The sequence below is a fragment of the Prionailurus bengalensis genome, chromosome D4, assembly GCF_016509475.1.
Source record: "Prionailurus bengalensis isolate Pbe53 chromosome D4, Fcat_Pben_1.1_paternal_pri, whole genome shotgun sequence".
NCBI lineage: Eukaryota > Metazoa > Chordata > Mammalia > Carnivora > Felidae > Prionailurus > Prionailurus bengalensis.
Genome location: NC_057359.1, coordinates 8,480,936 through 8,549,788, shown reverse-complemented (window position 1 = coordinate 8,549,788; position 68,853 = coordinate 8,480,936). Strand labels below are relative to the sequence as shown.

General features: G+C 44.3%; 1 protein-coding gene across 2 annotated transcripts; it reads right to left on the bottom strand.

Moving 5' to 3' along the window:
* Nucleotides 1–26,721: 26,721 nt before the first annotated feature.
* On the bottom strand, nt 26,722–65,271 carry PUM3 (pumilio RNA binding family member 3). 2 transcript variants are annotated; one of them, XM_043567072.1, is made up of 17 exons: nt 65,175–65,271; nt 63,645–63,863; nt 60,522–60,657; nt 59,842–59,917; nt 58,509–58,602; nt 58,177–58,243; nt 56,747–56,921; nt 55,697–55,800; nt 54,602–54,680; nt 52,377–52,475; nt 51,440–51,493; nt 47,414–47,494; nt 42,078–42,220; nt 34,850–35,072; nt 33,259–33,346; nt 30,359–30,449; nt 26,722–27,010 (listed from the first exon to the last, which is right to left on the bottom strand). In XM_043567072.1, exons 1-17 carry the CDS (start codon nt 65,254–65,256, stop codon nt 26,878–26,880), a joined length of 1,944 nt encoding a protein of 647 aa, XP_043423007.1. In that variant the 5' UTR covers nt 65,257–65,271; the 3' UTR covers nt 26,722–26,877. The 2 variants fall into 2 exon arrangements, with proteins under 2 accessions (XP_043423007.1, XP_043423008.1); XM_043567073.1 differs by lacking the exons at nt 34,850–35,072; nt 42,078–42,220.
* Between the last annotated feature and the right edge of the window lie 3,582 nt (nt 65,272–68,853).

Genomic DNA, 68,853 nt, shown 5'->3' with positions numbered 1-68,853 from the left:
CACCTCCCTGATATTCCTACCCAAAATGCCAACTCTGCATTTAATTGGGCAAAGCCAAGTTCAGAGGCATGCTGGGCTAACTCTTCTGTGCTCTTAAACATTCAGGTTGGGGCACCTGGGGGAGCTCAGCAGGTTAGGCATCCAACTCTTAATTTTGGCTCCTGTCATGATCTCACGGTTCATGAGACTGAGCCCCACATAGGGCTCTGTGCTCACAGTGTGGAGCCTGCTTGGGATTCTCTCTTGCTCCCTCTCTCACTCTCTCTGCCCCTGCCCCATTCATTCTCCATCTCAAAATAAACATTTCTTTTAAAAATGTTAAGGTGGAGGGGCACCTAGGTGACTCAGTCAGTTGAGCGTCCAACTTCGGCTCAGGTCATGATCTCACAGTTTGGGAGTTCAAGCCCCATGTCAGGCAAGTCAGGCTGTGTGCTGACAGCTCAGAGCCTGGAGCCTGTTTTGTATTTTGTGTCTTTCTCTCTCTCTGCCCCTCCCCTGCCAGCTAGCACTCTCTCAAAAAAAAAAATAAGAATTAAAAAAAAAAGTTGAAAAAAAATTTTTTTAAAGATAAGGTCAAGAATGGCAAAGAAATGGTGAAAAACTATTCTAGATAAAGGATACTAAAGAGGTAAAACAACAAAATGCAACAGGGGATTCTGGACTAGACCTTGAGCCAGAAAACAGAGTCATCAAAAATGTTACAGGGACAATTGACAAAATTGGAGTATGAATGGTAGATTACAAAATATTATACCCATGCTTTATTTCCTGACGTTGAGAATTCTATTTTTTTAACATGAAATTTATTGTCAAATTGGTTTCCATACAACACCCAGTGTTCATCCCAACAGGTGCCCTGAGAATTGTACTTGGATTGTGTGAGAAAATGTCCTTGTCTAAAAAAAGACACATCTAAGTATTTAGGGACAAAAGGTCCTATGTCCAACTTGACCTCAAATAGTTCTCCAATATATATACCATGCACATGCATTAATCTATTTAGACAAAAAAAAAAAAAAAAAAGAGAACATGGGGCAAATATAAGTAACTGGTGAATCTGGATGAGGTGTATATATATGGTTTCTTGCAACTTTCCTGTGAGTTTTCAAATTTCATTCCCTCCATCAAAATACAGCAACCCTTGTTTCTCTCATTTCCCCTGCTCTCTGCTCTAAAATTGACCAGGGATAGGAGACCTGGTTATATTCAGCACGTTCAACCAGACCTTGCTGGGATACACTGGGCTAGACCCTTTATCTCCCTAGGTTTCTGATTGTGCATCGGCATAAAGGTGAAGTTGGCCTGTAAGGTTCAAGGATTCCAGGACAAATGGCATCTTTTGCCAAAATGGAAAACCTTGCATGTTTTGTTCACTTTGTGGGATTTTGCTATGCTTACTTCCAGATACAGCCTTTCTCTCCAGTTCCCAACTGTTTTTCCAGCTACCTCTGAAGCTCCCAGAGTAGGTCGAGTTTGCTGTTATTCAGTTTCTCATCTCAAGTTGGATCAGGTAGAGGGAGGCTATTTGTCTCAAGGGATGTTGACACCAAGATGACAATGTCGTGTCTTGACTGTCCAATATAGGTCAGAAAGCCCAGGACTTCTATTGCTCTTTGGTGCAGTGGGGTGGGGGGTTGGGGCAGGGGGCGGGGGGAGTTGGTTAAGCAAAGGCAGGAGGTAGTGGTTATTTGCCCAGGGGAGAAATGGACTTCAAAGCATCCCTCAAACAGGGAAGGGGGAAGAACTAGCGTTCCCATCTCAGAGTATCCACGTAAATGCCACCCATACATCTTTCTTCAAAATGCCAGGCAGAGCGTGTCTGAATATAAATAAGTGACCAATTAAACTTCCCAAGTTTAACATCACTAACCATGGCTCTAATAATGTTGTGTTAGGGGAGAAAAAAGAAGTATTATCTCTAATTGTTCTCTCCCCTTTCCCATTCTGAGTTTTTTGTTTAAGAAAATAGTCCATGTATGGAGTTTGGAAATTTAGCATAGTTAGAAATTAGTTAAATACCAAGAGTTTAAAATGATAGTTAAAAATCTATTTGAGTAGGGGTGGAAACTGCCCAAACCAAATCACCAAGCCGTGAAAACCTCCAGCCCTGTGCATGTCACTTCCTGAGGACCCTCATGCTCAATTTCAAGTTGTTACATCTTCACTTAATAGAAGGTCCGCATTTCGATGACTCAAGATCAGAGGAAAAAAAAAGTCTCCTATATTTGGGAGAGTTAAAGATTTGGAGAAAAGAACCCCACAGTTGACTTCACAGACTAGAAAATCAAGGGCTGTAGTCTAGACTCTGATATCGAGGTATGTGAATCCTGTTTGTGAGGGGATCTTGGGGTTCAGAGAACAGACCTGAACAGCATTGTAAATATTCCCTCCCCAAGGAAACTTAATAAGCAAAAGAGGGGGCTACCCAACCCCAAACAAATCATCAGCCATCTAAAAAGGAAAGCGTCTTAACATAATGTACTGAAAGTTGCACACCAGGAGCCGAGAATGTAAAAACAGTCCCGTGGAGTTCAGAAGGGTTCAACCTACTCCATGCTACTCCAAAAGCTTTGCCAGTGAGTTCACAAAATCCAGAACACCATCGCAAACACCCCAAAATCTACAAAGAAACACATGAGGGGCATATTAATTTTCTCAACACAGCTGGTAAGTTACCACAAATTTAATGGCTTGGAACAACACAAATTTATCATCTGACACCGCTCAAGGTCACCAGTCCAAACAAGGTTTCATTGGGCCAAGAGTAAGGCGTTCACAGTGTTGTGTCTCTAGAGGAAAACCCATTTCCTCACCTTTATGTAGGAGAATAAATCTTCACAATGTTACTTATTTATTAAGCTATCTAAGAAAATGAAAGGAGAGATTATAACAATTAGGAATAAGACAATAAACACATTAGGATTTATTTGTACAAACCAACTAGAGAACTAGGAATGAAACTCTCAAACTATTCTAGAGAACTAGAATGAAAAAAGGAATACCAAGCTCTTGAATGGACCACACCACAATAAAATAAAGCCAAGACTGGAGGTAAGCATAATGAATACATAATACAAAGAGAAAGAAATTAAACCAATGAGCAGAAGCTATTGATCACAAGACACACAAAGGTGATCCACCATTAAGGTGACTGGTTCTCTGAAATGGAAAATCCAATACATGGGAAAGAAAACAGGTTAAAAAATAAGAAAAAATAATCTTCAGATCCATGGGCATGCTTTAATTAAAGAAATTCTGGATACAGTCCCCTTAAGCCATTGAACATAAAAAAGAACACAAGCACAAAGCTAGAAAACAAACCACCTGCAAGGATTGAAATTCAACCTGTCTCCAGTTTTCTCCACAGCTAAAGACAGCAAAGCAGCTTTTACAAAGTCTGGGGGAAAAGAAGGTGTGACACAATGATATTATATCCAGCCCGGATATTCCACAAATACAAAGGCAAAAGGCAAAGTATCTGAATGTATGAAAGACATCAAGAAATGCAATACCAGTATCCAGCTAATTAAGAAAGAATCCAAGGCTGGGGCACCTGGGTGGCTTAGTCTCTTAAGAAACCAACTTCAGCGCAGGTCACGATCTCACAGTTTGTGGCTTAGAGCCCCGTGTCAGGCTTTGTGCTGGCAGCTCAGAGCCTGGAGCCTGCTTCGATTTCTGTGTCTCCCTTGCTGTCTGCCCCTCCCCTGCTCATGCTTTGTCTTTCTCTCAAAAATAAACATTTAAGAAAGGAAAAAAAAAAAAAGAATCCATCCAAGGATATCTGGATGGCTCAGTCTCTCGATTTTGGCTCAGGTCATGATCTTACTGTTTGTGAGATTGAGCCCCACATAGGGCTCTGCGCTGGTGGTGTGGAGCATGTTTGGGATTCTCTTTCTCTGTCCCTCCCCTCTGGTGTACTTTCTCAAAATAAGTAAACCTTAAAAATAAAAATCAAGAACAATGAGGATGCAAAGACAAAAGGTCTAAACACTCAACCACATTAAATATGCAGCCAATACCAGATGGCATGGGAGAGGCAATGACAGATCATGCGAGCTATGAAGCCAGGCACAAAATGCATCCATACATTCAAACAGAAACCAACAAAGGTAACAGAAGTCAGAAGTTTGGAGAAGGGGCAACAGAAGGAAGAATGGATGTTCCCATGTTAGGTTTCCAACAGGGACACCATCAACACTGTTCCCAATTGGCCCTTGAACTTAAAAAATACCTCGGAATTCTCAACGTTTCTCATAACTGCTTTTTAAAAAAAGTGTATGATATTTCAAGAAATACTACCTCTTGTAGTTAAAAAATAAAATAAACTTTGCTTACGTCTTTCTATTTTGCTGTTAATTCAAGTAAACTTCCATTTAACCATTTTCACCCAAAGACAACATGTATAGCAGGACATTTTTAAATAAGTGTTCCTCTCGGTCTATCCATATATTCCTCAAACTGTGTGTATTCATAGGAAATTGTTCAAGTAATGTCAGCGATGGCTATTTCTGGGTGACATATTTAGGGTGGCTGTTCATTTAGTATCTATGCACTTGTCTGCATCATTGAGCATGTTTTTAAAAAATGGTTTTCTTTTAAAAAATTTTTTAATGTTTATTTTTGAGAGAGACAGAGACAGAGCACAAGTGGGGAAGGGCAGAGAGACAAGGAGATACAGAATCCAAAGCAGGCTCCAGGCTTTAAGATGTCAGCACATAGCCTGACTCGGGGCTCAAACCCACAAACCAAGAGATCATGACCTGAGCTGAAGTTGGACAGTAACCAACTGAGCCACCCAGGCACCCCTACGATGGTTTTCTTTTAAAGAAGATTCAATGTTGGGATGAGCACTGGGTATTGTATGGAAACCAATTTGACAATTATATAAAAAGGAAATAAAGGAAGATTGAAAATAAATGGTACAAGTGGTTAACCTCGGTATGGATGATTATCATTTTATCTTTCGACTTAAAATATATGTATATATTTTTAATGAGAAGTCTGGATAGAGTTAATAAATCTTGGGGACCCCAAATTAAACATTGTTTCTAGCATCTTCCAGAGGAATGGGTCTGGACCCATAGACCCACTTTTGGACAGGTGTACTCTCAGACTATCAGCAGGAGTATCAACATACCACTGGCTGTTCAAGGTCAGGTGCTTCACCACCTTTAATTTCAGGCTCACAAAGCAGCTTTCTGATCACAAATTGGCCTTTGGTGTAGCTTTCCTACAGAGAGAGAATGAACGACCAACAGATTCTAACCAGGCAAGGCCAGAGACCCTGTTTGTCATGGTCACAGTTATATTCTAAACACTTGGTGCACAGCAGACACTTGATGAATCTTCATTAATTGACCTTACACAAGCTTTGATCTGCCTGACAGTTACATGTTTGTGATACAAATCAGTAGGTTGACATTCTGGCTTATGCACTGGGCTCTGTGTGGTGGTTAAACAGTCCGAGATCAACCATCTGCTGGAGAAAGACAGAATTATGATGTAGAATTTACAAAGCTGACCACCTGTAAATGTTCATGACATCACCATGACCGGGCCTCCGAGGGTCCAGCGCTGGTCACAAGCTGGCTTCCCTCTACAGCTTTCTCACCTTGCCTCATTTCTCAAACCATTAGGCAGGACATCAAATGTTAGGTTCACATTTTTACATTTATGTATCTATGACAGATTTATTTTGGTAATTTTTGCCACTAAAATTGATTTTTGCTAACATAGAAGCCTCTTAGAATGAAAAAGTCATCTGTACCACTCCTTCCTTCTTCCTAAGTACTCTAACCAAATATTTGTTGATTTGTTGTTGTTGTTGTTTTGTTTTGGGTAGTTTTGATGCTCTGGACTCTGAGTTTTTTGTGACTTTGGTATTTCAGGATCAAAATCAAGAATGATCAGAAGTCTCCATCATATGGCTTTTTATTTGGAAGTTGAAGGAGTAGGATTATGCAAAAAAACCAAAAAACAAAAACAAACAAACAAAAATACAAGAAGTAGCAGATAAAGGGGGTGCCTTGAATGAACCAGCAGAATTGGGTAGGTCTTATTTACCCAAGGGATACAGGAGGGCTGATGCATAGGGTCACTTGTACCCCAATGTTTAGAGCAGCACTCTCAACAATAGCCAAATTATGGAAAGAGCCTAAATGTCCATCAACTGATGAATGGATAAAGAAACTGTGGTTTATATACACAATGGAATACTACTTGGCAATGAGAAAGAATGAAATATGGCCCTCTGTAGCAACGTGGATGGAACTGGAGAGTGTTATGCTAAGTGAAACAAGCCATACAGAGAAAAACAGATACCGTATGTGTTCACTCTTATGTGGATCCTGACAAATTTAACAGGAACCCATTGGGGAGGGGAAGGGAAAAAAAAAAAAGAGGTTAGAGTGGGAGACAGCCAAAGTATAAGAGACTCTTAAAAACAGAGAACAAACTGAGGGCTGATGGGGGGTGGGAGGGAGGGGAGGGTGGGTGATGGGTATTGAGGAGGGCACCTTTTGGGATCAGCACTGGGTGTTGTATGGAAACCAATTTGACAATAAATTTCATATATTGAAAAAAAAAAGAATTGGGTAGGTCTTCACAATCATTTTTCGTTCTGAGTATTATTCACAAAATTATATTCACATGTAATCCATGACTTTTAAGTTACTTTGCTTTAACTTGTAAGTCCCTTGCCTGATTCCAAGTCTTCATGTCAAATCGGTAAGGAATTCTGTACAGGCCAGACCCCAACCTGGCACCTCTCCCTTCCTTGAGACTTTATGAGTCACCAGTGGATTTTAAACAAACCTTCTAGACAACCCATGGGAAGGGGCAGCAATACATTTTTATCGGTTATAAATTACCAACATTAAATTACCACAAAGAACACAAGCCAGTATTTTTCGCTCTTCCCCTCCTTCTCTCCCCAGGGGCTGGGGAGGGCCAGAAGTTTTATTTAAAGTGATAAGCATTACAGTTAACTGCTACCTATCAGTGGGCACCGTTTCATTGAGGCTTGTAAGTGACGACAATCCTGCTGGTCCCAAAACTGCCTTGCTCTGTTCAGCAGAGTGCTTTCCTAATAGAGATGCCAACTAAAGGTCAAATGAAGATTCAGGAGTTGAGCTAATTGGTAAGTCTTACTTCTCCTTCCATTGTGATGTTCCATTAGGGACTTAAGACCTTCTGATCCTAAGTGGAGGAAATGTTGAAATTCCGCAAATCTGGTTCAAGTTTACAACTTGCGTTTCCCAAGAAGCCTCAATAATGTTGCCTGTCCCCTGTGTATAATGCTCAACTCACAAACTCTTTCATCACTTCATTTGAAACTTAACCTTCTGAGATAAGGGCAGAGCAGACTTTACTTCCACCCCCACCCCCATCAGATGAGAAAAGCAAAGCCCAGTGCTTGTCCAAGATCACAGAGTCAGCAAGTAGCCAGGGTGCAACAAGAACCCCAAGATAACGAAGGATTCCCTTTGGAATGTTACAGCCATCGTGCCCTACTGCTTCCTGGTTTGGTGACCGAGGAACTTGGTTCCAGAGGCCTTCCTTTCATGCCCTTTTCCCCTGCCGAAAGATAACTGGAGCGAAGAGGCCTTAGCAAGTGAAGAGCCAGCCATATGGATGATGTCCAGGAACAGTATTTTGACTATAAAGGCTGTAACAAAGCCATGAGAAAACTGCGGGCCGGGCCAGGCCAGGAGTGTGGGCATACCACCACCACCAGGGAATCAGGAAGAATGCGTTTGCCAGTTGGTGATTTCTAACATGAGAAAGAGTTCTCTAAACTGAAAGATGAAAATACAAAATTAAAAGGGCCAGATAAAATGGCAATAATGCTCACTAGGAAGCCTTAGAGCATGGGTTTAGCCACAGTGATGGTGGCCTCAGAAGTCTTTACATCAATGCACACACACACAAAAAATATGTAGGAATGATCACAGATTTTCAATCCAAGATGGAAACCAGTCTTCTAGGTATTAAGAACATTTGGTGGGTTCAGATTCTCATCTAATGATGAGAGCCAATGGAAACTTGAATCTTTCAAAAGAAATCTCTAGCAGAAGGGAAAAGGAAATCACATGAAATGCCTGGAGGGTATAGTCTTATTTGGAAATGATAACCTGAAATAGGCCATCAAGAGGATATAGGTAAAGCACAAGGAGAGAGAAACCAAAATTCTACCAGTACGAGTATGCTTCTGATCAACCTGTCTATACGTTGTTGAGAGACACATGCATCTCAAGATTGGAGAACAGATTAGAAAAGACCTCCAGTCCCTTTCCATAATGCAGTCCTCTTGGCCCCTAAGAGTTAACCAATCAGAAGGAAAAGAGATGTTGGCCAAATTACAAAAATGAAAATGACCAACGTTAGAAAAATTCTGACCTTAATCATTTCTGATTTCTCCCATGGCATATACCCAAAATAATCTGTAAAAGTGAGGGAAGACACAGGCAGTGTCCAAGTTTTCCAAGTGGGAAGAAGGACAGATTCCAAAAACAATAAACCACTGGCAAGCAATAAAAATCCTACCAGAACATTTAGCAGGTGCTTTGCCATTTATAAAGGAAAGCGGAGACCTTCAGGAGGCAGCATGGGTCATTAAGAGCAAGTCATGGCCTGGTGACTTTATTTCTCATGGCAAATGAACGGACAGAGCTGAGAGATTTAAGGATGCAGAAGACTTGCCATTAGCAAAATGTCTGACATTTTCTCATGATAACGGAGAAAGTGGAAACATGGGCTGGATGTTGGGAAAGAGAGCTAAATTTGTAGCTTGTTGGACTTGCCCAAGGAATGTTGATTGCTGTGTCCACATCCAGTTGGGCCACAGAGGAAAGTTCTCTAGTTGGCTTTGGAGCTTAATCCTTTGTTTAGTCTTGGCCAATGTTTCTATTAATAACTTGAGTACAGACATAGAAGCATAGTGTGAAGCTACCTTATGAGAACTTATAGCTAAGTTCTCAGAAAATTTATGATGTTGACATCATGCTGTTAGCTTGTAATTGTTCATGGTGGGTATTTCGACTACAGAAATTAGTAAGCACTATAAATCAGGGCCTTTCCTTTCTCCTCCCTGCAAGAATTGGCTGTTAAACATTTACCACCAAACCACTGAATAGAAAACAGGTGGATTACTTAGGACTTGCCTAAAAATAAGATTGTTGGGTATTTTTCTGCCTGTTTGCTTAAACCAATCTCAAGTCACTGTTAAGTCCAGGTTAGATCTGGTTTCAGGCAGAGTTGGAGGCTGGGCACCTGACATCCCAAGACTCAGTTTCTCTTCCTCTCTTGCTCTCCCCCTCCTCTGCTCCCTACCACGCTGGCTTCATCCAATAGTAATTCAAGGGTCTTCTATCAGTATGGCAGCCCCAGTGGAAGGAGAACTCCTCTTTCTCAATACTTTGAGCAAAAGATCCTATCACTTTGCTAAGGGGAAGACAACACTGATTGTTTAGTCTGGGTTACGTTTTCATCTCTGGGTAGAGACACTGAGAATGGGGAAGTGAGTGGCCAAAGGAAACTGATGATGCAGTGACCAGGAGGAAGGGAGATGGATGCTGGATGTCCAAGGAGCACGTGGCAACCCAGTACATTTGCTTCATCTGTGAGAAGGCAGAGAAATGATAATTCAGCTAAAAACGTATAATCACAGCATGATTGAATTAATGGGCCTAGAAGGGCAGATCAGGAAATGTAAGAGCTATGCTCCAAGTGTTCAGCCACTCTTAAGAGTATTGTATTCAGTTCTTGGCACTGTTTTTTTACAAGGGACATTAGATATTTACAGGAATATCCATGAGGAGTTTGTCCTACAGCGATGTATGTAGAAAAACATACGAAAAATGGTTGAGGAAACTAGCGAATGTTTGCTTAGGGGAAAAGGACCCAATTTCTGGAAAGCTATAGAAGAACTGGATATTGCATGGTACAATGGCAATTTACATGGAAGTTAGGTTCTCAAGTCAGTGGTAAGGCAAAAATCACATCTAGCCAAAGTCTCCTTGAAAATTACCTATGAAACATGGCAATACAGACGATGGGCTAGTACATGTGACATAGATGTATAAACGTATCATGTACTTAATAATGCACAATATAATACAGATGCCTGGGTGGCTCCATCGGTTACGTATCTGACTCCCGATTTCGACTTGGGCCATCATCTCACGGTTCGTGAGCTCCAGCCTTGCATCAGGCTCTGTGCTACCAGTGAGGACCTCGCTTGGGACTCTTGCTCTCCCTCTCTCTCTGCCCTCCTCTGCGCACTCTCTCACTGTCCAACAAACATTAATAATGTACAACCTCATGAAGAGTACAGTCATTTAAACACCAGTATCACAAAACCCTATAAAAAAGTATGGTGAGCAAATAAAGCCATTCTCCCATTTCACATCCACTTTGGGGCACATGGCAATGGAGTAGAATAGTGGGTGTGTTGTCGACAGCACCCCACTCACCCCTCCCTCGAAAGCACATTTAGCGGACTCGGTCAGTTGTATACAAATTTTAACCAGCGTTTGTTCCTGGGAGAATTGAAATCTTGGCATTTCCCCAAGTAATACAAGTGTCTTTGTTATTTATAAACACCCGAGTTTATGCTAAGAGATGCCACAGCCTGGATGGTGCTGGTCACCAATAAGAGACGGGATTTGAGCGTTGGGACTTTGAGCCAGCCCAACCTCGAAGGAGGGAAGAGGGACGCAGATCAAGTTGCATCACGCAGCCAATGATCCAACCAGGTACGCCCATGTAACAAAACCCCAGTAAGAACTCTAGACATGGAAATGAGTGGAACTTCCTGATTGGTGAACATGAGAATGTATATGGACAGGGTGGAGCTGTCAGAAGCACAGTGGCCTGGGGACTCCTCACACATGGCTGTCATCTGAAGAAAGGGCAATCTTGTTGGGAACCATGCCCTTGAACCCACGGAGCCAGACACTAACACCACGTGATTGGCATCTAAGTTGTATACCAGTTGGTGTGCGAGCTATCAGAAGTTCGAGAAGCACGGAATGTGAGGGCACAGTACTTCTGGGGTCATAACTCCAGAGACACTACCGTTTCAAAGTAGGGACCAGACAAAATTAATACCCTGACCTTTGCCCCTAGGTCAAATATTTTTGAGAGGAAGAGAGCACGAGCCAGGAGGGGCAGAGAAAGGGAGACACAGATTCTGAAGCAGGTTCCAGGCTCTGAGCTGTCAGCACAGAGCCCGATGCGGGGCTCAAACCCACCAACCAACCGTGAGATCATGACCTGAGCCGAAGTCGGACGCTTAAATGACTGAGCCATCCAGGCGCCCCCAGCCCCTCTTTCTAAATCACAACAGAACCTGAGAGACCCTAATACTGTAATAACGAGGTAGGTACATCGATGACCCAATGGCTTCAAGGTTGGCAAGGTTGTGCTTTTCCCTTTTTGTTTCAGAGAAATGGGCATCACAAATACCCACGGTCAATTTCACAGACATTTAAGGTGAGGGGGAGCCCCCTCGCAGTCTCTCTCAGGGCCACAAGGACAAGGCAGGCTTTTCCCAGTCCCTCCAGTCAAAAGCTAACAGCAGCAACACACATCCCAAACACGGTGTCCATTCCTATCCCTTAGGACACTCAGGGCTCCTGCCTGAACACCTGACACTCGAGGGCAGGGAACCCATTCCTAAGGAGAATTAGAGTCAAAGGCATGGTGACAGGGTGGACTTTCCAAGGGGAAGATCCTCCTTAGGAGACGGAGAATGAACTCCCTGTGACCAGCATGGTGTGAGCCGAGGGTCACAGCCACATCACGAGGACAGGCGGACAAGGATAGACACGTGATGGGGGAGGGGGCAGTAAGGACACCAATCCTTTGCAGCTTGGGAAGCTTCCAGGCTCACCGGACTGTTGGTACAAGGGAAAACCAGGGACAATCATCCCACATAAGGAAACCCTCCAGCTGGGTCCCCACCACCCGTTTCTCCACAATCAATCCTTCCAGAATTCCTCCTGCAGGATGTTATTTAGGGCAGTTAAGGGAGATTTTGGAATTACTTCAATGCCATTTAAATTCATTATCTAATGCTAATTAAAATGATTTGTTTCGCTGTCACCAAGGAAAATCTTGTTAGGGAAACAGACGAACTGCAGTAAACTGTGTCACCGAGCTGGGAGCTGATACGTGCTTACAGCTCCTCACGTCCCAGGTCAGTGCCAATTACCAGGGGGTGGGGGGGTTGGAATTAGCCTGGAGGCATACCCGGCCTCCAGCAGGTTCCAAGGCCCAGCCAGGCATCTCAGGAGTGCTCCGCGGGATAGCAGGAGTCCTGCCTCTGACCCTCCGTCACTTTGGGGCAGTCACCACACCTTTCTGAAGGGGTTTCCATCAGCGGTTTGCAACTCGAGAATCACCAAGGGCACTTTTCAACAATCCACATACCCAGGCCCCGCCAAACACCAATGCCGTCAGAATTCAGGGAGACAGGGTCCAGGCGTCAGGATGTTTAAGCTCCTGAGGTGAGGCCAGTGTGCAGGTGAGGCTGTTTACCACTGCCTCTGACGGTCTCAAAGGACCCCCCCCCAGCCCTGTGCCTGGGTCTCCCCCCCATTTCCAGCCTTATTGAGTCACAGGCAATCACTGGGTTAGCTCACCACTCTCCGGCAGACACTGGTTATGATGAATCGGACTCCACTGAATTCCACCGGAGTCATCAGTCAGGAGGGAGCTGTGGTTGAATCATGGCCCACGTCTTCACGTTGGGTTGGTACATGCCAAGCACATTAACTAGGTTCTCGGTCCCCATTTCACGAATGGCCCACAAGCCAAAAATTCAATTGGCCATGCACCACCCGCCTCCTTCACTTTGAGTAGCATTTTCATCATTTTGCTGCTCTTTGTAACTTACCAGAGCAAGAGGGTGCATTACTAAAGTTAAATTAGACACCTCTTTAATAACAGAATACCCCCAAAATAGTAGTGCTTTCAACCACCAAGAGTTTACTTCCCTAGCCTATAAATAAAACCCTGGCTTTCCAAACATGGTCCTGGGACTAGCACGATCCCGATCACCTGGAAACTTGTTAAAAACGCAGACGTTTAGGCTCCAAACCGTACCTACTGAATCAGAAATTTGGTGAACGGAGCCCAGAAACCCATTTTAACAACCCCTACGGGTGATTTGAGAACCCTGCCTTCATCAAAGAATTTGAGAGTTGGCAGACCAAGGCTAGAATAATGACTCCATGGAGTCGTCAGGGACCCAGGCTCTCTTCTGCTCACCATTTTCATCCCAAGGGTACCAACCTTGTCCACAGGCTTCAGACATGGCTGCTGGAGTCCCAGCCATCACATCTAAGTCGAAAAGGAGTAGCACGGAGAGGAGACCAGAGACAGGCACTCACCTTAAGCAGGAATTCCTCTCCCTGGCAAAAATCTTTTCTGTGGCGGAGCTTAGAAATACCGTCTTTGAATTGGGCACAGACCATCCACCTAAGACTTGGGGTTCTGTTTCTGAGGTATTGAGTCAACTAGTTGTTCTGCCTTAATTAAGCGCTCCACAATGATACTAAGGAAAACCCAAACTTAGGGGTGCTCTCCCTGTGTCCAGGCGCTGCAGTAGATGTATGCTAGGACAGTATCTTGTTTAACATCCTAATTCCATGAGGCATTGTTACTCTTTTTGTAGCTGCAGTAACTGGGATTTGAAGGGGCGGGTTCCTGTGCCCGAGGTCACCGAACTAGGAAGTGGGTGGAGAATTTCAACCGAGGCAGTTCATCAGCAGACGGTTCTTAGCCCCAGAGCTGTGCTGCTGATACAAGTGTTGGTGGAGGAGAGGAGTGGTAACTTACCTCCTATCCATTCCTCATTGGCATCAACGACTTGGCTGTGATGTTGCCATTCCTGAAGGAGGGTGAGCTTGTATAGCAACCCTCCCCTGATTCTATATGCTGGTTTCTTCTTTTTCAGACTCACTTTTCAATTGACTAGGACAGGTGAACAGGGTGCCTGCACATTAAGAAGCTCAAGCCTGGGGAGCCTGGGTGGCTCGGTCGGTTGAGCGTCCGACTTTGGCTCAAGTCACGATCTCGTGGTTCGTGGGTTCGAGCCCCGCGTCGGGCCCTGTGCTGACAGCTCAGAGCCTGGAGTCTGCTTCGGATTCTGTCTCCCCCTCTCTCTCTGCCCCTCCCTTGCTCACATGCTCTCTCAAAAATAAACCTACAACTTTTTTTTAATAAAAAGCAGCTCAGGCCTAATAGGAAGGAGAATCCAGGTTTTGTGGGGCCTGAAGCCTGACAAGTTAGCATCTCCCCTGAAGATTACGAACACAAATTTAGAAGCAGGCTTGAGAACGTCCAACAGTCAAGGGCTCTGATACATAAGCCCCACTGGCTTCACAAGAAATCGGCTTCCAGCCTAATGCTTCCCTTCTGGCACTGCTGGCTGACCCCGTGTGGCACTGGGGACACACGGCAGGGGGGTGGCCAGCAGGCATCGCCAACTGTTTCACTTCGAAGGGCCGTTGGAGAGGACATCGGCCAACGGTTTTCTAACTCAGTGTTTTGTTTTTAACAGCTGAACCCGGTTCGAAGCGGCAATCTTGCTCCACATCTGAGCGCATTACACAGATCTAAGTGCTGCTGCTCTGACTGGAGCCCAGGCAGGTGATCAGGACCCCCGTGTGCTCTGTCCCTACCTCCCGCCGCATCCCGGCTCCCAAGGCATCTCAGGGCTCCCCGGGCTCTTTGTTTGTTCTTAATGTTTTATTTTTCCAGAGAGAGAGAGAGAGAGAGAGAACACCCCAAGACACGCCTGCACCCACACACACACAGAGGGGGAAGGGCAGGGGAGGGAGACTTTCCAAGCCCCTCTTCTTACAGGAGACAGAGTTAAGATACAGAGCTCAGCCCGTAAGTCACATAACCTTGTGGTTGGCAAGCTGGGGACTTGAACTCCTCCCTGCCCACAGATCTTTTCCTTCTCCCATGACAATTCTTCAATTCCTAGGCCAACCCTTGAAAACCGTGTACCGAGTGCTCTCGCACCTTGTCCCCAGTGCAGGATTTGTTGTACCATAGAATCAAAGCACAAGGTGTTGCCTTGGTGTTTCAACGGTGACTCAGGACACCCAGCTCCCCGCCCCGCAGTCCTGGACGGGGAAGGCCACGTACTTCTGCTCAGGTCCCCGGAGGCCATTCCCCCCAGACTGCTGGGCCTTTCTCCCCCTGGCACACACGGGGGAAGGCAAGAGGCAGGGAATGGCCTTAGTTGGCATTTTTGAAAGAAGAGTAGGCACCCTGGGGTCACAGGAATATCCAGGGTGCTTATAAACGAGCAGAGAGAGAAGCTATCTTAATACCGTGAAAAAAGAAAGGATTTAAGACATACTGCACGTAGGCACCATAGAGATTTTTCTCTTCGGTCTGGGATTTTTATTGCTGGTGGACTTACATACAGACTGCACACGGATTACTCTCTACTCGCTGGGATTTCAAGTCTTTCTGACTGCGCTTCGGGTCTGGGCAGAACTCCGAGAAACTTCTCTCGACAGTTAACTTGAAGTAGCTCCTTCCCATTCAAGGATGGCTGTACGTTTTGCCCACTTCAGTCTCGGGGTACACACTTGCCCATCAAGTGGCCTGCTCTGTCCTTCACCACTTTTCTTGGTTCATCCACGTCTCCAGGAGTTCTCTGTGGCTACGACTTAGGTCTTCTCATCACAAAGGGGAAATTCTCTTTTCGGGCCCTTTTCTCAGTGATTAAATCGCCCTGAAAATTCGCAAGCTGGTGGGCACCTGGGTGGCTCAGTCGGCTGAGCATCGGACTTCAGAGCAGGTCATGATTTCACGGTGTGGGAGTTCGAGGCCCACATCGGGCTCTGTGCCGACCCGTTTCAGATCCTCTGTCCGCCGCCCCTCCCCAGCTCTTGCAACTGCAATCTCTCTCAAAAATACGTTTCAAAAAATGTTTCAAAAATAAAAAAGTAAAATGCCATCTGAATATAACAGGGTCTTCTACAGAATGGCCGTGTCCTAACTGCAGTGGACAAAATTCAAGCAGATATGCAGGGATCTCTGCCATCCTCAACTTTCTCACGCTACGTTGCTCTCACGGAAGACCTGCGTTAGTACCTGTTTTTTGCTAACTGAAAGAAATACAAGAGGGATTTCGCTTTTAGGGAAGCGGAAAGCTACAGAAGGCTGCGGCGTTCAGGGTGTTTGTGCCGAGCCTCTGTGGAAGGGGGGCACCCCGGCAGCGGGCAGTGCCCCCACCAAGTCCCGGCCCAGGGCAGCAGCACCCAGCCTTTCCCACGGGCGGGCCGCCCTAGTATTTATTAAACTGTGTCTGCGAGCAGGTGTGCTTAGCCTCGATTTATTTCGCTCACCCCTTAGCACAAGTCCTAACCTAACAAAAAAGCCTCAGGCCGGTTATTTCCAGGGATCTGGAAACACTCAGAAAACCTTCCGGATTGATTAACGGTAACTGCTTTCTCTACTTGATCCCATTTTGCTTCCACAAGGGCTCACAGGATCGCATTACTTTCAGAGAGTGGGAAAGCCTGTCCTCGTTTGCCCTATTTGGAAATGGGCATCCCCTGACGGCTACCTTCTAGAAAGGGGGACCCCATCTCCCAGGGTTTTTCGTCCAGCAAGGTCGCAGACAAATGGATCATTACGTCGGAGGTGCAAGGCAGAAACGAGAAGCCCAGGGGTCAGGGCAGAAATAGTTTCACAACAGGAAAAACACGGTTCTCCTCCAAGTATGGAAGAACGCGTTGAAGGAGGAAAAAAAGCAGGACGGTCAAGCTCTGTACGGTGATGGGGCTCAGGACACATGCGCTGGAGAAATCTGGCGAGCAGCAGGGGTAGGACGACTCTCTGACCTTCTCCAAGCAGGTCCTAGGACCCGCACGGGAGAGGTTCCCTCCCTCCACCTGCTGGAAAACGATCACCCTGGTGTCCCACACGGAGGGACGCCAAGAGAAATCCTAAGGAGCGGGACTTGTTGTTTCCCCCAGTTGACTAAGCTCCTATCCTTTTTGTTTTATTACATCTTCCCGTGACTTTCCTCTCAAAACGCCCAGGTTTACTACTTCTCTGGGTCTGAATTTTCTCACCAAGGCTCTTGTGTCATGGAGAACTTAAACCAATTTGTGCCCTTTTCCCCTGCTCGTTTTCTGCTACCGGAGCCCCGGCTCAGAAAGGGTGGCTTAGAAGGGCTCAGAATACAGAAAAAGATTATTTTTCCCTCCTCTAACACAGACGCATTTGTGTTCAGTGAAAGACTACTAGAATAAAATGACAAAGTTACAGCAACATTTACAGGGCAATAGAAGTCCTCTCTTGAGTTGTCTCCACTTTGGACAGAAAGTATTTGTGGCATATTGATCTCGACATTTTGCGACCCACCTTTCCCGAATCTGAGCTCTAATTAACAGTGTGTCAAGCAACATTATATCCCCCTAGAAAAATAAAAAAATCTTGTGGTTTTGTAGCTAACGCTCTAGTAGGCCTTTCAACGGGGCACATCTTTTTTGCCCTATTTCTAGACTTTTGATAATTTTACTTAACATAGTTTTGTATACTGCAGCCCTGTGACTTGGTAAGTAAACAAGGCAAGGTGTTATCCAGAGGAATCATAAACATACACTGTGACAGGCTCCACTCACATGCAAATCTCACGGGCTTCTGACCCCAAGCCCCTCCTATCTTCAGATATCATCTTGAATCTGACACATAAGCAAACAAAGGTTCACAAAGATTGTGATTTACTTACATGCCTGGTCGGAGCCGGGGCCCACTCTCAAAGCCAGATCCTCCGCAAACACCAAGCCGTTTTCTCCGTGATACGACCCTCCACATCCCCTCACATTTGTAGGGAATCTTGTTTGCAAAAGTGCTTTGTAAATTGAGGGAATAGGAGGCAGGTGGCCTGTGTCGTAGATGAGACACTGAAGAGTGAGATCACCTCCCCAGCAAAGGCAGAACTCAGGCAGGGCCCATGTGCCCTCCAGAAACCCCCCTGGAGTCAGCCTGTCGTCTCTGGGCCAGACCCACAGTCCACCCCTGGAGGCCAAGGCTACTGTACGAGCTGAAATCCCCCCACTTCTTTGCTCTTGCCTACCCTGAGCAAACAAACAGCCCTTCCCAACCTGTCTAGCTCTTTGCCACCTACTGGAGCTGGCTGATAGACTCTGCAGGAAGGTGGGGGTCACAGGCCGCCGCTGAAGGTGCTGTTCCCATCAAGGTCATTTGCATCTTAACAGCTGAGTTGAGCTCAAGTATTTTCCCTCTCAGCCCACCCTGTGGGGAGAAGAGATGAACAAGGGGCCTGCAAACCGGATCTTACTACCCTCCTACCCTGGGCACCAGCTACAAATAAAACAATGACTTACACCTGTGACCTTCTTGCCTCCGGAACCCCGCTGATGTTTTAAACTGTAAAATATGTACCTGAAAGTGGTAATGAGTTCATGGAAGTTTCTAGGTGATCTCTTAGCCAATATATACCCAAACGAACAAGTATATTTTGCCTTCTAGGGCAAGGATTGCTGAAATGTTTTGATTGTTGTTTTTTTAAATGTTTATTTATTTTTGAGACACAGAGAGACAGTGCGTGAGCCGGGGAGGGGCAGAGAGAGAGAGAGGGAGACACAGAATCTGAAGCAGGCTCCAGGCTTTGAGCTGTCAGCACAGAGCCTGACACAGGGCTCAATCCGAGATCATGACCTGAGCCGAAGTCGGAAGCTTAACCGACTGAGCCCCCCCACCGGGGTCCCCTGAAAGGTTTGATGTTGATGGAAGGTTCCAGAGCCGTCACAAAGGCCTTTCTGGCCATCCCCAAAGCCTGGCCCTGAGGGAGCCCCACCTGGGCTGTGTCAGGCCCAGCTGAAGGTCCTTTACATATTTCACTTTCAGGACTTACCCGCTGGTTTGGAGTTTGTATATTTAAACGACCTCTGACCTATTTTCCTCCTCCCGCAGCCTGGTAACCACCATCGTTTGCTCGGTTTCTTTACAAGTTTGGCTTTTTTAGACTTTTCATATAAGAGGTAGCATAACAGTGTTTGTTCTTTGCTGTCGGACAGCTCTCATTTGGCATGAATGCCTTCAAGATCCACCCGTGTTGTTGCAAATGGTGGGATTTTCTTCTTTCTCATGGCTGAATAATGCCACACCATGTGTGTCCATATATAGATATCGATATATAGATATAGATATAGATAGATGTATGTATGGATACACACCTACCATATTTTCCTTACATATTCTTCCATTGACGGACACTTAGTTGGTTTCCATCTTGGCTATTGTAAATAACCCTGAAATGAACTAAAATACCGTATGGTGATTTCGGGCAGCAATCTCGTATTATAAACATGCAACTTGCAAAGAGACTATCTTGCTATTTCTCACCACAAAAAATAGTAATTGTGTGACGGATGGAGGTGTTAGCTAATGCCACAATAGCGCTCCCGTGGAAATATATAAATTTACCCATCAACCTGTTTATACACTGCCACATGTCAGTTATCTCAATGTAACATTTAAAAAAAAAGTTTTAAAGCCAATAAAAAAAACAAACCCCAACCCCACATATATAAGCTCATGTAATTCTCACAGTGACAATGACCTGTGCATTATGTTTTTATAAATGAGGAAGCTGAAGCAGAGAGGTTATGTGACTTTTCCGAGGAAGCCCAGCTACGAGCCAGGCTTCAAATCACAATGGGGCTCTGGGCGGATGCTCCTAGCCACTATGCTATACTGCTTCTAACTTGACTGGATTTTCCTTTTCCAAAGGGGTGTGTTTTGTGTGCAGATATATAGAAGATACCTCACCCTAACCCTGTTCACCTCTAGGAGTCCAGCAGTAAACAAAAGTTTTGAAGGCAGTGGAAAGCTATTATGGAAAACCAAAGCAGGCTAAGGTCCAGAGGAAAAGATGGGACGTTGTATTTTCCCATCTGTAATCAGCCTGGATTCTAAGACCCATGATTTTACATGTCACTAACAAACACAGCTGCCTGTTAAAAATGGCCAGGCCAAGATGCCATCAACTCTAAGATGCATCCTTTCAGATTTGTCAGACTAGGAAAAAAAACAGGTGTGCACTTTTTAATATTTACTTTTGAGAGAGACAGAGCATGAGTGGGGGGCAGGCAGAGAGGGGGAGACACAGAATCTGAAGCAGGCTCCAGGCTCCGAGCTCTCAGCGCAGAGCCCAACGCAGGGCTCGAACTCAGGAACTGTGAGATCGTGAGCTGAGCCGAAGTCAGACGCTTAATCGACGGAGCCTCCCAGGCGCCCCCAAAAGATGTGCATTTTTAGCACTGATGAAATACAGTAAGATCCAGGCAAGCAGACGAAAGAGCTAGAGACCCAGGGGAAGGAGCTTCCGCAGCATCTTGTGCAAAGGCCCACCACATTCCCATGTCCTGGTTTTAACGTTCTCCCACATTCTAACCAGATGCTAGTTCAGAAGAGTATCAACACCCGCTAACTGTGGCCAAGGGAAAGAAAGGTGGTGTGATTTGCAACACCTGGGTCATCTGAGCCAGGTGGAGGCAGGTCACGATGGGTTCACCTTCGCCAAAGAGGGTGACTGTGAAATGTGGGAGGGGAACCCTGTATCTGCTGGGTTATTGACACAAGCAGACACAACAGTTCTCTATTCGGAACTAGACTTAGGTATTAAGCAAAAAAGATAGAGCAGAGGAGTCCATTTGGCAACAGAAATGAGCCCTGACTTGTCCTTTTCCCCCATGTGGCTTTCTTGCTGTCACACACACGCACACATACACACGTCTTTAAGAAGCATGATCTTTCTTGGGGCGCCTGGGTGGCTCAGTCCGTTAAGCATCTGACTCCGGATTTTGGCTCAGGTCGTGATCTCACGGTTCACGAGTTGGAGCCCTGCATTGGGCTCTGCACTGACAGTGTGGAGCCTGCTTGGGATTCTCTGTCTCCCTCTCTCTGCCCCTCCCCTGCCAGTGTTCTCTCTCTCTCTCTCTCAAAAAAAAAAAAAAAGCACGGTCTTTCTTTTGTCCACTGCAAACGGCTGAAGGTAACAGCAAGTCCAGCACATGTCTTTACTGGTAGGTTTAACAATAAAAATGAGTTCTAAATGCACGAGGGTTTCTAAAAGGAAAGTCTGTTTTCAAACATCTGGAAGTCATTTAAACTATCTGAATTATTCATTATGCTTAATTACAGCCATCAAGAGCACAGTCAGATGATTCTCATAACCTCACCGGGTTTCCATCAGCTCCATTCAAGCGGTCATCACACAACAGGCACAACTAAGCGCTAATCATTTTCCCTCAAGACATAATTCCCCTCAGAACAACAAGAGAGCACGGACCAACATTTCTCACTGCCACATTTCTGCAGCTTTGTCCACTTAGATTCAGCAGCGGGCACGAACCCATGTTTAAAAGTTGGATTAAACGTTTTGATCGAAGAGTCCAAACATTATTCCTTTATAGGGATGGGAGTGGGAACAGCAGTGTATTGTGCAAGGCACTCTCTGCGGTACAAACACGGACATGGCGGGCAGCGTGTTTGCACACTTGGGAATGCACATAGAGGAGCCCTTTAGTTACTGTGCAGGAAAGTCATGGGATCCAAGGAGCATGCTGTGTCTCCTGCTTAAGAATGTTCATTTAAAAGACTTAAGAATTCGCCAGGGAGCAGGTTAGGGAATTCGGGTTAGGACCCTTTAGTGGTGGTGTTTTAAAATTTAAGAAAAGATGTGAGGCGCCTGGGTGGTGGCTCGATTGGGTAAATGTCCGACTTCGGCTCAGGTCATGATCTCACGGTCCGTGGGCTCGACCTCGCGTGGGGGGTCTGCGCTGACAGCTCAGATTTTAGGTTCGGTGGCTTCCTCTCTCTCTGCCCCTCCCCTGTTCACACCCTGTCTCTCTCTCTCTCTCTCAAAAATAAATAAACATTAAAAAAATTTTTTTAAACAGAAAAGATGTATTAGTTTGCTAGGGTGGCCATAACAAATACCACAGACTGGGTGCATTAAACAACAGAGATTTATCTCCTCCCAGGACTGGAGGCCAGAAGTTCAAGATCAAGGTGTCAGCAAGGTTGGTTTCACTGAGTGGCTTCCCTCCTTGGCTGTCTTCACGTGGTCTTCTCTTACGTGAGTGGGGTCTCATCTCCTTCTAAGGACGACAGCCGTATTGGATTGGGGTACACCGTATGACTTCATTTTACCTATGTTACCTCTTTAAAGTTTGTCTCCCAATACAGTACATTCTGACTTATAGGGGGGTTAGGATTTCAACTCACCAACTCAAAGGGGCTTAATTGGACATGTATCAGGTAGAGATTACTATACATTTAGTTTCCTTAGGTTAAGCAAGATCAGAAGTGAGAAAAGAGCTCAAGCAGCAGATTTTTATGTTTGGTTAGCTCATTAGTTCTGGCGTAGAAAGTTTATGGTTAGTGGTTCAGTATTAACTGCTGATTTTGAGACCTTGTGCTCTCTTAGTCTAAAAATACGCACACACCCTCATCTTTCTCAGACTTAAGAGTGATTAACCTGCTATAATTAAGATATGTAATCTTTTCAAAATTTCTTTGAACGTAGTAACAGAAGCGCCATGTCCTAGAAGAGCCAATCCTCTGAGATCAAGCATGCAGGAAGTTTCCTGTAAGGGTCCTGATTCCATTACACAAAGGCATGGCACCCCAGGCTTAAAAAGAAAACAGGGTTCTTCCTTCTTTGTAGGCAGAGTCTGATCCCTGGGGAAAGCGTGGGGTTGGTGCAATCTGAAAACTGCAAAAAGCTGAATTTTGCAATGAAAGACATTCTCAAATCAAGCTCTTCCATGGAAAATAACCTCCCCCGCCACAGCCAGCCAGGTTCTTTTCAGTTTGGTTGAAACCATGTGTAGATTTCTGCTAAGACTAAAAACGGTACACGCTCACTGGAACAAAGTGCCTGGGAGAGAAGCCACCGGTGAGTGTGCACTTGCAACAAATATCTGGAGGAATAGAGAGCAGTGAAGGAGGCAGGGCTGAGAAAGGTGAATGCAGAAGAGCAGGTGAAATCTCCCCGTGGTATAAACGACATGTCAGCAGTTTGAGGTTCTAGGTACTGGGGAGAAACGTGGGATAGAAAACGGGGGACTGCTTCAAAACTGGTTTACTACCACTCCAAACCTTGGCAGAAGTCCTCGTCTGGACTTGCATTGGTTCCATTCCACTAAGCTAGGGCCCCGGTGGAGAAGACAGCACAACGGAGAGGCACTGTCCTTACGGTAAGTATATGGGTTAATTCAGATCTGCACAATGAGTGTTGAGCAACTAGAAAACTGGCAGGCAGGTGGATTTCTCTCCAGAGGCACTTAAGGGCCCCAGACAAAAGGCCTAGACATCCTGAGGTCTGGAGGACTTCAGTGAAACAGCAGCCCCTACACCTGTGCTATAATAACAGGCTAGCCCGTTTCTAATCAGATTTCAGGGTCTTAAATATACAGAGAACCAAAGATCTCCCCAGCAAAGCTTCAAACGCAAGAGACCAAAGTAAACCAAAGAGCAGATAACAGAAAAGAGACAAAGCAAAGTAAAACAAAACAAAGCAAAATGAACATAAAATACGACATCCCGAGAAGAGAGAGTTCATCCAAGGCACACACACACACACAAAGGACACTTCAGTGGAAAGGCTGGCAGAAGATGGAGAGGAAATAGGTCTCTCATTTCTGGGCAAAACAAAAAGCCAAAGAAATGAAAATAGAAAACTAGAGGATCAAACCAGCATTCAAAATGGTAGTTAACAGCAATTCCAAAGAATAAAGAAAACAGGGGGAAAAAAAAAAAAAAAAAAAGAGAGACAGAGACGGAAATGATACAAATGCAACTCTCAGAAGGGAAGAACTGAAATTTTCTAAAACATCTCCAAATGCCTGGCATGAAGGATGGGAAACAGACACACCTCATACAATGACCTGCAAGATAAGGCAGCTGGGGATTAAAAAGTGTCCTGTCACCTTCCGGAGAAGCACTGTCCCTGCAAAAGGGCACATATAAAAAAGGGTGGGAACGAGGGTGGTGTAAGGGTTCCATAGCAACCCTAAATCAAAGAAAATATTGACCCACGTCCTTAAAGTTTTGAGGCAAAATTAATTTCCAACCAAAATTCTATATCCAGCTCAACTAGGCACCCAGGCGTGAAAGGGTGTGTAATGAAGATGTTCACTCTCACCTGCATTCTTTCATAGCAAGTTACTAGAGATTATGCCCCATTCAAGAGGGGCTTAAGCAAGAAAAAAATGCATGGGATCCTGGAAATGGGCTTCCCGTAGGAGAAACGAAGAGACGGCCAGGATGATGATGGTGGTTGTATAGCAGGTCCTCAGGACACCCAGAAAGCCAGTTGCCTCCAGGAGGGGTGTCTCTAAGGGGAAATGGGAATGCTAGTCGGCTCAATGTGTTACAGTGTGGAAACTAATATTGGGAGTCAGGTTAGCACACTCTTGGCAGCAGGTGTCTAAGGATCCAATTCAAAATGGCCTGATGAGTGGGCTTACTGCCTCACGGAACCAGGAGTCCAGTAGCAGGGCATCTCCCAAGGACTCATTTCTCCCACAGATCGACTTTCCATCTTTGGCTCAGCCATGGTCAGCATGCTGTCTTCTACGGCTGCGATAGCACGCCTGCTCTGGGCGTCCAGTGAGCACATCCAAGGTTGGCTGGCATGAGAGGGACCCTTCCTGGGGCGGGGGGCCTGTGATCTAAGAAACCTTCCCCAGGAACCCCACTTCCAAGGTTCACTGGCCAGCCGCCTTCAATCCACCAGTGACTCAAGGAATAGGCCCCTGGGATTAGTTCACACCAGAGTTCTTTTGGACAAGCCACACCACGAAGTGTTCGCGTGGCCCCGCGGAGTGACAGAGGAGGCTGCTAAAACCTCGGCACTTTTAGGACCCACGTGTGGCACAGTGGCACCAAAGCACACCAGTTAGGACACCGGAGCCATGGGGAAAGGTGGGGACACCTGAGTAACATGGGAGCCTTTCCAGGCTGAAGAAAGGAGGAAAATGGTACCTGCTAGAAACGTTGAAGCAATTCTGATGAGAAGGTTGGGAAAAACCAGGAAGGATGTAGAAAAATAAGCAAATGAAAATGAAGGAAGCAAGTTGATTAACACCAGGAAAACCGAAATGGTATGGGCCACGTAAGGGCAGTTCACTGCTCAATTGTTTACCAACCTAGGGCAGCATCACCACCTAAGACCTGAACACGGACTTCTCCAAAATGATGCCGTTCTCCTGGGACGACGGAGAGAAGATGGGGACCAGGGCTGGGGAAAGGTCTCCATCTGTAATGCCCACAACCAACATTTGAAAGGGAACAAATAAAACCTGCAATAAAAACTCCAAAGCGTTTCAAAACGCAGTGGAGCTGAAAAGAAGGGGAAGTAGTTCCTTCCCAGCTGGGCAAAAGCAGGGGTGTGGAGGAGCGGGCAGAGGAACACAGGCTGCGCTGGCCCCACTCTACTCTAATTTTATATGTTTGTTTAGTCTCGTAGACAGAACAGTAGAGATTTTCTCCTCCTCTTGGTGAACACGCCCTTTCTGTGGACAACACAAGCTCCCAGTGTGTTCGTCAAACAGAAGCAAGGTCTGCTGTTGGCTTTTCTGTATTTACCTCCTCACCTCAATCCCCCACCACCCTGAGACCCGGTGGGGGTTGGGGAGAGGATCCCCAAGTTACAGGTATGGGCTCTCGGGCTCCAGGGCCAGGACTCCCTGTCCCTGGCAGGTGGGATGCTGGTATCCTGTGGGGGTGCGGTGGGGGGCAGTGCTGGACCACCACAGTCCGCCCAGGTAAGGCACAGCAACTCCGCAGCAGGTGCCCTGCAGTGACAGACCCCAGGGCGTGTCCGGACAGGCTACTGGGAGAAAGCTCTGGGGCTCGGTGTCCAGGGCAGCCAGGCTGTCACAGGCGGGGGCGACGATGAGTCTACCAACCCTTCAACTTTGTTGCTAAACGCCAAGCACAGTTTTAAAATTCAAACAATCTACCTGCACCTAAATTTAAATTTCTGCACTGTTCACAAATTTGCATTGCCTTTCTTCTAACTCGAACCCTGTCAAGTCTTCAGCTGCTTAAGGCAAACTCCTAAGGAAAAATGCCCGATCACAGGGAGCTATTTACTGGGAAGGCGCGGCTCCCAAGATAGGGAGACTTTCCCGGTGACCTTGACCTTCATCCAGCCCCCACTGTGACCCCCTCATTCTTGTAGCACATTTCCTCTCAGGAGCCTGAACTTACCTGAATGCCTGGCCAACAAAATCTAACCCAAAACCCAATCCCCAAACCCAATCCCCAAAGCAGCAGGGAATGTGGCGGCTGCTGTCGCCTCAGGCCATCCTGTCTCTGGGTCATAAGGCTTCCTGAAGTGCCTGCAAAACGCTTAATTTTCACCTCACCTCACCGCTCCCAACAGACTCCCCAGGACTCCCTTTTTCTACACCCTGACTTCCTTCAAGGTCCCCAAGTGCCACCCCCTCCCTGAAGCCCTCTCAGACCACTGCTCAAGGAGACCTCTTCTCCCTTGAATCAACTCTTGCTTCTACTTGGGATGTATCTGGTTGGTCCCCCTGTACACGATGGTTAAGCCTTTTACGTCATGGCCTCGTGTGATTTGCTCAGCACTCCAAAGACAGAAGACTTGGCTGGGATTAAAAAAAAAAAAAAAAAAGACCATTTTTAGAAAACTGTTTTATAAATAGACTCTTATACAAAGAAGAAGCACATATACAGAGCACCCAGACTCCCAGGAAGGCGGCCCCTGGCCCTTCTTTCCTGCTCTGGGAAAAGAGAACAGGAAAGAAGATTCCATCTTGTTCTTAACTATCTCCACTATGCGGCCAGTTTTTCAAGCAGCGTTTCTATTCCTTTGCTGGCATTTTTGTTTTTCTCCAATGTGGGAATGAGGCCTTTGAGTCCAGCCTTGACTTTGTTTGCAACTTCTTGATCGGAGCTCTGGAGAAGGCTGAGGAGACAACAATCAACCAATAAAAAAATGACATTTCATAAAAACCCCTAACCATCTGCCAATACTATCTCCACCCAAGGTAGAAAAACTTCACCGATTTGTGAGACAAGCCTGACAATCATAAACACATCTTTTTAATTCACCAGATGAACGAGGGGGGCTGGGAGCCTATATTCTGAGAGCACGTAAATAGAAAACGTTTTATAATCTTGCTGGCAGATCACACGGAACTCCGTTCCGTACAGAACGGGTCCTACATTCGCTGGTTATCTTAGGACCAACACCCGGTCTTAAATGTGTTTACTGCATGGATTCTAGCCCCTCTTTCCTACCCAGATGAAACTCAAGAACAGAAACCTTGTGTTTTACTTCTCTATTTCATGGTACCATGGGGCACACAGATGACCGAGAAGACTTCCCTGAGTGACCGCGTAGCACCAGTGACCAGGGGCCATGCAGGAAAGGTGGAGGGCCCGAGAGGGAAGCAGCTAAGAGCCTTCCTTCTAAACTCCGTGGCTAAAACATCCAAAAGGGTGAGGAGCTTAAGGGCCTAGATTTGAAACCTCCCTCAGCCACTCGGTAACTGTACCCACCAGAGCGTGCTATTTAAAATGTCTGTTTCCTGACCTAGAGACAGGATCAACAACACAAGCCACCCCCTACAGGAGAGATTTCTTGAGGCTCAAATGATCACATATGGGAGGCAGCTCTCCAGGGCACGGCACTTAGCGAGTACTTCATGAACGGGAGCCACTAAAACAAACCAGTCAGCTCTGCTTCCTGGAAGCCTGCTGGAGCCCTATCCCCACAAGGGAACGGAGTCCCAGAGGCTGCTACCAAGAGCCCGCGAGACCCCTTTCTCTTTAAATAGGGGCTGGGGCACAGGCACCCGACTGTAGAAGACCAGGGCTCCCCCCTTCTGCACAACCACATTTAATGCTGACCTCAGAAACACATCCTAGAAACAAACCACTTGGCATTTCCCCAAGTCCCTGGTCCTGATAACTTGCGGCACGTCCACAAAGAGGACGGTTAGGTCAGCAGCACCGAGCAGCACTCTGCCGTTGGCGGGGGACAAGGCCCGGCTTGCCACTTGCAAAGGTGCGAAGTAAAGTGCCCTTTTAACAGATTCGTGACTCACCGGGTAGTTTCTGGCTAAGCACGCACTCACATAACGCGTGGACGTAATAAAAGTATTTCCTGAACACACGCGCTGGACGTAAAGCTAAGAATTTTACATACACCATCTCCTATAGTTTGCATAACAGCCTATGATTATTACTAATCTAATTTTACAACCAAGAAAATGAAGGTCCACAGAAGCTGAGTGATTTGCCCAAGACCGCACAGTGAGCTGGGATCGAAACCCAGGCAGGGTGTCTAAAACCCACGATGATCTAAGTGCTAGAGGATTCTGCTGCCCCAAGTCGTTTTTCAGATAGCCGACAAGGCTGATCCTCTTTCTCACCAAGGATGCCTTTTCACTTACTGTAAAAAAGATCTAGGGAATACTGCACAAGTTTGAAGTAAAATACACAAGCAGAGAATTTTACCAAACAAGTCAAGCACATGACTGTTCTAAACCCATTAAAACTGATTATTGTATTAATTATTAGGTTATATGTAGTTCAGCACCCCTTCACAACCTCAAATATCTTACATGCCAATGTTCCAAAATAAATCTGTAGTATCCTTCTAATGTTTGAAATCCACCCAAGAGCAGCTTTGATTGATGAGCAATCTTTACAAATTAATTTCATGGCATGGTTGAAATTTTTAGTTAATTGAGCGTTAATGAAAGAATATGTCAGTAGGTGTTAACACTCCAAACGCCTGGTAAAGAAACTCATCTTAAAAAAGTTCATGTTTCGGCTAATGGATTCTGGCTGTTCAACTTCAACTGGAAAATGAACTAATTTTCATAAGAAATGAACAAAATGAACCGCACCGCCCATATATTTGGAGATCCTGATCTACCTGAAGTAACAGATTGTATGGACCGTGTTTATGGGTATATGTGTACCAAAATCAAATCGTAGACTGAAGAAAGACTTCTAACTTTTACAAACAAAACAGATCAAATTACACAGCATGCTGCATGTGACATACTGTGGGAAATTCAAACGTATCCCCTTTTCCAAACCTCGGTAACATAGCAGGGGAAAAAAAAATCAGCAGTGATTACTTCACAATAACAAACAAATCTATTTTAAATGAATGCTGTTAATAGAAGGGTTTCACATCCAGGAACAGAACGTACGTAAGTTTCAATGACCTGTTAATTATAAACTCCAAGTAACTCTGGAGAACAACAGACAAGTTGAGCACATGCCTCAATTCACAAATCATCAGTATTCTATCATTTTAATTAGAAATAAACAACTAACATGCAGACTTCAGTAGCAAATGCTCCCAGAATCCTTTTAAGAATACTGGAAAGTAAGAAAAATGACACGTAAAGTCAGGCATGATTTAAAAAGCAACTTTGTCAGTTTTCACAGGGACAAGACTAATTCGTTAATAAGAATGCAATTACAATTTTGGTCAAAACCATAAATGTGATGAAACAATCAAATGATACACTGTGTGATCTCTTATTTACACGTGGAGTCTAATTTAAAACAAAAACAAAAACAAAACAAAACAAAACCCAGCTCATAAATACAGAGAACAGATAGGTGGCTGCCAGAGGCAGGAAGGGTGTGTGCGAGGGGGAGACTGTGCATATGCACGAGGAGGGTCAAAAGGCAAAATGTCCAGGGGTTGCCAACACAGACTTCCAGGAACAAGGACCAGGTGAGGAGATGTGACACTGGCCAGACTGATGGCTTATTACTTCGGAACGTACAGCTTAAGCCCAATGAACGCGAAATGCCAAAAGGTGAACTAGTTGCTACAGATCCCTTTTTTTTTTTTGATATCTATAATTCCCAATGGCCATAATAATGTTCCAGAAAACGTATATACTTGGCAAATCCTATGAATTACATAATTTATAATAATCGGGTGTCGGAGGGCTCCACAACCTGGGGAGAAAAGAAGGTCGTGAAAGTGACCCCTACACATTAATCAGACGTAAAGCGCTTTCCTGAGTAGAGCGAGGGAGCAAGAGAGAGAATCCAATTCTATTTTGGTCAAAGCCGTAAAATAAACTTCTAAGAACCGACTGAAAGAGTTACGTCTGGCCTCTGCTATTTGCTGTGCCCGTATGCACCCTGAGGGACCGGGAGCGATGGCCAGCGATCAGACACCAAGGACAGACCCAAGGAAGAATGTGGAGGAAGGGGCTTCTGCACCAACAGGCAGGAGGAGGGGCCTGTGTGGCCAAGGCACACACGTACGTACCTAGCAAGAATAATGGCACCTCGGTTTACACTGGCCCAGGACCTCAGGTTCTTCACACCAACATGCTCTACAAGTGTTTTTGCGAAACAACCTGAAAAATTGAAAAATACACTGAAGCTTAGTGAACATCACACCAAGATTTAAACTCCCAATCTACTTCTCTACTGCCCTTAAATCTACAAATATTCTAATAAAAAAGTGAATAAAGAGAGTTCTGACTCAATCTTCCTTAATACTAAAAATTCCAGCTCTGATTTATTTGATGTGTGTTTTTTAAATTTTTTTATTTCTCGGAGAGAGAGAGAGAAACAGAGAGATAGAGTGAGTCAGAGTGCGAGTGGGGGAGGGGCAGACAGAGAAGGAGACACAGAATCCGAAGCAGGCTCCAGGCTCCAAGCTGTCAGCACAGAGTGCGATGTGGGCGGGGCTCAAACCCACAAACCGTGAGATCATGACTTGAGCTGAAGTCTGGCACTTAACTGACTGAGCCACCCAGGTGCCCCTCATTTTTATTTTAAAAAGCCATTAATGTCCTACAATTGTCTTCTTTTTTACAAAATGTTTTATTTATTTTTGAGAGAGACAGAGTGCAGGGGTGGTGGAGAGAGAGGGAGACACAGAATGGAAAGCAGGCTCCAGGCTCTGAGCTGTCCGCACAGAGCCTGACTCGGGGCTTGAACTCTCGAGCCGCAAGATCACGACCTGAGCCGAAGTCGGACGCTCCACCGACGGAGCCACCCAGGCGCCCCTGTTTAATGTGTTTCCAATACAGCCATTTCCTTCTACTCTGATCCAGGTTTTAGACTTTGTTTAGAAATAATTACTCAGGACAAACAATGAATTCTTATAAAATGAGCACTTGGTCGTGCTTTTATCTCTTTGTACTATTTAATGATTTAACCCTGACCTGAAAGGCATTCAGGAAGTGAATGTCTGACAGCAACACCTCGTGCTTGGATAAGAGCAAGTTCTCCCTCGTGAAAAATGCTCACTCAGGAAGTGACTAGTGGTCACGTGACTATTGTGATTGACACCTGGTAATTTCTGTCTACAAAGCTAGCCATTCACTAGTCAAAAATGTTACTCATCTTGTGTTATTAGCTTGCTTGTCATTATCAGATTCCCAAGAGCTTGGTATATTATCCTATTCACCGTGTGATGGAAGTGTATGTAACTAATTCTTGGACAAAGCAGAAATTCTGAAAGCTAGGGTTGGGTACAGATGTAAGTGAAGGGAAACCTATCTTGAAGGTAAGTATCTTGGGTGGTTGCGTATGTAATTCAGTATCTTCTGAGTATCAGAAGATACTCAAATGTGAGGACCCTTTAAAAGCCAAGAGGCCTAGGGTTATTTAGCTCTTCACGGCACAGGTCGAAGGACAGCAATCGGCCAGTGAGGCAGATGGTGTTTTCTGAAGGTGACTGACCACGACAGTATCCCTGTCCTGTGTGCTCTTCTAGAATGCTGCACGCGCCCACCCCCACCCGGAGCTGGAATCAATGTCTTCTTTTGAACTCTGGTGGGCCTGTGACAGACTTAACCAAGAGAGAAGGGAAAGAGCGATGTTAAGTAACTTCTATGGCTAAATCATAAAAGCACCACGCACCTGCTTTCTTCTCTTAGAGCCCACCCACCATGTTGTGAGGAAGCCCAAGCAGCCTGGCGGGATGGCACGAGGCTGCTGGACTTGGCCACCGCCAGCCATCGTCCAAGTGCAGGGATACTCCGACCCTAAGCCGAGCTGCTCCAGGTGACAGTGAGGAGAACAAAACCAAACCCCGATCAGATGTTGTTTGAGAACTACCAAGTTTTGGGGTGGCTTGTTACACGGCGACAGAGGACCAAGACAGCCAGCCATGCCCATTCGGAGCTCCGTGAATGTGAGGAACATGGCAGGTCCACACAAGCATGTGGCTGCCAGTGTAACCGAATTAGGGACAAAAGTCACTTGAAAATTCTTTGGATTTTAAAAGTAAACCAGACTTTTCTGACATAAACTCAGCTCAACAGAGCACTGAATTCTTAATAATGAAAAAGATGATTCAATACATTATTTTCCCTTCAAACTGTTACAAGCTGTCTCCTTTACGGGAAGCGTGCAATGAAAAACAGCCCCAAGTCTCTGATCTTCAAGGGAGAGTGAGAAGTGACAACTGTACTACTGTACTGATCGCCCCACTAGCCATCAGGCTGCAAGTTGCCTCAAGACAGAAATTCACGATCTGTCGCTTTGTCCAGACACGATGAGGGTTTGGGAAAGCCCTTCAGTGGCTACAATACTGGATGGAGCTCGAACTCAGTAACAGAAGGTCTGGTCAAAGACAGGACCGAGACAGGAATGGGATGCCACTTTTCAGGTGGATAAAAGATGCTGTCCTTCTCTTGAAAGCTGACTTTCTGCAGAGCAGCAAGCGGCCAAGCACTGGCTTGCTCTTTGGTCATATGTATTTTCAATGCCAAACAGGCATTAGCTCAAAATTCTGAGGAGGATAGTTTTCTTCTGCTTATCCTTTCCTCCAAAGTAGAGATAAATACACTTTTCAGCTGGGGGTAGTGACACTCACAAATCTTCCCCCCCTTCCCGCCCCCACCCCCTCAAGGAACAGAATGGCATTTTAGGGCTCTGGCCAGCCAGATCCAAAGCCGGAAGTAGCGAGGGAGGTGAGACAGTGAGGGAGGGTGGACAGAGAAAGGAAATTAAAGGATTATGGGACATAAATTTCCAACATCTACTAGAGCATTATTTGCAACCCCTAAATTACTTCTCGTTCATAGACATCATTTGTAAACGCTCAGCAAGTTTCACTTGAACATAAACGACCGGCATACAGTTCAGGGGCGTCAGGAATTACCGAAATTCCACATGAGATACAGGAAAAGGTCAAGTTTCACAGCCTACCTTCTCTTCCGCTTTCCTTCATCTTCTTATCTTGTTCTATTAACCACTTCAGAACGAGATGTCCCGCAGGATGCTCTGCGACGTGAAGCTGCAAGGGGGCAAGAAGGCAGGGACTTAAACAGCGGTCTTCAGCCACGCCTCGGCCGACAATCCATTCTCTATCACCGCACACAGGTGAGGACTCAGACAAGTTGGAAGTTCGACAACACTCAGGAGGGAGGTCATGATCGGGAGTGGCCCTGCACGCCTGGAGGGACCAGAGATCTGGCCCAATCCCCAGATTGAGAGGAAGAGGGACACCGCGGCCAGAGCCACTAAAAGGCACTTCAGGCGAGGCCTCATGACCTCCACGCTGAATAGCACCACACGGCGCTCGTCCCAACGTCCTGCCAACCACTGTTCAGGCTGCAATAGGCAGTTCTGAGTGCAAAGGAACCTGTGGGACGAAGCATGACAGCAGAAACACTGACACTTGGTCCCCACGGGTCCCACAGCACCTAGGATCTCTCCTTATCAAGCATGGAGACAACGGGCTCCATCCCTTGCAGAGCAAACTCATCACGCCTACATCCTCCTGGCTGGTTTCTACGCTCTGCCCTGTGAGGGGAGGGTCCAGACCCAGGGCCCGCAGCAGGAGATAGTAGACTCCCCAACACACAGGCCCTGCCCGGTCTGACCTCTGCCTCTTCTTCCCTCTGCCGGCTGACCTCCCTTGAGCCCTCTGTCCCCAAATGAGCCGAGACCCTTCCCTCCTTCCAACTGCGGCCCCTGTTCCTCCCTCTGCCTTTCTTCACTGAGCTACGATCCTCCGGCCTCAGTGTAACCTTCACTGCCTCGGGGAAGCCTTCCTGGGGACAGGCTGGCTCCCATTCTCATACGGCCCCAGAGAACACGTACGTGTCCTTTACAGCAGGTATCTCCATCCTCTAGTGGGTAATTATCTGGGTGTGTATTCGTCTCTATGTTGTGTTCAGCAAAACGGTAAGCTTTGGGGGATGGGGGAACAGGGCTGACCGCCGCCCAGCACAGATGAGGCGTGTGGATCAAGGAGCTTAAGAGGTAAGGCAGAAGGAGTCCCGGGCCAAGGCAGGCAGGCAGGGGAGCTATCAGAAAGAGCGGACTCTTTTAATGGGAGGGAACTTGGGAAGACTTCAAGGAGAGGGACTCTGGGCAACTTCTAGGATGAGTGAGGCTTTCTACAGGGACAGCACGGCAAAATGGGGACACAGGTGGCATCCAGGGTGAGGAAAGAGGCGCGTGCGAATGCAGAGAGGTGCAAAAATCCACAGTGAATTCAAAACAGAGTGAAGAACACCGCAAAAGCTAGGAAGGCAGCCTGGTGCCAACCACGGGCCGCAGAGAGCCGCGTTAAGACGACGGTCTCGACTCTGTGGGTAAGAGGAAGTCACGGGAAGCTCTGAGGAGGACAGCCCTGCAGCGGCACCGTGTTCCGAATCCGCAGGATCAGATGTGCTGCGGGTTCAGGCTGAGGGGAGGCAGTCGGCATCGGAGTTCTCTTCGAGCCCTGATCTCGGTGACCGGCGTCTGTGCGACGCTGCAGCTTTCCGCCTGTCTCGCGACAGCACGTTACCTCTCCGTCCTGGCCGCCCGGGTGCAACTCTGCGGCCGCCAAGCCGGCGATGGCGCTCATGGCGGGCTGGACGTCTCCCGTGGCAGCTCCCAGAATGCCGGGCACCAACACGCACGCAGACTTATCCAGCACCACTTCGCGGGCGTGTCCTTGCAGGTAGCTTAACAAAGCCGGAGAGACGGCCTCCAGGAGCTCTCGCCGGCGGATGGCGGTGTCCTTCTTACTGTAGGAGCGTGGCGAACGAGGCACTCAGGTGAGATGAGTGGCGACGGAAAGACAGGAATCTTATCACCACAAAAACCTCTACGGGCTTTAAACAATCTGCGTCAGGGGCGCCTGGGTGGCTCAGTCGGTTAAGCATCCAACTTTGGCTCAGATCATGATCTCGCGGTTCGTGGGCTCGACCCCCACGTTGCGCAGCCTGGAGCCTGCCCTAGATTCTGCATGTCTCTCCCTGCCCCACCCCTGCTCATACACACACTCTCTCTCTCTCAAAAATAAACACACACTAAACATTTTTAAGAAACAGTCTTGGTCCAACTTGGCGTAATCGTTTCTCTCTCTGTGGTGTGCAGGTAGTAAGCAACTTATAAGGGTGGGATACCTCGCTTTCATCTTTGTGTCTCCAGGATCTGAACAGTGCCTGTCACAGAATCAGCACTTAATAAGTGAACCTTGCCCGATGTAATACCCAAACAACAACAACAAGTTAGAAGACAGGATTAGACTACTTTATGGACTCTACTCTCTACAATATCGAATTATATGATAACAATAGCTTTAAAAATAAAGCAAAACTGATCTCCGGGGAGGACGGCAGAAGAGGACCCTAAGCCCACCTCCTCCCGTGGATACACTCGATAACACCCACATCAGGGTGAACAACCCAGAGAATGACCAGAGGACTGGCAGAACTGCGTCTAAACCGCTAAATCTAGAGATGAGGCCATACTGGTGAGGACAGGAAGGGAGGAGACGCGGGTCGGAAGCTGAAATGATGCCCAGGACTGTCTGCAGTGGGGGTGGAGGAGGGAGAGAAACAGCCCCTCACGAGAGGCGGGCCCTACACGGGGTGTCTGCCTGGGGAAGACGAATCCCTGTAACATGTGGGATCGAAACATGTGGCTTTGACAATCAGCGGGGCATAATCTCATGGGTTCTTATAATTGGTGGGGCTTAACACCCAGAACTTTCAGCATGCTTGGCTCTGGGAGAGCAGGGAGGGTGACAGAAAACGGAGTCCCTGCCTTAGAGACAGCATGACAAAAAGGTCTGTGGAGATACACAACATAGAAGCAGCAGTTCGAAAAGCACCTGGGATATGCAGGAGGGAAATCTGTTTACTAAGCTCACAGCCTGGGATGGAAGGGCAGGGATCTTCGGGACACGTCTATAGGAAAGAAGCAGCTGGAGGGCGCCACTTCCCTCCCCTGTCCCCTGGCCGAGGCACACGGACCCCTGTGGGAACGGTGCCCACGCAACACCGTCCACCTGATTTGCTAACAGCGCCCCCCATCTGTGAGCACTTCTGTAGACTCAGCCCTCCCGGCTAGGCCTCAGCTCCGGGACCCTGCCCCCCCACGCGCCCCACCCCCCCCAAACAGACTAGCTCCACGCCGTGTCCTCTTGCAGACCTCCCTCCTCCAACACACTCTTGGCCCAGAGACCATCCGAGGCAGGGCCACAAGCTGAGGCCGTGTGTGAGCAGCTCTGACAGGGGCCAGCACCACTGCGCAGCGACTCCCGCCCCGGGGAGAGGGCAAGTTAACCACCCGCAGTCTAGGGCAGCGCCAGCAGGGTCTGGGCGAAGACCTCTGGTCTGACAGCGGGTCCCGCCCCGGGGAAAGCTTCTCAGGGGACAACACAGGGAAGGCACCGCTGCAGGTCGGGGCTACTGCACCATGGCAGACACCTGGTCTGACTCAAATCGAGCCCGAGGCGGCCCCACACTGGCCCACTAACACAGGGGCCAAACAACAATAGAAAATGGAAAGAGATTAAGGGAATCAGCAACATCACCAAGCGTAATAATATTTGCATTGTAAAGATCCCGGAAAAAGAGACAGAAAAAGGGGCAGAAAACTTACTTATAGAAGTTACCAGCTCAAAACTTCCCAAATCCCCCAAAGGAAACAGATCCCCAGATCCAGGAGGTAGAGAGAACCTCAACAAAATCAGCCCAAGGAGGTCCACACCAAGACACACAGTAATCAAAATGGCAAAACGTGCCGGAGACTTTTTAAAGAAACAAGAGAAAAGAAAACATTTACATACAAGGGAAGCCCCCTCAGGCTATCAGCTGATTTTTCAGCAGAAACCCTGCACGTCAGAAGGGAGTGGCGTGATATATTCAAAGTTCTGAAAGAAAAAACATGCTACCAACAATACTCATCCAGCAAGGATATCATTCAGAATAGAGAGATTAAGAGTTTCCCAGACGAACAAAAGTTAAAGGAATTCATCACCACTAGACCAGCCCTGCAAGAAATGCAAAAGGAGACACACCCTGAGTGAAAAGGAAAGACCGTAAGCAGGAGTAAGAAAAGTAGGAAACATAAAGGCAGCAAAATTCAGTATATTTATACCAATCAGTTGAGGGAGTCACAAAATAAAAGGATGTAAAAGTATGACACCATGCCTAAAATGAGGAAGGGAAAGAGGAGAAAAGTAACAATTTGGTGCTTTTAGAATGGGTTTAAACTCAAGTGACCATCAACTTAACAGATTCCCAGATGCATAAGATGTCACATATAAACCTAATGATAATCCCAATTTAAAAACCGGTAATAGATATGACTAAAATAAAGAAAAAGGAATCCAAGTATATCACACTACAGAAAGCCAGCAAACTGTGAGAGAAAAGAGCAATGGGAAGGAACAGAACTACAAAACAATCATAAAGCAAGTAACAAAATGGCAATAAGTACGTGCCTATCAATATTTACTTTGAATGCAAATGGACGAAACACTCCAATCAAAAGACATAGGGTGACAGAACGGATAAAAAAAGATTCATCTATATGCTGCCTACAAGACTCATTTCAGACCTAAAGACACATGCACAATGAAAATAAAGGGATGGAACAGCATTTATCAACGAAATGGAAATAAAAAGGTAGCTGGGGTAGCAATACCTGTATTGGACAAAACAGACTTTAAAACTTACAAGACTGTAACAAGAGACGCATAAGGATACTGCAAAATTATAAAGGGGACAATCCAACGAGAAGAGATAGCAATTGTAAATATCCATGCACCCAATGTGGAAGCACTCAAATACATAAAGCAGCTAATAACAGACATAAAGGAAATAACTCATAATACATTAACAATAGAGGACTCTGAGAATCCATTTACATTAACAGACAGATGATTTAAATAGCAAATCAACAAGGAAACAGTGGCTTCGAATAACAGTTTAGACCAGATGGATTTAACACATACTCAGAACATTCCATCCTAAAACAACAGAATACACATTCTTTTCAAATTTATATGGAATAGTCTCCCTAATACATCATAGTAGGCCACAAAACAGGTCTCAGCAAATTCAAAAAGACTGATGTCATATACCACGTATCTTTTCTGACCACAATGCTATGAAACTAGCAATCAACCACACGAAAAAATCAGGAAAGAACACAAACAGATGGACGCTGAATAACATGCTACTAAAGGATGAATGAGTCAATAAGAAATCAAAGAGGAAATTAAAAAATTCATGGAGACAAATGAAAATGAAGACACAACAATCCAAAATCTTCAAGATGCAGCAAAGGTGGTTCTAAGAGGGAAGTATACAGCAATACAGGCATACCTCAAGAAGCAAGAAAAATCTCAAAAGAACAATTTAATTTTACACCTAAAGGAGCTAGATAAGAACAACAAACAAAACCTAAAACCAGTATAAAGAAGGAAATAATAAACAGAGCAGAAATAAACACAACAGAAACTAAAAAAACCCAATAAAACAGATGAAACCAGGAGCTTGTTCTTTGAAAAGATGAACAAAATTGATAAACCCTTAGGCAGCCTCAAATAAACAAAATCAGAAATGAAAAAGGAGAAATAACAACTGACACCACAGAAATACACAGGGTTACAATATAATAGTATAAAAACTTGTGTGCCCACAAATTGGACAAGTTAGAAGAAATGCATGAATTCCCAGAAACATAGAACCTTCCAAAACTAAATCTGGAAGAAACGGAAAATTTGAACAGGCCGATTACCAGCAATGAAACTGAAGCCGTGATCAAAAGACTTCCAGCAAACACAAGTTCAGGACCAGAGGACTTCACAGGTGAATTCTACCAAACATTTAATGAAGAGTTAATACTACCTATTCTTTTCAAACTACTCCAAAAAATAGAAGAAGGAACGCTTCTAAATTCATTCTATGAGGCCAGCATTACTCTGATACCAAACCAGATAAAGGCACTACAGAAAAATACAGAGACTCACAGGCCAATTATCTCTGATGAACACAGATGCAAAAACACTCCACAAAATAGCAAATCAAATCCAATAATACACTAAAAAAACACTCACCACAATCAAGTGGGATTTATTCTTGGGATGCAAGGGTGGTTCAATAGTCACAAATCAATCAAAATAATGCATCAACAAGAGAAAAGATGTTTCAATAGATGCAGAAAAAAGATGTGACAAAATACAACATCCGTTCATGATAGAAACCCTCAACAAAGCAGGTTTAGAGGGAACATACCTCAAGATAATAAAGGCCATATATAACAAAAACCCACAGCTAACCTCATCATCAATGATGAAAAACAGCTTTTCCCTAAGATCAGGAATAAGACAAGGATGTCCACGCTCAGCACTTTTATTCAAGAGTACTGAAGTCCTAGCCACCGCAATGAGACAACACGAAAGAAATAAAAGGAATCTAAATTGGTAAGGAAGACGTGTAACTGTCACTCTTCGCAGAGGACATGATACGATCTAGAGTAAACCCTCAAGACTCTAGCAAAGAACTACCAAAACGGATAAATGAGTTAGGGTCACAGGATACAAAATTAACAATCAGAAATCCACTGCATTTCTATACACTAATAATGAAGTAGCAGAAAGAGAAATTAAGGAAAAAAAACTCCATTTACAATTGTACCAAAAAGAGTATGTAGGAATAAACTTGAGCAAGGTGGTGAAAGACCTATACCCTGAAAGCTATAAAACATTGCTGAAAGAAACTGAAGACACAAACAAATGGAAAAACATTTCATGCTCATGGATTAGAAGAACAAAAATTGTTAAAATGGCCAGGCTACCCAAAGCAATCTACAGATTTAATGTAATCCCTACCAAAATACCAACAGCATTTTCCCCAGAACTTGAAGAAATAATCCTAAAATTTGTATGGAACTACAAAAGACCCTGAATAACCAAAGCAATCTTGAAACAGAACACAACTGGAGGTATCACAATCCCAGATTTCAAGATATACTACAAAGCTGTAGAATCAAAACAGTATGGCACAGGCACAAAAAACAGACACATAGAACAATGGAACAGAAGAGAGAGAGCCTAGAAATGAACCCACAATTATACGGTCAATTAATCTTCAACAAAGGATTGCAAGGCAAGAATATGCAATGGGACAATGACAGTCTCTTCAACAAAGATATTGTGAAACTGGACAGCTATATGCAAAAGAATGAAACTGGACCACTTTCTCATACCATACACAAAAATAAACTAAAAATAGATTAAGAACCTAAACTGGACACCTGAAACCATAAAAATCCTAGAAGAGAGCATAGGCAGTAGTTTCTCTGACATCGGCCATAGCAACATCTTTCTAGATATGTCTCTTGAGGCAAGGGAAATGCAAACAAAAATAAACTACCGGGGCTACATGAAAAGAAAAAGCTTCTGCACAGCAAAGGAAATAATCAACAAAACTAAAAGACAGTCTACGGAATGGGAGGAGTTATTTGCCAGTGACATATCTGATAAGGGGTTAGTATCCAAAACATATAAAGAACTTGCACAACTCAACACCAGAGAAACAAAGAATCAAATTAAAAAGGGGCAAAAGACATGAACAGACATTTCTCCAAAGAAGACCTACAGAAAGACAACAGGCACATGAAATGATGCTCAACATCACTAACCATTAGGGAAATGCAAATCAAAACGATTAGATACCACCTCACACCTGTCAGAATGGCTAAAATCAGAAACACAGGAAACAATAAGTGCTGGTGAGGATGTCGAGAAAAAGGAATCCTGTTGGTGGGAATGCAAACTGGTGCAGCCACTGTGGAAAAGAGTACAGAGGTTCCTCAAAAAATTACAAACAAAATTACCGTATGATCCAGTGATTCCACTAATGGGTATATACCCAACAAGTAAGAAAACACTAATTTGAAAAGATAAATACACCCCTATGTTTATTGCAGCGTTATTTAGAATGGCCAAACTATGGAAGCAGCTCAAGTATCCATCAATAGATGAATGGGCAAAGAAGATGTGATGTATAGAGACAATGGAATATTGCCCAGCCATAAAAAGAATACAATCTTGCCGTGTGCAACAACACGGATGGAGTCACAGAGTATAATGCTAAGTGAAATAAGTCCGAGAAAGACAAATAAAATAACACATGATGTCACTCATATGCAGAATTTAAGAAATAAATCAAATCAACTAAGAAAAAAAAAGAGAGAGAGACAAACCAAAAAACAGACTCTCACCTATAGGGAACAAACTGATGGTTACCTACCCAGAGGGGAGGCGGGGACGGGAGTGGATGAAATAGGTGAAGAACACACTTACGATGATGAGCACTGAAGAATGTACAGAACTGCTGAATCACTATATTGTACCCCTGAAACTAAAATAACACTGTATGACAGCCATACCAGAGCTAAAAAAAATAAGTAAAATTAAAAAAAAAAAAAAAATTGCTCCAGTTTAAAACAAATAAATGCAGCAAAACCAAAACGGACCACACAATGAATGCCTACTCTGTGCCAGGCACTCAGAGGCATTCTTTTGGCACAATACATTTATCTCCATTTCTAGATAAAAACTTTAAAGAATCTGCCAAAATTACAGGCTTAAAAATGGGATTCACCTTCCAAGTTTTAGAGAAGCACAAGAGAGGATATGCATGTGTGAGGAGATTTCTGGACATGTAAGCTACTCAAAATAAGCAACCACACCAGAAAACAAAGGGCTCAAGCCACTGTACTATTCTTACCTGTGTGCGTTCCCATCTCCTCTCTGCAGAACCTCAATAATTTCCCGCACTGTGTGTGCAGGATCTCTGGGGCTCAGTAAATACAAGAGGACCTTCCTTCCGTATTTGTCATTTATTATGTTAGGCAAGGAACTAATAATTTCCTGTGAAATCAAAGACACAAAAAATGAATCTAGGTGCTTAAAATAATGTGCACTCGAAATCCAAGAGGTACAGAAGGGTACATTCTCCACTATTTTTCCCAATGTACGTAAAAGAAAATGTGGAGCTAAGTTTGAAATCATGTCATTAAAGCACAAGGATTTACACTCAGAACACAGACTGGAGTCTGCACTGTGACTAGCATTACTGAACAAATCCATTTATATAAGTGACCGAGCTCAAGGACTTAAAAAAAATATTTAACGGAGTTCTCTTCATTCACCATGACCAATAGTTCTTAGGCCACTATTACTAGGGACACCGCTTGCTGGGGTCACTGAGCAGATACAGTCAATTTGCAGCTGCTTTAAATGCAGCATCAGCATCGATGAAGAACATTCTTATTAGAATTTCCCCACTGAGATGTATGTGAAGACAGATAAAGGAACTCTGTTAAATCGCACAAGTGAATAAAGGCTTTTAAAGTTAGCTGCTTATTCATGGCAAATGAAGGCTGTTTAAGGATTGCATTGAAAACAAAAATGGGCGGGGAAGGAAATAAATGCAGAAAGACTCCACGGAGCAGTTACAAATAATTACACCCTATGACATTTCCAATCAACTAACCAAGAACAATAATCTCCTTTTCTAGTTGTCTGAATTTAAGTAACAAAGGCAATGTCATCCCCACCCCAACTAAGCTCCTGTATAAATGCCCTGATGTTTTCAGACAGGAAAGTCACTGTGAAAAAACTCCTGTATTCTTAAGAGAGAATCTGCAACAGAAAAAAATCGTTCCCCCCCACCACAACATTCCTATTTCTTGCAACAAGCCCTAATAGATATTCAAAGCCATACGTGTTTGAGCAGCAGGGATTTCTGCAGAAGTGGCTGGGGCCACAGAAAAAATTCAGTCCAACACTTGAGGTTTTCAGATGAGGAACCCATAAACAGGGCAGGTGACCTGCCCGAGGACAGTGGCAGGGCTCTGACTCCATGGAAAGGAATTCTCCGTGAGATAATATATACTTAGATGTTCCGATCTCTTAAGTAACTACTGATTACAGTGAGTTTAGTAATTTAACGCAAGGAACCGAGCCAAAGATGAAGTTGGTCATCGAGGAGATCACAACGCTACCAAATCTGTGACCCAGACATTGGCAATGCCAGCTCCAGATTCCACGCAAGAGCCATGGTTCTCTTTTTAAGATCCCAAGCTTCCCTCATTATCTGCGCAAAAGTGTATGGTGCTTCCTGTGATCACCAACAGAAGCTAACACTTGTTAAGAGCTTACCAGGAACCAGAGCCAGTGCTGTGAGCAGAACACCCTTCATCTTAAATACTCTTCACAGCACCTTGACAGAGGTACTAGGGCTCCTTCCATTTCACTAATAAGAAGCCCAAGGTTTACACGAGTGGAGTGACTTGCAGGAGAAGTGTAAAGGTCACTCATCACCAGTTTGTTCTTTGTATTTGAGTATATTTCTGATGTTTATTTTGTGTTTTATAATGAGTAAGTCACAGGGCTGTAAAGTACAGCATAGGGTACAGAGTCAACAATATTGTCATGACCTTGTTGGGGACCAATGGGGACGCATCACCATGAGGAGCACGGAGGAATGTAAATAACTGTGGAATCATTATGCTATACACCTGAAACCAGTATAATATTGTATGCCAACTTTACTTCAAAAAAAAAAAAAAACTATGCAAAAACACAGGGAAAGGTTAAGATGGTTAAGTTTGATATTATGTGTATTGTACCGCAATTAAATAGAAAAAAAAAAAAAAAAAAAAAAGAACACGAAACCAGGAGCCTCTATCCCTATGGAGCTCAAATTCCTAGAAGCTGGCAGCTACCTCCTCCTTTCCCCATAGCCCATCCCCCCACACCCGGCCGGGCTCCTCATGTGCCCTCCTGGTCTGTGAACGCGTCTGACTCTGTGAGCCCCGGGTCACGTCATGATTAACCGCTGAATGAATGGAGAGCAAGGACAAACTGCAAGGATGTGGAGAGCAGGTCCGGCTGGGAGAGCAGAGAGCGCTATCTAGAGACTGAACTGGGGCTTGGTCATAAAAGAGGAGAGCGTAGGCTGTGACTTCCACCTGACATTTCAGGAAAGCCAGTTACTGTGAACAGAATGCTTAGTAACACTAAGCTGTCTTGGCTATTTTTAAAAGCACTGCATAATGCAACAGGTTTTGTGGTGTCTGGGTGGCAAATACCACACGTGACTCTGTAAACATCTGTGCAGGGTATCTGGCAACCCATCCATTCTGCTACGTAAACGCCTTAGAAAAACATGGAGACCTACACGGATGCTCATAAAATCACGTGGGATAGCAAAATCTAAAGAGAACTGAAGTATTTTTAAAATTATAAACAATCTAAGTCTCCAAAAGAAAACTGGAAAAATTATTCTACTCATAGTACAATACTATTTGGCACTGAAAATCAGGGATTTAGAACAGGGCGGGCAAGCCATGGCCCGTGGGTCAAATCCAACCTGCAGCCTGCTTTCACATATCCAAGGAGATAAGAGTGGTTTTCATATTTTGAAGGGGCATTAAAGACAAAGACAAAACAAAACAAAACAAAAAAGCACACAAAAAAACCAAGACTAGGGAACAGAGATCATAAAATGGCTCACAAATCCTAAAATAATTACAATCTGGCCCTTTACGAAAAACTTGCCGACCCCTCCTGAATCGCACAAAGGCAATGCCAAAAGAAAAAAGCAAGGTGCAGAAAAAAAACAGACAAGGCATCGTTTATGGAGAATCTGTAAACATGCAAAACAGTACCATATACATTTACATACAGTGAAAGGGCAAGGCTCCCAAACAACAGAGAATTCATCCCAGTGGGTATGGGGGAGGGTGGGATACACAGTCAGGACAGGTCCACAAAAGGCACGAACTTCAGTGTGCCTGTCAGGTTTTACTTCTGGTCAGATGCTGGGAGGCTGGGTGTCTGCTGCGTCATCCTTTGTACCTTTGTGTACATTTAGAAGATAATATATTTTAAAATATGCATCAATATTCTTCACTTTCAAACAGCAACTGGCCGGTTTGCCTACGTCCTTTTCAGAGGAACGTGCCGTCAGAGCAGCCGCACCACACCCACGATTCCAGGGTAAAAACGGATCAATTTTAGAAGCATGTTTATTTTGGAAAGTAAAGCAGGTGGAGAAAGAGGAAGGCTCAGATGACCGGGCTGTGGTTTCAACCTGACGTTTCAGGAAGTCTGGTTACCCCTGAACAGAAGAATGCTTAGTGGCCACGCTACGCTTTCTTGGGTATTTGTGAAAAGCACTGAACGCCACACCAGGTTTCGTGGTGGTATCGGCATTCCCGAGTTCCGTCGCTAGCTATAACAGAGCGTAAGGATACACAGTTTCGTCAGTTAGAAGCAAGAGTTCAGCACAGAGGCCACTCTCAGGGAAAGCTGCCCCAAGTATGAGCAAGTCATCAGGAATGTAGCTTAAGTAGTTATGGGAATCAAACCGGTAAGCACAAGGAATCAACACTGTTTCACAAGCAACTTCTAAGTGGGATGAATGCTTGGGCAAAAATTAATCTAGCAGACAACGGAGGCAAATCCTGAAGGGAGTCTGGCCTCTCTTGAAATCCATTTGGACCACTTATGCAAATTGCAGTTGTTGTGAAAATATTAAAACAAAAGCGAACTTTCAATAGCCCAGCCTGTTTCCATTTTCTTGAAACAACTTTATTCATTTTGCCAATTTATGGCCTCACATCTCTGTCACCGGAATGAAAAACAATCATTATTGATTGGAGTCAAAAGGGTAATAAAGTCACAAGGAACATGCCAAAATACTCAGTTTGTGTCATGAAAGTCTTGCCAACTTGTTTCTTCCCACAATCCTACCCCAAAGAAAGTCATCGCAATCTTAAAACAGTCAAGGGGAAAGTCACAACATGACAGCGAGGGCATGAGAAATTCACACACACTGGGACCGACAGCTGGCATCTACCCCTGGACCAGCTGGTCCCTTTTTTCTACTACACCAGCTCTACCGGTCCAGACCAGCTGCACAGAGACCACAGCACCACCACATGCCAACAGGTGAAGTCTCTTTCTGAACGTCCACAAGGGAGAAGCTGCTTTTGTCACTAAGATAGGCCGAAGGGCCCAACCTGTATGTATGAAACAAAGGTTCGTGTAATCCAAGTCTATACAGATCATACTGTTTTAAGAGGCTTCTAATTTTGGTCACTGCTACCAATGTTGCAACTGCTCATCCCTACCCCCGTGACCTCTATCATGTACCCCACACCGTTTATGCACTAGAAAGAAAGGAAGGGAAGGGAAGAAAGGATGACATAGTCAGAAGTCAGAAAAAGAGGCAGGCATCGCAGAATGCCAAAAGGACGACTTAGTTTTCCTGAAGGCAAACTTAGGGTTAAATGAACTGCATTTCTTTATTACCACTTCATGGTTGCTGGACCAGGCTACAAGGAACTGCTGAAATGAAAAGGAATTTTCTGAGAATTTTTAATAGGACTCTGACAAAGCTTTCACGGAAGCTCTAAGGAGTATCGCAATTGAGGGAGTTTTATCAGCTCCATCCAGGAAGGGGCACTGATAAGTCGGGTAATTGTGTACAGGTCGTTTCTCCAAAGGAAGGAGAGAAAGGTCATGGGCATCCGCTCCCTGTGGGTTCCTGACTAACTGCAGAATTACTATGGCAATGAATTTCTGAGCAAACCCGAGCACTGCGTTGCTAATTTTTCATTTAGCATGTCCTGTGGTCTGACAGCCATGTTATCCTAATTTAACCAGTCTTTTGCAAATTGAAAATAATATTATTAATATCAAGTTACAATATTGTTGTTTCGTACAGGAAAGAAGCAAGTGTCCAAAACAGACTTAACTGAGTCAACTAAAAAAATAAATAAAAACTTGGTGGTAATCATTTTGCAATAAATGAGTATCTCAAATCAACACAATGTATTCCTTAAATTTACATAATGTTATACGTCAACTATATCTTATTAAAATCAGAAAAACAAATAAAAACAAATGAAATACTAAACAAACAAATTAATAAATAAAACAAAATACTGGCAGAAAGCACACTTCCAGGTCGTTACACTTATAGGTATGAAGTCAAACTGACACAGCCACAAATTTAAGTTCTATCCAAGACCATCAGAATTAATTACTTACTGATATGATTATCTGCTTCACAAGCTTAGTATCATCAATACAATCAAATGCCGCCAATAAGACCAAATGGGAGTACTGGCCCTGTGAAGAAAGGGAAGCCAGGAAAGGTTAGAAACATGTACAGCCTCTCCCCTTTAGTATACCCGTGGAGTCACTTTATAAAGATTATCAACCCAACGACTATCTAAAGTGATAGAAACAAGACAGATAAAAGCCATTCAAAGGAACTTCCTCTCTTATCAGGACCTAGTTAATGATATTCTAGGTTGATTACAAGAAACAAAGAAAAGCAAAAGCACATTCTTCAGTATCAAATAGGCGAGACTCACTTGTTTTTTAACCAGGATGTAACACCTCTCAAAAATAAGTATCCTGTTAATAAATTACTACTTGAAATTAAACTCAAAAAGTTCAAGTGGAAGTGGGAAAAAAGCCCAAGAATGTAGAACTACGTCTATATAATTTCAATCATGAAAAAGAAAGTATATAAACTCAGATATAATCACATATAAGGTACAAAATACACATGTGTACATAGAAAATCCTGGAAGGAAGGACACTGTAATAGTTTCATTTTCTTTTGTATACTAATTTCTTTCTTTTTTTTTTTTTTAACATTTATTTATTTTTGAGACAGAGAGACAGAGCATGAAGAGAGGGAGACACAGAATCCAAAGCAGGCTCCAAACTGTCAGCACAGAGCCTGACGCAGGGCTCGAACTCACAAACTGCGAGATCATGACCTGAGCCGAAGTGTGATGCTCAACCCACTGAGCCACGGTGGCGCCCCTATTGTCTAATTTCTTTAAAATAATCCTGTTTAATTAGAATAGAAACACTAAAAAAATAAACTAAAAAAATATATTTATATAATGAATATGAGAATTAGGTAAAAATAACCGCTTTTAATATAGCAGCCCAAGATCAAAACGTGTCCGTGGTGACTTAAAGGTCACCTCTTGAAATAAGAGAATTACTTCCGCGATGCTGACACTGTTCCAAAGTTTAAGAACTTCTACTTTATGAAAAAAAGCGTTTTCACAGCTTGTGGCATATTCTTTTTTGTATCCTAGGTAATGATATCAATCATTTTTACTTGGAGAGGGTATGTGACTTCTGAAAACACTCATTCAGAGCCACGTATAAAGAACATGGCAGGTAATAATGTTTCAGTTAGAAACTAACCAGAGAGGGACGCCTGGGTGACCCACTGGGTTAAGCTTCTGACTCTTAATTTTAGCTCAGGGTCACGATCTCACAGCAATGAGATCGAGCCCCATATAGGGCTCCATGCTGAGCGTGAAGCCTGATTAAGATTCTCTCTCCCTCTCTTTCCACCCCTCTCCCTTGCTCACACACACACTCTTTCTCAAAATAACTAAACATTAAAAAACAAAAAACTGGAGAAAACTGACAAAGTCTAACATCGTTACCATAAAGACCAACACTACTAAAAATGGGCAGAGAACACAGTTCACAGAAAACATGGGACAGCTGGCTTTAAGCATAGGAAATAATCCTCGTCAATTAAGGACAATCATTAAAACAACAAAATACCATTTTCCACCTATCATATAGGCAAAAGTGAAAACTCTTGCTAATATACTAACTTGACAAAGGTTTGAGAAAAACAGGCGTGCTCGTCACTGATGAGAATGTACAGTCATTCGACTTCTTTGAAAAGCCAAGTGACAACATTCATAAAAACTTTAAATGCACATACTTTCAGATCTAGCAATTCTATCTCCAGGCATTTATCTTCCGCAAAGGCACAAAGGGCATGTTCTTTAGCACTACTAGAAATAACAAAAAACTAGAAACTACCCAAGTATCCCACACTAGGGCCTGGTTAACTGAGTTACGGAAGTCCTATAATGAAACACTATCCGGTCATTAAAAAGAACGAGGGAGGGGCGCCTGGGTGGCGCAGTCGGTTAAGCGTCCGACTTCAGCCAGGTCACGATCTCGCGGTCCGTGAGTTCGAGCCCCGCGTCAGGCTCTGGGCTGATGGCTCAGAGCCTGGAGCCTGTTTCCGATTCTGTGTCTCCCTCTCTCTCTGCCCCTCCCCCGTTCATGCTCTGTCTCTCTCTGTCCCAAAAATAAATAAACGTTGGAAAAAAAAAATTTAAAAAAAAAAAAAAAAAAAAAGAACGAGGGAGGTACAAAGTGTGTGTGTGTGTGTGTGTGTGTGTGTGTGTGTGTGTGTAGAAATAAAAGGACCCTGAGATGAATTAAGAGAAGCAAACAAAGCATAACAATGTGTACACAGCACACAACCACCAGTCTCTGATTTTTAAGTCCCACACACAGAAGCATGCCCACATACACAGTATCTCTGGGTGAATACAAAAGAAACTGGAACAGAACGTCAGTGACAAAAAGACACCTCTACAATTACAGCTGGAGATTTTTAATACACTTTTCTCAGCACCTGATGGAAGCAGCCAAGGAGAAACAGATACAGTAACAGTAACAACACTGATGAGATGAACAACGCTGTCAACCACCCTGATCTGACATTTATGGAATACCACACGCACCAATTCCACAAAACAAACTCTCCTCAAGATCCTGTGACAGGCCACAGGCCAGGCCACAAGATGGTAAGTCTTTATACGTGTAAAAGGACTGAAATAAGAGAGTATGTCAAGAATCCCCAATACGTGGAAAATTAAACATGTCTAAATAACCATAAATTAAATCCATGGGCAGTTACTAGTTTATCTCCTCTCTTTGGAAGCAACTCCGTGGGATAAAAAAGGCACTGCGCTGTCCATTTCTTGTTACCATCATAATGCCTTGCTGGGATCAGGTTCTCCAAAACAAAACAAACACAAAAACCCCAAAACCGTTTATACAACTGTAAAATTAAAACAAATCTAATTTTATTATTTAAGAACGTGTTTTACTTTTGGGGCTACCTGGGTGGCTCAGTCGGTTAAGCCTTAGACTCTAGATTTCAGCTCAGGTCATGAACTCATGGTCTGTGGGTTCGAGCCCTGCATCGGGTTCTACACTGACAGGACAGAGCCTGGTTAGGATTCTCTCTCTGTCCATCCCCCCCCTCACTCTCTCTCTCAAAAAGAGAGAAACAAAGAAAGAAAGAAAGAAATGTCTTTTACTATTAATACCTTTCAGAATTTTCTACTAACATTCGGTTTTTACTCATTTCTAATTTAAAATACTCAAATTAAAATGTTAGAAGATTTACTTCACGATGAAAAACAAACAGTAAAATCTCATATGTTGGAAACAACTCACTAGAGAATCTTTGCTTTCATTTTGTTACAGAAAAGTTAGTTGCCTTACATGGCCTTATACTCCCTCCCCGGTCTCCAGCTGCGAACGTCCATAGGCACAGAGTGCCAATTTATCGGTGTCCAAAGTGGCCACCAGCTGCTAGGAGTTCTCCTTGCATTTTTCATAGGATACAGTTGTTGTGGCCAATTTTAGTTCCCCAGTAAATCAGAAGCTTTAACATATGTTTGCTACTATGTATGTTCTAGAAATACTATGGAAAACTAGTAAGTATTTAAATACATGGAAATACTATCGTTCAAGGCGATTAATCTCTCTGGAAAAAACTTTTCATACCTTCTATGATTTCATGAGGAGAGCTTTTATAGCATCTCCAAAGGGTTCCAAAGAACTACAAAACTTAACAACTGGAATTTTCTCTGCTGACTTTACAAATTTATTCTAGACAGTAATTTCCGCGTTTAATAACATAAATGGACAGATTCATTAAAGAAGTTAAATATCAGGTCTTCAAAAATATCTAATAAAAATGGAAAGTTGTCACAGTATGAAATTAAATGCAAAAAGGAGAAATCTCATTTAGTATAAACTTAATGCCATAAAAAGGCAGATGCACAGAAAGAGATTGTACTAAAATAATGAATAATTTTCTTGTTGGCAATTTTCTGAAGTTTTCAAATTTTCTACAATAGATGTGATTTCATTTTATTAAAAATAAGACAAAAAGCAAACAAAAAATAACAGAAATTGTACTTTTCTTATACTTACATTAGCCACCTTTTCAACGTAAGTCTTCATTGTTTTCACAATCACTTTCCTGTCCTTAAAAGAGAAAAGTTAATTTGTCTTACAACTTGTAGTTATGGATTAAAAACTACATGGCCAAAAATGTCTAGAATGCTAAATTTCCACCAGTCTGACACACTTTTCTCATGAGTGAAAACAGGTATGTGGCCAGAACCAAAAAAAACGGCAATATACTTTAAGTCTTTCCAGAGCTATTCCAATCCAATTAGACCTGTACGTGACAATCCATCGTGACCTAAGAACGGAACCCTAAAGTTATTAGCTGTGAGGCAAACCCAGTGGAAATACCTTCTTTTACAGGGAGAACGGAGAGATCTCTTTCAGCGTGTGAACTGACTGGAAATGCGTAAGGGTGCAGCATTCAGACGGTATTCAATACTTATTGGTTCACCAGAAACTCAAGTGGTATTCATTTAAAAAGTGGGCAAAGCACAACACTTTTACAAGACAAAATTATACTGATCAAGGAAATGTGGATCATTTCGTGTTAAACTCCTGCAACTAACACGGATCTTTACCTCATCCCTCAAAGTACTGAACACCCACGAGAGCATCATCTCGCGTGTTCATCATCTCCTCCCGCCTCTCCCTCCCCCACTAAGATCACTGAATGAGGAATCAAAGAACCTGACAGGTACCAAAACTTCTATACGGGTAAGCCTGATATATATATTGTTTCTACTTGCTTGACAGGTCCCTTCCCAAATAAAGACAACTCAAGCTTTTTGTACTTTAATGAAAACTCCAACAGAGAAACACTAGGCCCTAAGAAAATCCAATTCCTGGGAGGCCCTGAGGCTCATCTTTGCAAAGATAATGTTGATGCACATCAGGGCAAAGACCAAAGGAGCGGGAGAGTGGAGGGGAAGGCGGTTCAAGCCGCGAGCGACACACTCACCTTGGGCGTGCCGTGCCACAGGCAGTGCATGGCCACTCTGGCGCCATCGTGTGTGTGTGCCAGGTATATTACCGCCTCGCGGATGGCTTCGATCATTTCCTGGGGAACAAACGCCACCAAGGCTTTATTTTGTCCTTTCCTCCTGCCTTTTTAAAATCTTCTACTGAGAACCAGTTATACACAGAGAATCACAGAGAGTAGAGGTGGAGAACAATTTCATTTTTAATCGTATAGAGACGCGTGCAGAAAACACAACCTTTTCCTACACCTCTTTTTCGCCATCGAGGGCAGTGAATACCGGTGGTACGCGATTTCTATTAAAATACCCAAGGAGTTTTACCAATATCTATTCAGAAAAGTATGTATGTGTGTTGTATATCCTAAAAGATTTTTCAAGAAAAATAGGGGCGCCTGGGTGGCGCAGTCGGTTGAGCGTCCGACTTCAGCCAGGTCACGATCTCGCGGTCCGTGAGTTCGAGCCCCGCCTCGGGCTCTGGGCTGATGGCTCAGAGCCTGGAGCCTGTTTCTGATTCTGTGTCTCCCTCTCTCTCTGCCCCTCCCCCGTTCATGCTCTGTCTCTCTCTGTCCCAAAAATAAATAAACGTTGAAAAAAAAAATTAAAAAAAAGAAAAATAAAGCTACGAAGTGGCTGTAGAAGGAAGGAGTTTTTAATAGTAAAGCCAGATAAAAAAGATACAGTATTATTCCCTAAAACGGTCGTGTGTGTAATGAGCAGAAAACAAAACACTAATTTGGGCTGAAAAAGTTTCTCTTTTTCAGTCTGTCACTGGATTACTTCTGGAAATCATTTTCGTAATTCACCGTAAAAACACTCAACTGATATTTCCCTAAGAATAATGAGTCTGTTAGACTAGGTCCTCATTTATCAATGACCCCTTTAGTAAAATCCCAATTATTAATGTCTTACAAGGTAATTTAGCATATTTTTAATCTTTCTGCATGGTCAATGTACCTAATTTCTTAATTGTATCTGGGAAGCCTAGCACATAGAGGTAAATGAGTTCCGACAGTTCTGCTAGGCCCCACGTTAGTCTGTTCCCGACTTAAAAATTTATATTAAATAAATAAAACATATACAAAGTCTCTGACCAGGAAAGAGACTATTTTCTTCAATAAGAAATATGTGATTTCATCCGTAACGATTTTGTAATCTTATCCCAGGATGGGTCCCAGAAATACAGCGCTCAGCTTACATATCTAAACGTATGAATCTATTCAAAGCTATCCAGTTGGAGAGTTAATGCCCCCAGGGCCAGGGAAGATTTGTCCCATTACTGTACATTCACACCAAGTTCCCAATGATGTTCTGTGATTAATACATTCAACACTAAAAAATAAATAATAATGACAAAGATTTTCCACCACTGACTATATTCCAGTGCTCATATTCTCGTATCTCAAAGTACTGTCCCGCTTTAAAATATCCAGGACTGTGAGATACTGTGCCCTGCAGAAAAGAGAGAAATCCCCAAAAGTGAAGCAGCACCTGCTACAGTCGTTGAACCACAAGCTGAGGTGAGCAGCTTACTCTTGGAAAATTCTCTTCTCTATGCCAACTTGTGAGAGGGTCAAAATTCCTATGAATGTTTAATCCGGCGTATTTGTTAAAAAGCAGTCAGGGTTACTATTTTAGTTACCCCTTACTAATAAAATGAGGACGAATGGGCAATGTGGTCACGGTTTGATGAGGCAAGCAAAGTTCAGGGGAGTAAATGATGAATTCTCATTTGTATTCCCATCGCTGACCTGAAGGGCAGTACAAATTACCTTCCCTCTCTGTTCCTTACCTTCTATCATATGAGGTCCAGTCTCTCATGGTCCATTTAGTTTTACGTTGAGTGTCCTCCCCTAACCTTTTCACGTCGACGTGAATTTCAAACTACTTGAATGCCGAGTATCTATCCGTTAATTTTCAGTGTGGTTAGCTGGAGGACTGGCTTATAATTAAAGCAAGTATCTGGCTTATAATTAAAATATAAAAACCCAACAAAATTCATAAAACTACAGTCAATTCCACAGTCTTCTGGCAAATATCTAAAGGGAATTGGTAGACTCGTTCAAAGGGAGTTTAGTGCCTTATCTTCTCTAAATAAGGAAACAACTCTTTAAAATTTCCAAAAGACAATGTCCATTAAAGCAGTGTTTTACATTTTAATGTGGCTCTTCCTCTATGTTTGGTTTAAAAACTAAAGGCAGGAACTTACTGATCTTAGCTTGGCAGGTGCGTAGGTAAAGAAGTCCAAGAATACTTTATGCACCAATGAGTGCTTAATCACAGCTTCCCTGAAAGACAGACAAGGAGAAGAGAATATGTCAGATCTGGCACTACAACAATAGGGACACAGATAACCTCAGTCGTCCTAAAATACTCAAAGTAAGTAAAATGGTTTTAGAAAATGTTGTCTGTCACAAGACAGAGTGCATCTTTTCAGTAATACACCAAGAATTAAAAACGACAACAACAACAACAACAACAACAACAAACTTTTAGATGATAAAAATCTTTTAGTGTCGTCCACTAGAACCAACACCAGAGCACAAATGTCCAGTATCTCTAGAGGAAATCATTCCAAATAACTTTCTCCCATCTTCAATAACGACATCTACATTTTCTTACCCAACAATGGACTTGTGATTAGGAATCCTTATGTGCATCTATTTTTTTATAGCTATTTTCTTTCTGTCAAGCACCCTTCACAACGCTTAGTTTCATAAAAATAATCCTAGCACAATTAAAACATGAATAGAAGGAAACAGTATCAGTGACCTCAACAACACCGAATCGATCTAAGCTTCTTAGCGCGACACGTGCTGAATTCAGACGTAGGGTGGAGGCTCACGGTTAAGGCACCAAAGACCTGGAGCTGATAAGAAGTATCTACGCAGCTGGCAAACACATGTGGCCTTTATGGGCAAAGCACTGCTTCTGAGTGTTTTGGAAATATTAACCCATTTAATCTTCATAATCCTCCTTAGAACGTGTACTACTATTATCCCAAATCTTATAGATGTGGAAACTGAGGCACACAGAGGTTAAGTTATTCAACGTCACAGCTAATAATTGAGGGGGGCACCAGGATTCACAACCAGGCAGTTTGGGTCACAAAGGATACCCCTTAACCACTCCACTATGGTACAAACTCCAGGGAGGCCATATGCCTGAGCATCTAAGTTTTATGATCCAATTCAAATAATTGAATCTATTTGGGTAACTATCTACCTTTCCTCTGCAAGGGTCATAGAACAATTTCTTCCTTCGAATGCCATCTGTTAAAAAAAGACAAAAACAGCTTTCTTACTTTTGGGCCATTGGAGTTAGAATCTGCTTCATTTCATCCATGATAAGCTCTAGCTTTTCGGGCTGTACCTCTAATACTTTGTCCAGAGTTGGGTGATCCGTAGACTGCAATGAGAAAAAAAAAAAAAAAATCAAACTCCTTTAAATTTAACCGAGTTTCTTCAACATCACAGCAAAGACAAATCAATTATAGTTATTTTAAATAAACTCAATATAAATTTCCGATTTCCCATATTCACATAACGAACACCCCGCTGTAGATACCCCCACAGAGTAACCTGATTTTCTGGTTCCCACTCTATACACCCATCAACGTATTTAAACAACCGTCCAACTCAGCCAGTCAACAGGCACCTTACCTAGCACGTACTTCATCGTAAGATCAGGTAGTCAGCTCACAAATTCTTGCCACCATGGATATTCCCAGAGTGACGGTTACAAAAGAAACGAGCTAGGAGCTGGACCTGACTGGGGGAAGCAATCTCTGGAGAGAGATGGGTGCATTTAGGTGCCAAGGTCTGAAATAGACCCTTTCATCGTCCTAGTCCCCTTATTGGCCTCTAATGGATTCAACCCTGTACCGTGCCCAAGGCTGGTTCTCTCTACTCCCTTTCCTCCCTGGATTCCACCTAGAGAAGGACAGTCCACACACAGGAAGAAACACAGAAGGCAGCTACAGGGAGCCCGATACACGTGAGCCCGAGCTGGTTAGGGGGTGGTTACAAAGCTCTGCTAACTATGAAGAGACCTCTACCTCAGTCCAGCAGAAACGGATGTCCTGAAGCATTACGCACGGAACTCGGGAGAGAGGAAAAGTGCAGTCTAATTTAAAAGGGATTCAGACATCGTGCCCCGGAAGAAAGGGAAATGGAAGTCTGATCATTTGCTCATCACACCAGAGACAAAATAATCCAAGAGAACGAAGGGTAGGAGAATCTCTTAATGGACCAGACAAAGCAAAAATAGAACATTCTGAGACCAGGGCACTGGAAGGTCAGGAACGGCACACGGAAAAAGTAAAAGCGCCAGTGAGAATGTTCTGGAAGGTCACCTTGTAGAGCTGAAACGTGTTCCCGTAGAGCTCCTCCGTCAGCATGTTCCTCTGCTCCAAGACGGCCCTGTCATTGTACGCGTACTCCACGATGGAGGACGCCTCCGTGTGCCGCAGCATCTTCCTCACGTGCCCTTTGAAACTTCTCATGATCTCTGCAATCTGCGGCTTACTCCTAAAGCCGGGGATGGTGGGAGAACATCAGCGACAGGAGGAGGAAGTGGGGCAGCCACAAAACCCAACTTCTCCTGAAACCGGCCCATTAGAACGCGGGGCAGCCCACCTGGGGCAGGAGAGCCACCCGCCTCATCCTCCCCCCCCCCCCCCCCCCCCCCCCCCCCCCCCCCCCCCGCCTCCCGCCTCCCCGCCATTATCCCTTATTGGCCTTGTCCTCCCCCCCTCCTCAGCTCCCAGCCTGCTCAGGAGCCAACTTGCTCCTGGCCGCTGAGACCTGACTTTGCCAAGCAGCTGAAAGATCCTGAGCAAGTTACTTGAATTCTGTGACTCAGCTTCTTTGGTCACGTCACAGACAGAACATGGTCGAGGTAAGAGGTGAATGACTTAAATGCACAGAGAACTGTGGCCAGCACTGTATTCCTAGCGCCAGGAGCCTGTATTAAACTGTTTGGCGTGAAAAAGTAGGGGAGACGGAGAGAAAGGGAAGGTGAAAGACCAAGAGGCCTGGAAACAGGATCGTCTAATTGAAACAGGACTTCAGGGTGCTTGGGTGGCTCAGTCAGTTAAGCGTCTGACTCTTAATTTTAGCTCAGGTCATGATCTCGAAGCTTCATGGGTTCAAGCCCCACACAGGGCTCCGTGCCGATGCTATGGAGCTCGCTTGGGATTCTCTCTCTCTCCCTCTCTCTGCCCCTCCCCACTTGTGCTGTCTCCGTCTCTCTCAAAATAAACAAACTTAAAAAAAAAAAAAAAAAGGACGTCATTATAAGTATTTACGTTACATTCTAACATGATCGAGTAGCTGATAATTATAGGCAGAAACACATTTTTTGAAAATTCTGTCAACTGAACTTTTCTATGGTTAGCACATCTGGGCACGTGGTGCTCAAACAGAGAAGTCAGGGCAAGCCGCAATTCCAGCCACTTTAGGAAGTGTTCCCATCCGAACGTTCCCTAACCTACTGACCCCGCCGGGCCTCCTCCCTTTCCCCTCCCAGCCCTGCACCTTCTAAATACGGGTAATGAATTCTAAGCTAATCGTTCAATTGCTCTTCTTCCAGGATGTCAAAATAAGAGTGGAGAAGGCAGTATCATCATTCACATTACTTGGATAATTGTTTTTCACACCATGCTCCCCAGCAACATGACAAGCATCTGCCCCGGGCTGGTGATTATGATCCCAGACCAAGTGCCCAAGTGTTGTCCACGCCTTTAAAAGACTAACGACAATATATGTTATAAACAAAACTCACCCGTACATGAGAAATTTCTTAACGATATTTCTGGAATACTTAGCTTTACTCAATTGGACAAAATCATCTGAAAAACAAAATACATTATCACGAGCTGACAAGCTCATGTCGGCCCTCCAGTATCAGAGAACTGTGTAAACACACAACCCTGGGAACAAACAACTCTCTTACTCGCCCCACGCAAAGAACCCATAGAAACAAAAAGAGGTCCTGCAGAGAACACATTGCTTTCCCTCAACAAGGATGATTTTCTAGGGCAGTCCCAGGTATCTCAAGAGAAAAAGTGACTTATTGTAAAGCATCACGATTAATCTCCAACAGAAGAGACCTACCTCGCAGCTCCTCAAAAGCCTGTTTTCGCTGTTCTTCGTTACCATACTGAATGTAACACTGGATCACACGAGTGGAGTCATGAGCAAATGCCATCTGCAGGGAAGACAGTTCGGGCTGTTAGACGGATCTCTCTGAAGAGTTCTATCACAGCACTTCTGTTTTGCTGCTACTTTCCTTCCCAGGAACAAGGGAGGGTCTTCATGGACAAAATCAAACCTAGGTTACTCGGGAGTAGAAATGCTCGTTTTAATTGTACAAAATGACATTCCTTGGTTCTGCCGCTTACCGTCCAACACTGGGACAGATTTAACCATCTTGCAAGATTCCTACCATTATAATTAAAAACAAAGCAAATCAAACCAAACCTCTTTAATGGTTATACGTACTATTATTTCTCATGGCTCTGAAAGTTACTTTGCCTAAAGGAAATTTTCCAATTCAAAAATTTTATTATTCTCTGATTTTTTTTGTTTACGTAAGTGATCTAAGAATGTCTGGCCTTGGCAACATAAGGTATACGTAGAAGACTGATCTAAAAGCCTTGCTACACGAGTCGCAAGTCATTTTTTGACTTGTTGGAACTAAAAAATTTTAAAGCCAGAATGAGCAAAAAATAAAAAGCACTATTAAAGTAGACTGGTGGGGCGCCCAGGTGGCTCAGTTGGTTAAGCATCTGACTTCAGCTCAGATCGTGATATTGCGATTCCTGGGTTCGAGCCCCGCATCGGGCTCTGCGCTGATAGCTCAGAGCCTAGAGCCTGCTTCAGATTCAGTGTCTCCCCCTCTCTCTGCCCCTCCCCCACTCACACTCTGTCTCTCTCTCTCTCTCAAGTAAACATTAAAATAAGCAAATAACATGGCACAGTAAAGAATCATTTTGCATAACTGATTATTTACGGTTACTGATCCACGAGTCCTGCGGTGAGGATCTGATTTATCCAGTAGTTGTGAGGGGGGCGGAGGTGGTATATGAAATACAACAACTTTTCAGGGTGCCTGGGTGGCTCAGTTAAGTGTCTGACTCTTGGTTTCGGCTCAGGTCATGAACTCATGGTTTGTGAGTTCGAGACCCATGCCAGGCTCGTTGATTTACTTTAAGTAAAATTTTGAAAATGAATTTTTAAAAGATCATTGATATTTTACTAACTCCCCAGGAGTAAGGTCCCTCACTACGAAAGGTTTTATTTACTCAGTATCATAAAAGGTATTTGAAATTTGGGGCCAAATACATTTAAAACCGTATCGCGCCTATTGTGAACGGTCACCCAGTCTTTACTGACAGCGGGCTGGTTTCAGTTGTTACAAATGCCATTACCAGCCTGTCCTACTTACTGTTTTAATCTTCCCTTGAATCAGCTTCTGCAAATCACCCATCAACTTGACTCTCTTTTCTTTGTCACAGTCTTTTCTACAAACGAGAATAAAGGAGGAGGAATCACGGCTGAAGTAAAGACGTTATTTCCAACACAAGAAACTAAAAACCACACCAGGGTACGTCCGCCCAGTTAGAGGGATTTTTCTCTCTGGAGGCAGCAGACCTCCGAGGTGAAAATTACTATTCCAGAGCAACCGGAGAAAAGGGATTTTCTCAAAGACAAGAACTCATGTCACAAGGTATAATTTTATGCATCAGCTTACATCTTCAGGGCCCAAACCTCAAATGTCAAGAAAACAATAAAACAAGTCCAAGAGACCAAAGACTTAAGTATCTCAAAACCTAGCTGGTAGGAAATTGTCCTTCAGTTTCTCAGAACTCTCCCAGGAAGAAATTTCCAACCCATTCGAATTCTCATACGTTTTCATAAACATATATGACATCATCCTATGGATCCCACACATGTGCGCCGTTGGGCAGACATCTGATACCGAGGTCTCTCCTGGAGCGCTGGGTTCTCCGCGAATATCCCAAGCGCCGCGCAGTTTACCTTAGGACATCTCGCTATGAACGAGGGGTGCCCACACCCCTCCACCCTCTCAGAGGGACTAACGAAGAGGCCGTCAGGTGGCACTACCGTCGTAAGGTCTCCCAAATCTGCTTCGCACGAACAACGATGTCATAGTTGGTTTTATCACTGAGTTGTCTGCTCTGTTTCAGTTCCTTCTTCTTCTTTTTGAAGTCATCCCACTTCGGTTTCTTGGCCGCTGATTCTGGTCAGTAAAGAAATTATTGTCAATTACATTAGTTCCAAGTGCCACAAACCACTATCAGTCAGGTACACGGGGCAATCACTTATCGGGATCAACACTCCTTGTAAAAACTAAAAGGGGAAAAATGTCATTCCCCATAAACTTATCCTTTCCTTCACTTTCTGAGCAGTTTATACATTGTAAATTTAGTTGAAACCAATCAACCATTCGGCCACCAGCTTTGTACCGATTCTTAACAAGACACCTACTAAGAAAAAAACAAAACCAAAAGGACTATAAAAGGAACTGAAAAGGGTTAAGCTTCTTTTTCAACTATAAAATAAAAATTCTACTTTAAAACACCACAATCGGGCACCTGGGTGGCGCAGTCGGTTGAGCGTCCGACTTCAGCCAGGTCACGAGCTCACGGTCCGTGAGTTCGAGCCCCGCGTCAGGCTCTGTGCTGACGGCTCAGAGCCTGGAGCCTGTTTCCGATTCTGTGTCTCCCTCTCTCTCTGCCCCTCCCCCGTTCATGCTCTGTCTCTCTCTGTCCCAAAAATAAATAAACGTTGAAAAAAAAAAAAATTAAAACACCACAATCATTGGACTTCAGGTATAATCAATTCTTAATGTAAACAAAATTCAGTCCAAACTAAAACAGGGGGGAAAAAATTATTAACATTCTCAGTACTCTGAGGGTTGTTATGTACCTTTGAACTTTTACAACAATGCTGTGAGGAGAACACTATTAATATGCCCTTTTCCCCATCAGGGGAACAAAGGCACTAGATAGTTCCGTTCCTTGTCCAAGGTCAGGCACATCCTAAGTGGTAGAACCAGTGGGAACCCGAGAGACAGCTCTCAAACTTCCTGCCCTGCTCCCTCTTACTCAGACCTATGCATAATCAAAATTTCTAAGTCTTCTCCAGAGTAATGCTCTGGAAATCTTGTATCTTCCAATGAGTATTTTGTTTCCTTCAAAATCTAAGGAACTTATCAACTGACTCAAAAAACCCCGTAAGGCCTAACAAAGAACAATTTAATAAAACGGGTATCATTTACGCGAGTGTCCTGCAAAGAACCCTTTGGAGAATTACTGACTTCTAAACCTCTCCCCTTCTCGGATTGGAAAATGCACTCATTATAAAACACCTAGAAAATGCAACAACATCCTATCACCTCAAAACCTACACATTGACCGGCAGCTTCTATTCTCTTCTTGCCATTTCCCTATGCCTGTTTTATATTCATCTTTAAAAATTCCGGATCTTACTGCTTCATTTCAACATTATTATACTGTAAGCATTCTTCCATGAAACGAAATTATTTCTCAAGAACGTAATTTGTAGTAATTTTTAACAGCCCGTACAATTTACGACAATGTATTTAATTATTTCCTTTACTGTTTACTTATTTGTTCCCTGCCTGGTAATCAGAGATGACAGGAAAGAGCGGGCGCATTTCCCATTCATACTAGGTGCACTGTTCGTGGTGCACTGCACGGAAGAAGGCAAGGGCTGCTCCGGAGCTCGTGTGATTCCACAAAGCTCTGGGCGCCCTTGACACCTGCCACACTAGGTTGCAACACACGTTCACAACTTCCGGGATCTCTAGTACCCAACCTCCCTCAGTTGCCGATATAAAAACATGAGAAAACCCAATCAGAGTCAGGAGCCGATCTCCCACAGCAGAAGGAACCGGGGCCACAGGTCTTCACGTAAGCAGGCACGTGTTCAAAATGCGGTGGCGAGAACTCTAGCAGGGAAACAGACTTAGCACCTGCTAGAGAGGCTATGAGAAACAGCAACTCTGGGGGGGAGGGGCGGGCAGGGTGGAGAGAAGGATGAAGAGACAGGGATGGAGAGAAAACAGGCGTGCTGGAGCATAAAGGGATCCTGCCAGCCGAATGAGAAACAATGGGATTTCCCTTCCTTCTTCCGTCCCCACCTCCCCGTCCCCCTCGTGGGCGGTCCTCCACATCTGTCCCCACCTCCCGTCCCCCGGTGAGCAGTGCTCCACAGAGCAGAGCCAGGACCCGGGCTGGGACACCAGACTCAGAAGGCTCCCCGCAGTGGTCTCAGCTGGCAGCAAAGGAGCCGTATTAGGAGTTGCCATGTTGAGGACAATGAGGACACTGGAGAGATCCTCGCGACGCTGCAGAGAAGGGTGCACGTCTGTCAGCACGTGACATCCGGGAACGGCTTGTCTGAGGCCAGGACCAAACCACGCACAAGTGGCGGAAGGTGGGGGGGGGGGGGGCGCGGGGGGTTCGCCCTGAACAACAGCCAGCAGAGCTCTAGGTGAGGAACCATCCCTCGAACATAACAACGAAGAGAACGATTTGTTTCAAGGGGCACAGGAGCCCTGCCAACGCTTTCATCAGTCAGCAGCTGGTCCTGAGTCTCAACCTGCCATGTGTCCACTACGACTGGCTGTGCCCCGTCTCCAGAACCGTGCTCCAGATCCAAGCCACCTGGTGGGCGGACTCTGTTAGACGGGCCCAAGCTCCCAGAGGGCAGGCTCTACACGCCTCCTGTTGACCAAGGCATCCTTAGCCAAGGGAGATACTGAGCTGAAACACACTGGTTCTTTAAGCTTCTATGCTGCTTATTCGGGGCCTATACCCTTACTGGTTGTTACACTTTTTCGTCCCCATCTCCTGGCAAGGTGCGCAGAAAACTCATATGTTTCTTGGTTGAACCATTCAACCGGTCAGTAAAATCTGGCCTACAGAAAGGGACGTTTCACTGAGGTTCTACTGCAGAAAGCTGTCACAGCTCAGCTGAACTCCATGGCCAGGATAACTGAGCAAGAGCCTAGGAGATTAGGCACTCCAAGCACCGGAAGACAACTGTGCCCAGGGAAGGTGCTTTCTGGTGTTTATCTAACTCCATCTACTCCCCACCCCAAATGCTGCCTGTCAAGGAACAAGAATGGAAGGTCTCTACCAATGGCACAATGGTGTCCACACTGTCCACAAAGACGAAGCTCAAGGAACCAGTGCTTACCATCACTTTTACCATCCGCCTGGAATTTTCTCTTCCTGTTGAATTTATTTGCCTGCTGGAATTTGTTCTTTGGTATTTTATCCCCTTGCTGCTTATTTTTGAACTGCTTTACACCTTTTTTCCCGGGTTTTGTGGCACATTTCTCGAAGTTCTTAGGTGTGATTTTAGGTCCACCTTCCTTGACAACTTTTCTTGGAAAGGTCTTTGACGAACCAGAATCTAGGGACAATAATAATTATGAGAGTTCAGGGATCTGGAGCCTAGATCTCTTTTATCCACTGGGCTGTGTTACACAAAAGAACACGCTCTTTAGAGAAACACACTTTGTCTTACTCTTAAATATGGAGAATAGACTTTTTAAAAAAATCAAAACACAATTTTAAAGCTTTTCCTGATTTCTAAAATTAGAATACATGTTCACTAAAGAAAATCGACAAAGTAGGGAAATGCATAATAAAAATTATCCACAAATTCTACAGATAAACCACTGTTGTAAGTCACACGTATTTCTGCTTTAAGCATATAATTTGATGACATTTTATTTCTATCTCCTGTATTCTACTTTAATGACACCTTGTCATTCAAGTCTTCATACGTTATTTCCAGAGGTTCAATAACATAATAGGGGGTCTAATAAAATGAACACTTAAAATTTAGAAAGTATATATGTTACGGGTGCCTGGGTGGCTCAGTCCTCAGTTGGTGAAGGGTCCGACTCTTGATTTTGGCTCAGATCATGATTTCACAGTGGTGAGATAGAGCCCTATGTTGGGCTCTGCACTGGGCATAGAGCCTGCTTGGGATTCTCTCTCTTCCCACCCCCCCCCCCCCACCCCTCTCTCTCTGCCTCTCCCCAAAGAAATAAATAAACGTCAAAAAAAGGAGAAAGTATGTATTAAATGATGTATCAAATTTAAAGGTTATTTTTTTTACTTAAGGATGTTATTATTTTATTAAATATCACACTGAATTAAAAGACATTAATTTTTCCAAATTTATAACTTTGAAAAAAGTTTTTCAAAGCCCATGATACAGGTATTTGATAAAAATCTTTGGCTAACTAAGCTTGCAAACTAAGTACCTCACAAACGAGATGAATCAGTTAGGCACGGACAGAGTCCCTGACTTTTCCCTTCTGCAACACTGACACCTGATGGCGTAATAGCGACTTCACATCCAGAGATCTGGAAGCCAGAGGTCAGCCGGGTTGCCAGCAGCAGGCATTGCTCAGGCACAGTTTCTCAAACACGAACATAAAATGTTGCGGTAAATTAATGACAACAATGAGGCAGCAGCATCCGCAGCTGAGATCAGGGGTCTTCCGTGAAGAGAGCACCCCCAATTTTCCAGGCAATGTCTTAAATGTCTTAGTTTCACGGGGAACTCGCAAACTCGGACACAAGAACTCGTACTTCCCCCAATCCTAACCCGGGAATACAGACCCATATCTGCTCTAGGCCCCCTCATCCCACCACCCCCTCCCTCCGGTTACAACGGACACGGCCACATGGTTTGGGAGGACTATCTTACCACTGTTTTTATGAAATATGTTTTTTTCTTGTGAGGTCTTCACATCTTTTCCTGTGATTTTTTTTTTTCCTTTAACTTCCATTGTAGCAGTTCTGGAAGACAAAACAAAACCCAAAAGGGATCACTGGATTGCTCTCACCCAGTAAGGGTCATCAATCAAGCCACATTTAGTCCTTGGATTTCATGGATGCAGGACAAATCACCTGGACAGACCATGGGTCAACAAGTCCAGGGACTACGCAGTCACGGTTTCTAAGATTTTAAAAGTGGAAGTGACAAGGTACCAACACAAAAATTAAGAACATGTACACCTAGCGTGTGATGTACATGGAGGCAACACTTTAGCAATAATTCTGGGTAAAAACAGACCATGACATTTAATATGACACAAGTGTCAGTGTTTGTGTTTCTTATAACTTAGGAAGACTGTGTGATGAGAAACTGACAGGGATGCCTAGGTGGCTCAGTCAGTCAAGCGTCTGACTTCGGCTCAGGTCATGATCTCACATTCATGAGTTCGAGCCCTGTGTCGGACTCTGTGCTGACAGCTCGGAGCCTGGAGCCTGCTTCAGATTCTGTGTCTCCCTCTCTCTCTGCCCCTCTAAGCTCATGCACTCTCTAACATTAAAAAGATTTTAAATAAATAAGCATTAAAAAAAAATAAACTGACAATATCGTCATGTGGATTTCTTGGTTTCCATCCTAAAAAGTCCAGAACAAAAAATAGGTTGCACTCAACCATATATTCAAATTTAACGAAAGAAAATCAAAGTTACCTACAAGTTCCCTATGTATACCACTGTAGCTAAAACAAAGACTAACTTCAAATGCTTAATTTGCTATTCTTTTAGAAGCAACCAGTAATTTTCTCAGTGATCTCCAAAGTAAGGTTATGTTGGGATATTCAATATTTCATTTGGAAGAAATCTAACAGGTCACTTCTGGGTCCAGAGAGCTCACTATACACAGGGCATGCAACAGATAACCCCTTGATTACCCGAGGCTCCTGAAAGCTCAGAGAATACGTCAAGGGCAAATGTCACTTGCCTATTTCTCTATCTTCCAAAGTTGTACATTTATTTCTAAAGTTCTGACGTTGACACTCTAGAGTAGATGTTAGAAATTCCTAGATAATACCAGATATTCCTAAAACAAGAATTTTCTACTCAAGAACAACTAATTTTGCAAGATTATTAACGGGTATAAGAAAAAAGAAGCGTTCAGGGGCGCTTGGGTGGCTCATTTAGCTAAGCGTCCGACTTCAGTTCAGGTCACGATCTCACTGTGGGTTTGAGCCCCATGTTGGGCTCTGTGCTGACAGCTTGGAGACCGGAGCCTGCTTCAGATTCTGTGTTCCCTCTCGCTCTCTGCCCCTCCCCTGTTCACTTTCCCTGTCCCTGAAAAATAAATAAACGTTAAAAAAAGTAAAAAAAAATAAAAAAGGGTTCAAAGATGGCATGTATTTGAGAAATAGTGAATTAAATGAAAATAATTAGGCTTTTTAAAGAAAGGCTTTTCAGATTCTTTTCATTTGCTAATTTAAGCCATCAATCACCAAACACAGGCTAAAGTAGGAAAGATTTTCCCAACCCTAATTGAGTCCCTTTTTCTTGAAACATCTCAAGGGACCAGTAAGGTTGCAAAGAACTCTCTGGGAAGTGCAGCTGACTTCAGTCTTTCCTATTATAATTCTGAAAAACGGAGGGCCCCTGAATTACTCTGCTTCCTTAGGTCATTCATTGGTTAACTGTGGGGTCATTTCAGCGCTTGGCTGCTTTATCACAACGACGCTTGTATCCCTTAGTTATTCTGTGCTGCTGTTGGTCTAAAAATGCAGACATTATATATTTCTCTGTACATTTGTTTTCACCGTTCATTTTGAAATAGTTTTCGTTGTACACAAGAGTTTGGAAAGAGAAACCGAATGTTCTAGTCCACTCCTCCGACGTTAGCATCTTACCACAGCACTTTGTCAAAACTGAGAGAGAGGATCAGCACAATACTCTTAACTTCGGATTCTGCCCGTCCTTCCGGACCAGGATCCACAGTAGTTAGTCATCAGGTCTCCTTAGTTTCCACCAACCTGTGACCGTGTCTCGCTCTTCTTTCTCATGACCGAGATGCTACTCAAGAGTACTGGTCACTGTGCACAATATTCTCCTTTGGGGTTTGCCTGAGATTTGCTGGTGATCGGACTGGTGTGGATCTTTCTGAAGAGTATCACAGAGCTAAGTGCCCTTCTCATCAGGTCACAGTGGCACTGACTGGCATTACGTCTACCAATGATATTTTTAATTCTTCTGCAGGGAGAAGTGTGTCCCTTCTTCATTTACTTATTTAATCACGTATTTACATCAAGATGGCCTCACACGCATTTTACTCCTTGGGTTCAAACCCAATCCTATAGTTGCTTCGTTACTCAAAGTGCGCCAGCTGTGGCCAGCGGGAAATCTCAGAGGCTGCTTCGGTCTTTGCGACGTGACCCGTCCGGTTGGTTCCCCACGCCCTTACCTCCTGGCACTTGTGCCAAGTTCATCCTGCAACTTCCCTGCACTGGCCCTGAAACCAGCCACTTCTCCGAGGAACCCTGGTTCCTTTTATTGAGAAGGGCAGGATCTGAGCGCGAGGCGCACTTGACGTCACTGCTTCTAGGGCTTTGCACCAGACAGGGCTGGTGATACCCAGGTCCGTATACCAGCGTCTGTGGACCCGGGAGCCTGCATTTCTTTGTCTGTCTGGTAAGTAAGTTCACACTAACGTCTCCAACTCTAATCAAGCGCCACAAGGTTCATTCTGGTCTTCCCCTCTTGCCTTGTCACTTTTTTCTCTTGACAGGGAGAAACTTGCCACCAGTGATCTGCATAGCACATGTAGTTTCAGAATGCCACACTGTATGCCCATGGGAAACGAACTTCCCAACTCTACCACAGTTTATTTACAACTTTCTTCCCCCCCCACAACAGTATCCATTTACAGTACTGTTTTTCAAAATTACTTAGGTCAACTTCCCCCGCCACTCCCTTCAGTGAGGTCATTTTATAGGTTTGTACAAGTTAGATTTAGTTTTCGCGGTCTGCATTCCATTTCCAGACACGACGGCTGACTTTTTTGCACCCGCAGTCAAGCTCACTCTTTGGTGGAGGGCGCTGATTCTGACAAATGCAGAGTCCTGTCTCCTCCACCAAAGTGCATTAGGGTACTGTTTTAACTCCAGAAAGTCCCCCGGGGAGCCCCTCTGCCATCATCCCCTCCTGGCTCTCGTGGCCATCACTGATCTGTTTTCCGTCCCTCTGGTTGTGCCTCTTTTCAAACAGGTGGTATAAACAAAGTCAAGCTGCATGTAGATAGCCTTTTGGGTCTTACTTCTTTCACTTGGCAAGACGCATGTGCTTGGGGAGCCTGTACCATCACATCTAATCAGCACCTTTCTTTGGCTTTCGGAACTGTCTCCTCTTTTTCCCCTTCCGCTATTCCCCATTCAGGCTCTGTATCTCTTGCTCAGCTTGGTTTTTGCTGTTGGATCCCAGCTGCTGTGATCCACTCTCCGCTGCCTGATCAATCTACAAAGTCACCAATTTCGTACCATCTCGCTGCTCCAACAGCTTCAAAAGTTTCCTGACAACACGAAATACTTCAAACCAAACCGCCATCCAAAATTTAGTCCTAACACACCCTCATC

Coding starts and splice junctions, on each gene's coding strand:
- PUM3 (XM_043567072.1), bottom strand. CDS start 65,256: ATGGAAGTTAAAGGAAAAAAAAAAATCACAGGAAAAGATGTGAAGACC. Junction 52,476..54,601: donor CACCTGCCAAGCTAAGATCA/GTAAGTTCCTGC, acceptor TTTGTTCCCCAG/GAAATGATCGAAGCCATCCG. Junction 42,221..47,413: donor TGAAGCAGATAATCATATCA/GTAAGTAATTAA, acceptor TTGATTTCACAG/GAAATTATTAGTTCCTTGCC.